General features: G+C 52.8%; 2 protein-coding genes across 5 annotated transcripts; both read right to left on the bottom strand.

Annotated features, from left to right (window-relative positions):
• MIER2 (MIER family member 2) lies at positions 6,515-32,604 on the bottom strand. Of its 4 annotated transcripts, none has more exons than XM_005661435.3 (14): positions 32,559-32,604; positions 23,618-23,708; positions 22,799-22,941; positions 19,556-19,681; positions 19,062-19,185; positions 18,487-18,578; positions 18,131-18,200; positions 11,626-11,777; positions 11,184-11,265; positions 10,997-11,091; positions 9,301-9,425; positions 9,093-9,217; positions 7,882-8,314; positions 6,515-7,481 (listed from the first exon to the last, which is right to left on the bottom strand). In XM_005661435.3, exons 1-14 carry the CDS (start codon positions 32,565-32,567, stop codon positions 7,460-7,462), a joined length of 1,689 nt encoding a protein of 562 aa, XP_005661492.1. In that variant the 5' UTR covers positions 32,568-32,604; the 3' UTR covers positions 6,515-7,459. The 4 variants fall into 4 exon arrangements, with proteins under 4 accessions (XP_005661492.1, XP_020939970.1, XP_013850306.1 ...); XM_021084311.1 differs by having other exon boundaries at positions 7,882-8,131; XM_013994852.2 differs by lacking the exon at positions 32,559-32,604 and adding an exon at positions 31,741-32,240 and having other exon boundaries at positions 7,882-8,131.
• Positions 39,070-50,827, bottom strand: THEG (theg spermatid protein). Its single transcript, XM_021085147.1, has 10 exons — positions 50,520-50,827; positions 49,478-49,594; positions 49,207-49,278; positions 48,648-48,709; positions 48,039-48,108; positions 47,202-47,319; positions 42,795-42,954; positions 39,503-39,649; positions 39,411-39,468; positions 39,070-39,133 (listed from the first exon to the last, which is right to left on the bottom strand). The coding sequence occupies exons 1-10, from the start codon at positions 50,825-50,827 to the stop codon at positions 39,070-39,072; spliced, it is 1,176 nt and encodes a 391-aa protein (XP_020940806.1).

The following is a 55,765-nucleotide window of genomic DNA, read 5'->3' as shown; positions in this document are numbered from 1 at the left end:
CTGTGTCTTAAAAACCAGTGAATCAGGAAGTGCCTAAAAATTGATGGGGTGTTATGACTTAATGGCGGAGTTTTTCTTTCTTCCTAATGCTAAAATCCTGGTGGCCCTTCCATCCCTGGTATTTTAGATCAAGTTCCTCAATGCCCACCTTGTTTGTGGCAGGCCCTGCGCCTAGGTAGCGCCTATGTAGCACTCTTACCAGCCCCTTTTACAGAGCAAACTGTGCCAGGAGCTAGGAGCTTGCTCACACACTTTTGAAAGGGTTAGAGTTATGGTCTGTGCCCAGTACCCACACCAGGTCTCATAGTAGCCCTAAGCTGGGAGGTGCCCGGCGGTCAGGCACCAAAGCTGGGGAAACTGAGGCCCAGGGGCACATCACACCCACTGTGTCCACACACCCATGCCAGATCCTCTGGGTTGGAGCCATCTGAGGGGACTTGGGGAGGGTCCCCACCTCCTGGAGAGCCCCTCCTTGACCTGGCAGGACACAAGAGGTTCTGTCACTCTCTCAAGGTCACACAGTGGGAAGACTCAGGGCTGGGGTTTGAATCCAAGCAACCTGGCCCCAGCCTAACCTCCAAACCAGGTTCACCAGCCCACCACCTCCAACAATCTCAAAACAGAAGATGTTCTTTGAGTTTCTTTCAGAGATGAAGGGAGCCAGGTCCAGAGAGGGGCAGCCCTTGGCCCAGGTCAAGAGTCCCTGACCCTGCTTTCAGGAAGGATGAACAGCAGCCTGCACTGTGGAGGAGTGGGGTGCACTGTTGGAGTGGAGTGCAGGAGGAAGCCAAGGGGCTGGGGGTGGGGGGAACAGTGCTCAGCTACTCTTTAGCTATACCATTGGCCAGACGGTGGGGTTGAGGAGGTGTCTCTGACCAGGTTCCCCTGCACCCTGGAACAACTTTTCTTTAGGCAGGACAGCAGACAGCACCGCCCCCTCCCCACCTCCACACACACTCAAAATAACTCAGCCCACCCCCAAGACATGACAGCGTTCCGCATGGAAACTGCTGGACCTGGATTTTCCGTCTGCGGTGTGGCAGAGACACAATGTGGGAGGCAAGTCCCAGCAACCCCCCCTTTCCAACCACATGCCTGGAGGAGTTGGGAGGGCATATCCTAAAAATGCGGCTTCCTCCCTCACCCCCAGACTTCCTCCCAGGCGCCAGAAGAATCAGATTACTTGTCCGGAGGGTTTGTCTCTCGCCTGAGCAGGGTCCAGTTTCAGGCCCTGGGGGGACCCAGCCTCCTGGACTCCACCCAGAGTGACTCTGCCCATTGGCTTTCCCTATTGCACTCAGGGAGGGCAGGCCCTTCATTCATTCATCAATTCATTCGTTCATTCTTCACATCACAGGAATTACCTGACAAAATACATGAGCAGGTGCCTGGCATATTTTACATAAGTGTTATCCAGCATTGTTATTTTGGCACTTTTTTCACTTTAACCTTGCTCTCAGGGTACTCTTGACACTTTCATCACATTGGAATCAATGAAATGGAAGGTTCTTTATTGGGCACCTACTGTGTGCTGGGAGGGACATGCCAAAGAGGAGCGTGGTGGTGGGGCCAGCCTAGGTGGTGGCTGTGGGGTTGGACCCAGGAGTCTCTAGGAGGCTCCTGAGGGGCAGGTGGAGACTGGTTGGGAAGGAGTATGGCCTGTGTGATGGCTGGAGACAGGCGTGAGGCTGGAGCCTGTTGTGGCCACCCTCCCCTCCCTGCTGACCTGTTTCACCCTGTCCTTAAAACACCTGGGCAAGGTCAAGATTAAAATGTACTGAGGGCAGCAAGGATTAGGGTTGGGGATATAGGATCAGGGCTGGCTGGGGAATCTGCTTTAGGCCAGTTGGGGTTAGCCCTCCCTGGAAACAGAGCCAGAGCTGGGAGCTGGCGTGGCTGCTCCCTCACCTGAAGCTGGGAGTCCTCTAGTTGGGTCCTGGGCCTCAACTGTGTGCCCTGGGGCACTGGACGACTCCTGGTGCCTGGTGATCACTCCCAGGCAATGATGCCCAGGGCAGTTGGCTCAACCTGGAGACAACCATTGTCCCCAAATGGAGCATCACAAAGATTAAGGGACAGGTGCCCAGGGAATGGGCAGAAAGGTGCCCTGCACACAGTAGGTGCCACCTGAGTGCAGCCTGTAGTCCCGCCTCTTTCTGTACTTCTCCTGGGGCTCAGGCCACACAGGAGTCAACTCCCTGACGTGGGGCTTTCCTCCCTGCTGAGGGTCCTGGAGCCCAGGCTGTACCCTGGGTGGCTGTGCCAGGTATGCCTGGCAGGGAAGGTTAAGTGGGTGATGGGTGCCTCAGTCTTTCCATCTGAACAATGGACACAGGACAGCATCCCACCCCCACCCCCACCCCCTGGTTGTAGGAAGACCCACTAGGAAACACTACTGGAGGGTTAACTGAGTAGAAAACAGAAGGGGTAGGTACCTGGGGTTGGCTTTCATCAAAACCAAGTATCAATTCGTGCAGAATCCCAAGACTGCATTGCTCTAGGGATTGGCAACCCCACAAGTTTCCAGTCAGGGACAGGGTGCCCTTCCCGACTCTATTGCTGCATCCCGGGAGCCCAGTCCTGGTGCAGACCACCCCGACAGCACAGCCCCCTTCATGCCCCACCCCTGTGTCTGCCACCTCTCGTAAGCTCTGGCACCGGCTCAGTCTCTCTGCCTGTCCCCCGCCTTGAGCCCCAGGAGGGTGGGGATAGCACAGACTCAGTGCTTAATCTGTGTTCCGTGTGAAAATGAACCAGCACCCAAGCTTTGGCAGAATCACAGCCAACCAAGACAGGCACTGTGAGCATCCTCACCTCGGAGAGCTGCCCTCCACCTGCCTCTCTGAGAAAGGAGGAAGCTGATGCAGCCCACACCAGCACACACTCACTCAGCCCCATTCATGCCTCTTCCATTCGTCTCCAAAGCCAGGACTCCAATCAAGCAGCAGCTCGTGCAGACCTGAGATCACTGCAAGGCTTATGAGCGTGAAGCAGGTCCTGCAAAGGAGGGCTGGGAGTCCTCTGAACCTCAATGGCTGAGAGCTCCCTTTCCATGTCACCATCACTGTCCTGTGTTGCCCCCTGGGCATGGCCTGGAGCAGGGGCTATGTTCACCTCCTCATGGATTTCCAGTCTTCCCTGAACAGGGGCTATGGTCCCAACTACCCAGGAGGGCTGTGCGGTGGTATGTGATTGGGGCAGGGACCTCCGCAGATGCCCCCGCATGCCAACCTATGCCACCAGAGCCCACCCTCCCCAGCTCTGCTGGGGGTAGCTTGACCAGGCTCCACCTATTGGGCCCCTAAGATCAAGAGGCACTGCAGGGTCCAGTCGGCCTCTGGGGTGGTGGGACCAGAGCGGCCTCTGCTGGACAGTGAGGTGAAGCCACAGCCCAGCCCTGATCCTGGCACCTTCATGGGCATCCAGCATGCCAGGCATCCAGTCTCTGGGTCCGGCAGCCCAGGAACAGGGTTGCCGGATTACAGTATCTACGCAGGACGTGGTTAAATTTGAATCCCAAGTAAGCAACTAATCTTTTGGGTTTTTTTGTTTGCTGCATCCAAGGCATATGGATGTTTCCAGGCCAGGGAACAAACCCATGCCCTCGCAGAGACAACACTAGATTCTTAACCTACTGCACCACAGCAGGAGCTCTCCAAAGCATTTTTTAATATGTATGTCCCAAATATTGTATGGGATATACTTACACTAAAATATTCGTTTACCTGTAATCCAGCTCTAACTGGTGCCCTGTTTTTCACAAACCAGGAAAACAGGAACTATGGGGAGCCCAACCCCCACTGTGAAGAGGAAGCCCTGGATAAACTAAAATACAGTAACACTTCTCTGTATAAGAAGTCTATCCCAGAGGCCAGTGGAGGCATCTAGCACCAGGACAGAGGCGGGGCCCATGGGTGTGGTTCTGGTGCAGCTGACACCTGCCTGTTGAGTCTGGGATGGAAAGTAGGCGGGAAGACACCTGAGCCAGAGGTGCAGCAGCAGCACAGCGGCCTGCCTGTGATGGACCGCGGAGACTAGCATCTCACTGCTGCTACAGACAGGCCAGTATCAACTGCTCACTAAAGGGTTTTTCGTACAGTGTCCAGTGATGGCCAACAGGAACCTAAGTTTCTGGTTGACACTGGGGTGAGGACAGCCTCTCCCACTCCACTGCAGCTTCCTCCCAGGCAACTTCCCAGGTCCTGGCCTCAGGGAAAGCTTCCTTCACCTGGCCTCCCTCCTCTCCCTGGCTGCTACCCTGGCTGCCACCCCTTCCTGCCCATGGGTTCTTGGCTCCGGTGACTCCTCCCACCCAGAATACCAGCCCCTCGCTGCCAGGCCTGTCCCCCATGTATGGAGCAAGGACCCCTACTGGCCAGTTACAGGTGCAGCTATAAGCACCAGACCCAGGGAGCTTTGCTGAGCTACTTAAGGTAGAGGGCTTGGAGCTGCTGGTGGCCGCCTCTCAGCATCATGGAGGGACATGTGCCCAGAAGGGAAATGAGAGAAGGCAGAAAGCAAAGAAGCAGCACACAGTAGCAGCACCAATGCTTGGCTCTGAGCCCCTGGCATCCCTGGACGGGGCCGGCGTGCGACTCCCACGGTCTCAGGACAGGCACCAATGCTCTGAAAGCCAGGAAGATGGAGGTGACCCGGTTATAGCCAGGAAGGCCCATGAGTGGCAGTCATGCCATGGGGAAGCCGGGCAGGACAGGGCAGGACCCGAGTTGACACTAGGTCAGCGACTTGTTTAAACACAACCAGGAGAGGAGACGAGGTGACCCACGATCATGGGGAAAACAGTTAACAGTAGTGTATCCAGAAAAGATCCAGGGGCTGGAACAGCAAAGACGTAGGGATAAAGGGATAAAGAATGTACAGGAAAAGGAGAAAAACGAGACTTTCAGCAAAGAAATGAAAAAAAGAGAAACTGCAAATACCAGCATCAAAATGTACAGCATATGAGTCAAGGATGTGGTGGGATGGGCTAAGTGGCAGCTGGAGGAGTGGAAGGGGGAGGACGAGAGACCAGAGGTTCAAATACAGAGAGAACAGCTGACATGCACGGCGCTCTCGGGACAACACTGGTCTCGGCCAAGTAATGGGGGCCCAGGATCAGAGCGAGAAGAGGTGGCAGAAACATCCCACCAGATATTGGCCAGGGTGCCCCCACACCGATGAAGGGCACCAACCCTCAGGTCCAAGAAGCTCCCTGTTGGGAACAACACCAGGCGTATCAAAACAGAGAAGATCAGGGTCAGGAAAAAAAGACATCATATTTAGGGACACAAATAAGGATGACAAATTTCTCATTGGAAACAACAGAACCCAGTGATAAGTGAATGTTTTTAAAGTGCTGAAAGAAGTCAACCTAGAGTCTTAACCAAGTTTTAAACAAAAAGTGGTGGGAAGACAAAGGAGGGGTTGGGGCCTTTCCAGCCAAGGAGGGCTGAGAGCACACTGCACAGACCCATGGCCTGCCCCCGGAGACTGGGGACCCAGGACCCCAGGGAGGGGCAACACCCACCTTTTAGAGGCTGTGGGAAGCATCTACCAGAACAGCCCAAACCCAACCTGACAACTCTACCCCAACAGCTGGAGGGGTCGCGGAGCCACAGGCAGGATCAGAAAACGCAGTGGCTGCTCAGGAAGGTGGCTTGGAGATTCCAACAAAACTAAACATAAAATCACTGCATGATTCAGTCTAGACACCTGCACGCGGGTATTCACAGGAGCTTACTCCTGAACTGCCCACACCTGGGAACCTCCAAGGGGCCCTCCGGCAGGTGCACATAAACACCACAGGCTAACCAGGAAACTAAATGTTATTTGACACAAAGAAAAAAAACTACCACGGAAAGCCACGGAGGAACCTGAAATGTACACACCTCGGGCAAGCAGCCAAACTGGACAGCTCCACGCAGATTATATACGCCAGGCACATCTCACCCAAACCGCTCACAATCAGCAGGAGAAACCTCAAAGGCAGGCAGAGCAAGAAACACAGGTTAGGATGCAGCAGACTTCTTTCTGAAGAGGAACTGAGCATGGCAGGACAAGGCCTCTAACACCCCGAAGAAAGTGCCAACAGACCAGAAGCTCCAGTGACCACGACTCTGTACCACTCTCGTCCCACCACCCCACAGCCTAGGGCCCAGCTGCCACAAGCCCTCTGCAAAGGCTTAGCCCCGAATCTAGGGAGACCCCCGACTGCACACATCCACACAATGGTCCCTGAGCCTCTTCCTTGGCCCCGCCTGCCAGCCCAGACCCCTGCACATGCTGGGACCCCAGCCTCGCTCTCAACAGCTCTCACGAACAGGCCTGTCTCTGTCAGTCCGGCTGGAATGTCACCTCCACTTACCTGACCGTATCCCTGGCACCATCATGACCCAGTCCACAGTCCCCCAGCAGTCCCATACCCCCAGGCCCCTGGATGCTGCCTGGCACAGGGTCCACCAAGTGACCAGCACCTCCTCGAACCCCGCCCACGTGATCTATGACGAGACACCCATGGGGCTTCAAATCAAGTTTAATAAATAAAACAGCAAGGGGTTCAAGGCAGTTATCACTTCACAGTGTGGTCCTTGGTGGGGCGAGGGAAGGTAGAGTCCGACCTTGGGGACGGCTCGTGCCAAAGACTTCCCTTGGTGACATTGGGTCCAGGAGTGCTGCCCTGCCCCCGAGGACCCCACTCCGATTTGTAAACAGAAACATAAATAACCGAGGGAGGCTGGGGAGAAGGCCCAAGACCCCAAACCGTCTCGCTGGGGGCCTCAACAGAAACATGATCTCCAGGGGCAGGGGACAGGCCGGAGCCAGGCCCCTTGGTGCTGCAGGCGACAGGGTCCTGGTACCAAGGAAGTGTGAGTCCCGTGTCCTCAGACCCACACTGGAGGCTGCCAAAGACCCCGGGGGTGGGGGCAGGGGGTGTAAAGTGCGGCTTTTCCTGAAGTGGAGCGAGGGCCGACGTCGAGGGCAGGGCAGGCCGACATCGAGGTATATGGCTCTGTGCCCCGCGGGATTTGGCACCGAGTAGCAGCTGCCCTGAGCCCTGGGCTGGGGCAGCCCGCAGTCTGGCCAGGTGCAGGGAGACGGGGTGGCAGAGCGCTGAGGGTGCTCAGCAGAGGCTGCTGGTGGGGGCGGCGTCCGGCCCTGTCTCCCACGTCCCTGTGGGGCCGGGACGCCTTTCTCGCCTCTGCTGGCTGGACAGCCGGCCCCCCGGCCCTGGCAGCCCGATGGGTCCCACGGTGGGCAAGGCAGCCTGGAGTCAGGTGATGGTGCCGGTGTGTGGGGGGGCAGGGAAGGGCCACCGCTCAGCCCTGTCCTTGAAGTACTCCGAGCAGAGAAGGCGCTACCCGAGGCCCATGAGGAGGGAAGGGTCGGGAAGACTGAGAGGCAGGCCTTGTGGTGGCCCTAAGTCCAGTCTGGGCCACTCATGCCCGCCTGTGGCCAGGGATCAACAGGTCATCACGTTACAGCTGCAGTGGAGAGATGGAGAGACGGGAGAGGGTGAGTTCAGTCCCAGAGCACATGGCCTGGCCCCTGCCTCCCCACAGACCGTGCTTCCATTGCCGATAGGCCTCCCGCGGCAGCACTGGCCTGGGTGCCTGGGGATGGCTGGCGCTGGGGCAGGGGTGGGAGGAGCCTGGCACTGGCCCCGTTTGTACCTTTTTGGATTTTGAACCATATGAATGTATTACCTAGTCAAAAAAATAAATAAGCCAAATTAAAAGTAGAGAATAAAACTAAAGAACATTGCCTGCTCCAATGTGGCCAGGCCATCCTCGGCCCCGGGGCAACCCCTCCCCTGACTGAGCTCAGCCTGAGGCCAGGGGCACGCTAACTGGAGTGTGGGGATGGGGACGAGGCCACACTCACTGTGACAGGGGCTCCGAGTGCAGCCCAGGGGCCGGGCACGCTGGGTGAGCGGCCAGGAAGGGGTTCACGTCCCCAATGCCGATGAGTCCAAATTCAGCGACCGACAAGGCCACCTGTGCGGGGGCCACGGCCTCCTCGGCCTCCCCATCCATATCTGCGTGGCTGGAGAGGAGAGGCAGCCCCTCTGGGAGGGCCCCAGGCAGGGCCAAGTCCATGGCCAGTCTTGGGCTGGCCCCAGGCTCCGGAGTGGCTGTGGCGGTGGGGTAGAAGGCCGGGTCAGCCAGGGCTGGGGGCTGCTGAGGGGAGGGTGCGGCCAGGGGTGCGTCCAGCTGTTGGAGGGCACAGGGCCCTGGTTCCAAGGATGGGAGGCCTTCTGGGCTCTCCCCAGGCTCACTGGGGCTCCCAGATGTGCTGCTGCCTACGCTCGGAGGCTCTGCAGGGAGAACATAGCTGCCAGGCCCCATGGGCACCCATGCCCACCCGCCGTGCCCAGGGCAACCTGGCCCAGGCCTGCTTGCCTAGGATCCCACGTTCAACTCAGGCTGTGAACAGGCAGGGCCTCCACCTCTGGACCCAGCAAAGCTAAGGACTCTCTTCACAAGATGCCCTCACGTCGACACAAGAGAAACCTGTCACACTGGGTTGGGGGAGTACTTGGGCTAATGGTCCTGCTTCAGAAGGTCGTGACGCCCATCCTTTACGATGGGACAGACAGCATGGTGAGGAAAAACATGGACTCGGGGAGCTTCTGCACAAAGACACAGGCAGACACCACTGGGCAAACCACAGACCCAACCCGACTCTGGAACCCAGACCACGAAAGTCCCAGTGTCCAGCAGACCCAGAAATCAGGGATCCTCATGCCCCGTGAGGTCACTTTCAGAAACAGCAGTCGTCACCTGGGCCTGTCTGCTCCCACATGGCCCTGGGCTGACCCTGGAGGGACCTCAGCACCTACCTTGTCTCCCACCAAGGCCAGACAGAGGAGCCCCTACCTGGGCCCCTGGACTCACAAGGAGTCAGCCCCAAGAATGACTGGTGTGAGACACCCCACATGTGAGACACCATGCGTGTGACACCGTATGTGTATGACACTGCACATGTGTGAAACCCCACCAGACTAGCCGGTGCCACTCCTCAGAGTCTACAGCCCAGGTTGGGGGTACAGTGAAGAAGGGCCCTGAGGACAGGGGTCTGCCACACACACTTACCCCCATGCATCTGAGCCAGAGGGTCTTGCTCAGGGCCCAGGCCATTGGCAGGGGGCAGGGGCAGTGAGGAGCGGGGGCGGCTAGGGCCATCAGGGTCAGTGCCATCCAGATCCTGGTCTGCGTCCCTGCGGGGAGAAGGTGTGAGGGGCTGCGGGGGGCTACCTTGGGTGGGTGCGCCCCACCCCCCCCCGCAGGCACCCTCACGCACGTGGTTCCTGAGGGGCCGTACTTCCTGCGGCCCAGCCTCGTCTGCTGGGAGAAGTAGTCATAGCGCTCCGACTTCTTCCATAGGTAGTAGTACTCCACACACTCGCCTACAGACCGCGTGCGCACCTGGGGGCAACTCCGGGTCACCACAGTCCCTGGCCGCCCCCACCAGAGGCTGCCAGGACCCCTTTTGCCCATGCACAGGGCCTGTCTCTGCTCCAGGTCCACATGCCCAGCTTCCACCCACCGGCCCCAGGTTGAGAGCTCCCGAGGGCGGCAGCTCCCCCCAGCCCATGCCCTGGTCCCCACAGGCCCTGGGCAGGGCATGATGACCCCTGTGCAGACCCAGAGAGCATGCCGAGCAAGCCCACTTTCCCAAGGAGCCCCACGGAGAGCTGCCCACGCGAAGGCACTTTGAGTCCATGACTGACTAGAGATGAGAGACCAGGGTGACTCCCTACCCAAAGGGTCACACACAGCAAGGCCAGCTGCGCCACAGCTCATGACCCCACCACTGCTCCTAGAAAAGGGCCCCAATGAAAGTCTGGGACCAGCAGGCACAGGGGGCACCCACAAACCATCCAAACTTCTTGGCCTGACCGCCTTGTGCATCACCCCTTGGAGGAGGAAGGCCGACAGCACTCCCGGGCCAGGTTGGCGGAGGACAGAGACTGGGGGAGGGAGGCCACACTCCATCAGCAGGGTGGGTGGGCCAGAGGGCCAGCGGAAGGCCAAGGAGGTGAGAGTGGCCAAGAGGATTCCGCCGCAGAGCAGCCTCCACTTTGGGAGCCACAGGTTGCTGGCCCCACCAAAGACCAGGGTTGGCCACCTCTGTCCCCACACCAGCCCCGGGAAGGCACCTCACCCACTCCAGCCTCCTGCAAAAAGACACTGAAACTCCAAACATGAGTCCAGTTTCGGCCAGGCCCGTGAAGAGGAAAGGGCCAATGCTGTTGGCCCCACAAAAGCAGACAACAGGGGATGAGGGGCAGGAAGGGGACCCACAGTGAGATAGCAAAGGGAAAGTCAGGCTCCAAGACCAGTGACAGGAGTCAGGCCAGGCAGAGGGCCAAGGCTCTGCCACAAGGTCAGTGGGGAGTTGTGGTGAGGGAAGCCAGAGGAGGTGGCACCCACTCAGGAGGTGGGGAGGATGGGCATCAGCTCTGGGGATGGGCAGGGGCACCTGCTGCAGCATCCCCTCGGGTCCTGCTTCTTTGCTGTTGGGACAGGAAAGCACAGGTACTGGGATGGAGTGAACCTGGATCCCCTTGGTCCCCATCGCAAGGGTGTAAAGGAGAGGGCCAGGTGGGGTCAGCGTAGTGGGACTGGCACTGGGTGTGAGCTCCGAGAGAGAGCCCAGGGAGCACTTACTAACATTCCCCCTTAGGCAAAATCCTTCCCTAGACTGGAGCTTCCTCAGGGAGGGGAGGAAGCCAGAATGAGATGTCACCAGGAAGTGAGAGGCCTGCCACCAGCCTGGGGGTGGGTTCTGACTTCTGGCTGAGGGTGGAAGGTGCTGGTAGCTGGTTACCAACCTCTCTAGCCCCAGGACAGAGCCCCCAGTGCAGCCTGGGGTAGAGCCCAGGATGGAGCCCCCAGTGCAGCCTGGAGTAGAGCCCAGGACAGAGCCGCCAGTGCAGCCTGGGATAGAGCCCAGATGGACCCTCCAGCGGGCCCAGCACGCAGGCCAGCCTCACCTTGTTGGCCTGGATCAGGTGGAAGTTCTTGCCATGCACACGGAAGCCGTGCTCGAAGTTGCGGCGCTCCTCCTCACTCCAGGCACAAAGCCCATCTGTAACCAGGAGGGTGGGGTCAGAGCACTGAGGAGGGGGTGTCAGTGGGGGTGCAGGACAGGAAAGGGGCACAGGGCGGGCCTGCAGTCACCTCGGATCACCTTCACGTTGAACCTTAGCCTCCGCAGGGCCTCCTCCACGTTGAAATTGCATTTCACCAGCTCATACAGCGCCTGGAGAATGTGGGGGGAGCCCCACTGACTCTTCCACCTGCTCACCCAGGAGCCATAGCAGGGAGCATCCACAGCACCATGGGGGCGGGAAATGGGGGTGGGGAGGGCGGCCACACCAGCATGGGGTCATGGAGATGGGGGTATCCAAACCCTGGGGGGGGCGGTATTCACACGACCACTTCCTCACCAGTGGCATTCACTTGAATTTATCACTATCACGACCACGTTGGTCCACACTGGATAGGAGCCCCTCAGCAGGTCCCCCCCACCCCCATGCACCTGATCACCCCTCACCTCGCCCTGCCTGGTGCGAGGGAGGCTGGGAGATACAGGCTTCCCACCCCAGCAGTGCAGCCCCACCTGCTCGCTGTCCTTCACTACTTCTCCCTCCGGGAGCTGAGACCCGGCCGTCTCGTGCCATCTCCGCTTTACTGCCCGGTACAGGAACTCCTCCACCTCCCTCTCAGGAAGGATGTTGGGGTCCCAGAGCAGCTGGTCTTCATTCTCATAGACTGTGGGGTAGGGGGTGGGGTGGCAAGGTCACGCCAGGCACGCAGTCTGCATCCATACCTCCAGCACAGGCTCCCTCCTCTGAGCATCTCCTCAGAGCACTGCCAGGGCAGGCCAACTTGCCCCCTCCAGAGGACAAATGCCCACCTAGTGGCCTGGGCCCTCTACCTCCACACCCCTCAGGACCAACTCCGGGGACCCAGGTACTCAAGATGACCATGCAAGGCAGAAAGTCACGGGAGGCCAGTGGGTGCTGACCAGCCAGGAATCAGAGCCAGCATCCCAGGGGAGGCAGCGACTGGCTGGGCTGGGAAGGAGGCCTTTTGGGCACCGCCTGTGAGGAGGGACTGTAGAGCGAGCTCAGGGAGGCCAAAGGCAGAGGCTGGGGGGGAGCATGGAGATAGACCCAGACTTGACCATGGCAACAAGACCCTGGTCCCAGCAGTCTTGCTCAGCAAGAGCTCCTATAGCTGTCCCTAACTAACCTCAGTACCACACCAGCCACAGGAGAGCATATCTCGTCAAGAGGGGAGGGGCAGAGAAGGCAAGGCAGGGAGGGCAAGGGAGGTCCTGCCCAGGGCAGCAATACGGGCATGCATTAAGGATAGGTAAGAAGGGGGGAAGCCTCCAGCTGGGGAAAGATGAGGTGGGGAGATGCAGAAGGGAGACCCTGGAGTCAGATCTGGGGAAAGCCCCATGCTAGCACCTCTCAATTATCCAGAGAAGAGTCCCAGGGACCAAAAACTAAACACACAAGCAAAACACCCAATGCCGTGGCTGAAAAGTGGAGAACACGGGGAAGCGGCTCCACACTGGGCTTTCTTGTGTGGGGTTGGCTAGGAACCAACAACTCCTGGGACGGCACCCCTGTGAGGCCTGTGGCCACCTCTTTCCACCTCTGAAGTTGACACGGAGTCTCAGACTGGACTGTGGGTGTGTGGGGGAGGGGCAGGGACAGTGGGGGGGGGCATCAGCCTGAAGGGAAGTGGGCCTATCTCCAGAGAAAAGGCCTTCCACAATAGCCTTCTGTCTACCTGTTGTGTGAAGATGAGAGGAAAACCACGTGACAACATGTATATCCACAAACAGCTGGATACGAAAGCAGACTAGGCTTTAAAGTAACTATGATTAATGAATTAAAAGATGACAAAGAAAAAGCACAAAACGAATGGAAAGCTGGAGAATTTCAATAGAGCAGGGAAATCCATTCAGAAGAGTTACATGGACATTCCAGGACTGGAAAATGCAGAGAGTGATTTTTTTTTTTTTTTTTGCTTTTTAGGGCTGCAATGGTGGCATATGGAAGTTCCTAGGCTAATGGTTGAATCAGAGCTGGAGCTGTCAGCCTACACCACAGCCACAGCAATACTGGATCCTTAACCCACTGAGCAAGGCCAGGGATTGAACGCGCATCCTCATACTAGTCAGGTTCATAACAGCTAAGTCACAATGGGAACTCCTGCAGTGTGTGAATTTATAACCCACTGGATAGCTTTTTTTTTTTTAAAGTAATGTGTTTTTTTATTAATGTACTCTCTGTATTATAGTTGATTACTGGACTGCTTTAACAGCAGCAGAAGACAGGATTAGTGAAATCGAAAAGAATTTCATTTAAAAAAATCAAATGAAGCTTAAAGAGAACACAGTTTAGGACTTGGGGAAGATGGTCAAGCAACCTAAGACTGAGTCACAAAGGAAGAGGACAAAGGATGGGACCAATTTTGAATAAAGAATAGCCAAGAATTCTTCAACATTGATGATACCAACCCACAGAGCCATGAAATACAGGGCAAGCAAGTACAAAAAAAACCATGTCTAGGCATACTGTAGTCAAAATGCTAGAAAGCAAAAGGAAAAGCACACAGGGAAAAAAGTGAACAACAATTTCAAGGGAAACAGTACAGATGTCTGACTTTAAGAGAAACAACAGACACCATAAGCAATGGAATAGGAGTTCCCTTGTGGTGCACCCAGTTAAGGATCTGGCATTGTCACTGCAGCAGTTTGGATTGTTGCTGTGCCATGGTTCCATCCCTGGCCTAGGAACTTCCACATGCCATGGGCACAGCCAAGGAAAAAAAAAAAAAAAAAAAAAAAGGACAAAATAGACTAAAACTGTTTAAGGGTTGAAAGAATAATGCCTGCAAACCTAGATATCTATGCCCATGAAAATATTCTTTAAAAATGAAATAATGGGGAGTTCCCATTGTAGATCAGCAGTTAATAAACCTGACTAGTATACATGAGGACGTGGGTTCGATCCTTGGCCTTGTTCAGTGGGTTAAAGATCCGGCATTGCTGTGAGCTGTGGTGTAGGTTACAGATGTGGCTCAGATCCCACATTGCCGTGGCTATGGCGAGGGTCGGCAGCTACAGCTCCGATTCCACCCCTAGCCTGGGAACTTCCATACGCCAAGGGTGTGGCCCTAAAAAGACCAAAAAAAAAAAAAAGAAAGAAAGAAAGAAAACAACGGGAGTTCCCATCATGGCTCAGTGGTAAAGAACCTACTAGTACCCACGAGGACGTGGGTTCAATCCCTAGCCTCACTCAGTGGGTTAAGGATCCAGTGTTGCTGTGAGACACAGCTTGGATCTGGCATTGCCATATGGCTGTGGTGTAGGCCAGCAGCTACAGCTCCAATTTGACCTCTAGCCTTGAAACTTCCATATGCCATGGGTGTGGCCCTAAGAAGTCAAGGGGAAAAAAAAAAGAATATATGAGGACAATGAATACTTTTCAGACAAAAGCTGAAAGAATTCATCAACACCAGAACAGCGCAAGAAATACTGAAAAAGAAGTTCTTCAAGTCTCTAGCAATGGATACTGGAGGAATGAAATGCAAGAGGGGCTGTGACTGTGCCAAGGGTGATGCTGCGGAAGCACAAAAGCACAAAGGGTGGCAAGAGGTCAATGGAAAGGGAACTAGGATTCACAGACCAAAGTAAACCAGGTACCCACTGAGGAGGCAAAAGCTCACAGAGGAGGGGAAATAGAATTACTAGGTCAATCAAAAAGAAGACAAGACAGAATCAGGGAACAAAGAACAGACAGAAGAAGCAGAACACAGCACAATGGCTGACGTCAGTGCCTGCTCCCACAATGACACAGAGAGTAAGTACTAGATGCAACACTATTAACAGACAAAAGTTAGATCCCACAATAGGCCATTTACAAAAACCACACTTCAAATACAAGAACACAGAAAGGCAGAAAGGGATGAGCCATGCAAACACAAACTAGACAGACAGCGGAAGGAACGTTCACTACAACACTGGCTGCAAAGCCCAGCTCCTCTGACCCCAAAGGGTCAAAAGCAGAGCTCAGCCTCTGACCACAGTGGCATCAGTGACAGAAGGAGTTTCCACTGTGGCTAAGCAGTAATGAACTCAACTAGTATCCATGAGCATGCAGGTTCAATCTCTGGCCTCACTCAGTGGGTTAAGGATCCGGTGTTGCTGTGAGCTGTGGTGTAGCACACAGATGTGGCTCAGATCTAGGGTCGCTATGACTGTGGTGTAGGCCAGCAGCTGCAGCTCCGATTCCACCCATAGCCTGGGAACTTCCATTTGCCTCGCATGCAGAAAAAGAAAAGAAAAAAAAGGGTGCCTAGAAAATCCTTGATGTTTGGAAATTAAACAGAATGCTTCTAAATCACCCTGAGTCAGAGAAGGTATTGCAATAGAAACTAGAGAATGAAAAAATGAAATTAAAGAGAAGTAAAAAGTCAGTTAATGAGAAATCAGAAAATAGAAATCAACAAGTCAGAAGTTAGTTCCTTGTGAAGGGTAATAAAATTAACAAACCCCTAACAAAACTAATCGAGAGAGAATAAAAAGAAAAATGCAAATTACAAATATCAGGACTTGAAAAGGGACATCACTACAGGTCCTACATACATTAAGAAGAGAATAAGAGCACACTATGAACTTTCTGCCAATAAAGTTAATAATTTCAGTGAAGGGCATAAACTCCTCACAACAGGAAGAGAAACTCTAAATAGATTGACATTTGTTAAATAAATTGAATTCATAATTTAAAATCTTGTGTGAGTTCTCGTTGTGGCTCAGCAGAAATGAATCTGACCAGTATTCATGAGGACAAGGGTTCGATTCCTGGTCTCACTCAGTGTGTTAAGGATCCAGTGTTCATGTGAGCTGTGTTTATGTGTGTATGTGTGTTACAGACATGGCTCAGGTCTGGCTTTGTGTGGCTGTGGCCAGTGGCTATAGTTCCGATTCGACCCCTAGCCTGGGAACCTCCATATGCCATGGGTGTGGCCCTAAAAATACAAAAATAAAATAAAATAAAATAAATAAAATAAAATAAAATCTTCACAAAAATAAAACTAAATGAAACCCTAGGCCCAGACAACATCACTGCAGGATCCCTCCAAACATCCAAAGAAATGATAACAATCTTAAACAAATTCTTCCAGGTATTAGAAAAAGGGACTTTCCAGCACACTTCATGAGGACACACAACCCTGAAACCAAAGCCTGACAAGGACAAGAAATAAAGAGAAATGACAGGCTAATATCTCCACGAACATACATGAAAATATCCTGAATGTTCGCAAACCAAATGAAGAGAAGACTTAACAATACATGTCAATTCCTGTCCTTCATGGTAGCCACATTCTGTAAAGTCAGCCAGCAACTGCTGCTCCTGGTGGGGTAGCAGGGAGCTTAGGTTGGGTCAGGGTCCTGAGTGCCTCTAGTCAGAGCATATGTATCAACTCACCCACACATGACCTAGCTTCATGTGAGTTTCCGTTCAGAGACCTTATTTCACATACATTGTTGGTTCATTGACAGCTCACAGCACTAGAACTCCTAAACAAAGCTCATCTAACACACATTTTCCCCAAAAGGCAGTCCCAGCTCTCCTGTGCCCAGGACACCAGACGGCACCTCAGCACCATGCTTGGGGACCATTTTAAACAGCAAAACCACCAGCAAACAGCAAAATGTGAAAGCCACGGGAGTTCCCGTCATGGATCAGCAGTTAACAAATCCGACCAGGGACCATGAGGTTGCGGGTTCAATCCCTGGCCTCACTCAGTGGGTTAAGGATCTGGTGTTGCCATGAGGTGTGGTGTAGGTCACAGATGTGGCTTGGATCCCGAGTTGCTGTGGCTGTGGTATAAGCCGGTGACTACAGCTCCGATTCGACCCCTAGCCTGGGAATCTCCATATGCCGCAGGTGCGGCCCTAGAAAAGACAAAAAGACAAAAAAAGAAAAAAAGAAAGAACGCCACAGCATTAAATATGAGCAAATAAGATGTGTTTACGGTTGAGAGCTGAAGAGAAAAGGAAGCCTCTCCTGGTTCAACATAGGTTGTGCATTGGACAACTCCATGTTTTCCTGCTTCTGCATGTGTGTGTGTCCACAAATGGCCATGAAAGCACTGCAAGTGTTAATTCTGCATTTATACATTCATTTTAGCCATGCATAAATGCACATAGAATCCACAAAATAATGAGGACTGAATGTATACATGTCATGAAAGACAGCATTTTGTGACCTGGTGGAATTTACTCCAAGACAAGGTTGGTTTTATGTCTGAAAATCAACCAATACACTACATCAACAGAATAAAAGAAAGAAAAAAACAAAACAAAACGACCATCTCAGGGGTCAGAAAAAGTACTTGACAAAATTTGCAGCAATATTTGTCAGCTACTAAGAATAGAAAGGAACTTTTTTATCTGATAGAGTATCTACAAAAATCTTGCAACCAATATCACACTTAATAGAGAAAGATTGAACACTTTCTCCCCCAAGTGTGGGAACAGGACAAAGATGTCCTCTATCACCACTTCTTTTCACTTCTGTACTGGAGGTCTAGCCAATGTACAAGGCAAGAAAAGGAAATAAAACATGCAAAGATCATAAAGAAAGAAGTCATCATACATAAATGGTATGATTGTACACAGTTAAAAATGGAAAAGAATCTACAAAGTGAATTTAGCCAAGTCACCGTGTACAAGATTTTTTTTCTTTTTTTCCCCACCACCCCCGAGCCCCTGAACAAGATTAATTAAAATAATAAACTGCATTTCTGCTAGCAAGAATCACAAGACCACTACACTGAAAACTCCGGAAGGCGTGAGGACAAGACCTGGTTAAGGTGTGGGCACCAGGAGAACAAATGCAGCAGCCCTGGGGAGGGAAGGAGTGGGGAAGAGTAGAGGCGAGACCCCAGGGCCAGCATGCACCTGACATGGGCCAGGACCCTCAGACTCCCTCTGAGGACATGGGAACTCACTCTGCTAGACACACAGCTCCCTTCCTGGCAGGAGTGGAATCTGCATTTCCTCTCCCTGTCCCCCCACCTTCCAAGGCTCCACTTACTCTTCTCACCATGACGGTTTACATGCAGGTTGCTGAGGTCAGCTTGGAACTGAGGCCCAACCATGATCTCCTGCAAAAGCAAAAGCCCAGGCAAGTCAGGGCAGACCGGAAGCCCAGTGGCTTGGTGCTGATGGGGGCGAGGGCTGACAGGTTAGTCTGTGCCATATGCCCGCAGACACCAAGTCCTGAGGTGTGAGGGTAGTAGGCAATATCCAGGTGTGTGGGTGTGTGAGTGACTGTGTGTACCATGGAGCTAGTCCTGAGGCAAGGGGGGTAGGACCACAGCGCTGGGCACTGTGGTCAAGCCCAGCCTAGCAGGCACATGCCGAGAGCACTGCAGGGTCAGAGCCACGCACCTTCTTACACTTGTTGGCAGGAAGTGGGTCCTCCTCGGTGTCTGACGAGGTTGAGGAGCCAGGTTCTCTGTCCGCATCGGCCAGGAAGCGGGCTTTAGGAGGAGAGGAGCAGGTGAGGTATGTCCATGGTCCTCGGTGTCCCCCCAGCCAGCAGACTCCCATGGCCTCCACTCTGCCCTCCATCCACTTGACCACCGCACTGTGCCCATCCCAAGAAGCTGGCCCCAGACCTGGCCAGGGGACAGGTGTGACAGGAACTCGTGCAGCTGGGAACTCAGGAGGCTGCCCTCTGCTGGGACCTTAAACCACCAGCCCTGCCCCCAGCTCTTTATGCTGCCGGCACAGCCTGCTGCTCAGGCCAGTGGTGGGCAGAGCTGCAGGGAGCATGGTCTGAGGATGCAGCCCTGGACCTAAAAGACTTTCAGCCACAGGAACCAACACATGCCCTCCTCGTGGAAACCATGGTCATTCAGTCTTGGCTCACAGGCAGAGCAGGGCACCCCTGGGGGCCCCGATATCTGTATCCCCAGCAGCCCAGGGCCCCTCCTCGCTCTGCCAGCCCAGGGGACACCTACGTGCACTCTGATTAGGGAAAAGGTCAGAGGCCTCCTGGGAGGTCACAGATGGAGTGAGGTCGTCGGCTGAGGACTGGGTTTCTTCCTCTTCTTCCCCTGAAAGCAAATCCTTCGCTATTTGTTCCTTTTAACAAGAAAGTAAAGAACATTTTTGCAGTTTAACAATGTTAAATAACACTAACAATAAGCAGTGATGGTGCCATGCGGACAAGCCTCCCAAGGGCTCCTGCAGGGCTGTTCTCCCCTCACTGCATGGACAGAACACCAGGCACCAGGGCTGGCCAGCCAGGGGCACTGATACAGACCACACTGGTGCCTGGGAGGGCAGAGCCCCTCGGTGATACACTTAGGACCCTCCCCATGGCCAAAGCTGCACCAGCAAGGACCCCAGGGAGAACAGGCCTCCAACAAGCTGGCGAGGCCTTACACTCATTGCCCACCATTCCACCTGTCCAGGGCCGTCCTGCCAACCCTCGAATTCTCCCCCCACTCACCTTGTCCAGGGTCATGTCTGGGAGGTTGGCCGCAGTGTCGCTGCCCTCACTCTCGTGCTCTGAGATGGGGTCTGACGCCTCATAGCCATAGAGGGCCAGCAGCTCATCCAGGGGCATGTCACTGCTCTGGGGGTACAGGGCTCTGTCAGGACGGGCTGCTCTGGGGGTTCTGCTCTCCACCCCAGTTCATCAGCCCCACAACCAGTCACAGGATCTCACCCTACCCAGACTCCAGGCCTAGCCCCCACCTAAGGATCCCCTCACAGTCCCAGGACATGTCAAATATCTGTCCAAGGTCACTGGCCTTGAAGGTGGAGCTGGGCAGCCTCCCATCCACACCACCTGTCCACATGCCTGTGCAAGCTCTGCTCAAGCCCCACAAGGACACTCAACCATCACCACTCGTGACATCAATAAACCAGAAGGGGAAAAATATGGCCATTTGATGAATGCAAAAAAAAAAAAAAAAAAAAAAAAAGCACCTGGTCAAACCAACATCACTCCTGATTTTTTAAAAAAACCTCAGAATATTAAGTGAAGAGATGGATGCCTCATCAATGTAACAGAGTGCCTACTGACCCTCACTGGGTCAACAATGAGTGGCCAGAGCAGTGACACCACCACAGAACCAGAGGAGGCTCTAGACACCATGGGTTGGTATGATTAACGCTGTTCCAACGCTCGGAGTCAATGCAATAGGATGAGAAACTGAAATCAGATGTTTAATGACCAAAAAGGAGGAGACAAAAACCACTCCAGCCTTGTGCTTCAGCACCACTTTCCAACCTGTTTCTTAACCCTCACGCAAACCTGGACTCCTCAAGGCCAGTGCCGTGTGTGGGCCACACTCCATCCTGACCCCTGTGGGTCACTGTCAGCTTCCAACCTCCTCAATACACCCTCTCCTTCTCCATTATGTCAGCACCTGCCTCCTGCCACCCTAGCCCCTTCTCTGGGACTTCAGATCCATGGGGACCTCCCAGCCGATTCCCAGCCCCTTCTCTCAGGGGCATCCCTTCTAAATTAATCTTTTACTCTCACAGGACCCCTCCCCACAGAGGAAAACATTCATCACGCCTCTCGCAGCACACTTGGGGGTGGGGTAGGGGCTAATGTAGGAGCCCCAAGACCCCTGGGCTGCCCAGGAAGTGACTTTCGTGACAACACAACATCATCCCTCCACTGTGGCGTGGGGTTGGCGGCAGCTGACCACCTGCACAGTCGAGGCAGGAACGCAGTGTCAGATCATCAATGCCAGTTCACTGAGGTCTCCACAGATGCCCGTTTCACTAAAGAATATCCTGTAATTCCTGTGTAAAACCATGGATTTTAGTAACTCTCACCCTGAGCAGAGGTCATTTCAATCTCCTGTGGGAGGAAGTACCCGCCCATCCCAGCTCAGCCGGGGACCGAGATGGAGCCCTGGAGCACAGGGACCAGTGGACAACTCCCGTCCTCCTGCTGGGCACCGTGTAGACGCCTCATCAAACACCAGCCAAGTGAGCTGTCACTTCAAGATAAACCATGGACTGTACTTGTCACAAGCACAGAACTCAAACTTTCAAGCAGAGAACTGGAATTTGGGAAAACTTGATCTGACAACAAGAATGGGATAAACCCCAATGTCTGCTGGTAAGGGGATGTAAAAGCGGCTCTCTGCTTTTGCCTTGGACAGTACATTCTCTTCCCTAATCAGTTTAAGAAAATTATATCTGAAGAAAACTGAGATGCGGCACTTAGCTAATGAGGTGGGGGTTAGTTTTGAAAAGTTCTAATTCAAGTTGAGCTTTTTAAAACTTTTTTTTCGGAATTCCCATCGTGGCTCAGCGAAAACATGGGGTTGTGGGTTCGATCCCTGGCCTCACTCAGTGGGTTAAGGATCCGGCATTGCTGTGAGTTGTGGTGTAGGTTGCAGACTTGGCTCAGATCTGGCATTGCTGTGGCTGTGGTGTAGGCCAGCAGCTGCAGCTCCAGTTGGACCCCTAGCCTGGGAACCTCCATATGCCACAGGTGTGGCCCTAAAAAGCAAAAAATAAATAAATAAAAACAAAACTGTATTTTCTTTTCTGAAGAGAAGACATCTGTTTTCATTCTTAGACCAAACTGGCACCAAGTGATACACAGCTCCAAGCTAAATGCCTGTGATTACTCCTTAAAAAGGCCTCTGGTGAGATGAGTGCTGACCTGTAATGGACTGAACGTTTGTGTCTCCCTTGCAAAATTCAGACGACAAGCCCCTAATGAGATGGAGATGGGCCTTTATGGAAACAAAGTTAAATGAGGCCACAGGACAGAGCCCTGATCCAACAAGGCTGGTATACAAGTCAAACTTCAGAGAGCTTGTTCTTCTCTGAGGACATGGCAAGAAGCAGGCCCCCACCAGGAACAGCCCTGCCAGGTCTGGCTCCAGGACTGCTGGCCTCCAGGACTGAACGAAAATAGCTTTCTGTTGTTTAAGCAGCCCAGTCTGTGGTACCAACTGCGGGATTTCCAGATTTTATACCATGAACTCTCAGCACATGGAAGATCTAATGTTACAGCACCAGCATCAGCAGACATCTCAGCACAGGTCACTGCCCACCCCAAGGTCAGCCCACTCCGAGGCCAAAACTGGTGGATCTTCATACCAAGGACAGAAAGGTCATTAACTATGGTTAGGGAAGCCAGTCTACAAAACCACCACTTGCTGAATGCTGGTGCAGCATCAAAGAATGCCCACAACTATCTGAAAAGACTGTGAAATACCCACCCTCTCCCAGAACAGCTTGGTGTGAGGCCAGATTCACACTCACTTCAACCAGTCACAACAGATCAACATCTGCCTTAAAGGACAGCATTCATAGATTCACGAAGATGTAAAACTATTCTACTCTTCTGTCTCATGTCTTTTGTCTTGGAAAAACAGTTTTTTTCCATTTTCTTGAAAATGTGTTGTTTGTGCTAACAACGGGTTTATTGTATCACCTACCTAAACAAAACTCCTTGAGATCCTCAGTAATTTTTAAGAGAGGAGTTCTGAGGCCAAAGAGTTTAAGAACAGTGAGCTTACTGACCAGCCACCCCACAGCCCAGAGCCCCAGGGCCCATGAAGCCCATCCTGTGACCTCAGCACCCAGCACAAGGCCTGCCCTGAGGATGGAGGAACCAGCAGCCCTGGTCACCTTGGTGTCCACAGAGCTCGGAGACTAACTCAGCTGAATGGACACACCATGAGGTCGCCATAATGTTCCACTTGCTGAGTACCTGGGAGATGAAGTCCTTCTGCAGCTCCTCCTCCGGCCTCTCTGAACCCCGTGCAGCCTGCTCGCACTCCTCCCGGACACCGTAGTTCTGCGACAGGATCTCTGCCAGGTGGAACTGATGGTCTGCAGAGCCCATGGACACCACTGTGGAAGGGACAGCAGCTGGCATGAGCGCCTCGCCACTGTCTCGACCATCACACCGAGGCCAAGGATGACGGGTGGAGGAGCCACAGGGCTCAGCTACCACCAGGGACGAAGCCCAGGCTGTGTGGCCACACGTGCAGGCATGTGCAGGCGTATGCACATGAGGCCCATGTGTGTCTGTGTGCCCATGGTCAGCACAGGAGCACACGGCCCAGCAAGTGTCTGGCCCCTCTCCTGCTGCAGCAGCATCATCTGCCAGCCCAATGGGGGGGCGGGGTGGACGTTATCAGACTTGGGGTTTTCCCCAGGGAGTCAGGATGTGCTCACGGCCAATTCTCCATGATTGGTTTTTAAAACAAATAAACAAGAGAAAATAGATAGGTCTCAATTCAGCCCCAGCCAGCAGGCAGTCAAGGCCAAGACCAGACCTTCACATGGGCTCAAAGCACAGCAGGAGGCGGTGCAGGGAACTGGCTGGGAGGAGCAGGACCCCCACGCATGGCACCCCCCAGTACCCTCCCTTTTGCGGCCCATCCCCATCTCGGCCTCAGCACAGGTGTCAGCAGGCCCCCTGGAGATGGGAAACCATCCTGGCCACTATGTCTGCATGCCCACCCCTGAACGCTGGGGCCTCTGTACATCCAGGATGGCATCTCGCCTGTGGGCGAGAAGGTACCTGCTGTCGTGCGCAAGCTGGGCTCCCCAGGGCACAGACCGTGAGGGAGGCGGGAGGCCACACCCTGGCTCTGCCTCTGCAGCGAGGAGGCCTGCGGAGGAGAGGAGCAGATCAGGATCCGTGGCCCCACTGCACAATGAGGGGCTCCCTGAGGGACACTGGGGCAACTCAGGGTAAAGGGAAGCGGAAGCTGCCCCCTCACGAGCAGGCCAGGCATGCAGCGTGAAGGGAAGGCGGAGGCTGCTGGCCCTGCAGCTTCACAGCCTGGGCATCCTCTCCAAGTCAGACATGCACCCAAGGGCCCTGTGCTGGGCCTGGACACAGGGACCAGGTGACCCAGGCCCACACTCAGCCCTGCTTGCACACTCCCCACAGGCAGGTGCTGATGCAGAAGCCACTTCCTGAGGGCCCAGCCTCCAGAAACTTAGTCTTCAGGAGGCAAACAGACACTCTGGAGAATTCCCAGCAATTCCTCCAAAAGTAAACGGTTACCACAGCAATGAACTCTTCTCCTAGGGACAGACCCAAAGAACCAAACACACTTGTCCACACAAGTGTACATATGTCCACAGAAGCAAGACTCAAGACAGCCAAAACGCACCCAGCAACAGGTGAGTGAATAAACAAGATGTGGTCCACCCATACAGTGAAGACAAGAGAAGCACTGACACTCCTACCACGTGAACAGACCTTGGGACCACGATGCTCAGTGAGAAAAGCAGACACAGGACACACAGTGTGAGAGTCCATGGATGAGAAACATCCAGAACAGGCACATCCACAGAGTGGGTTCCTGGTTGTCAGGGGCTGGGGTGACTACTCCTGAAGATGGGGTTTCTTTTGGGGTGATGGAATGTTCTGGAATTAGGTAGAGGTGAAGGTTTCAAAACTTTGTGAACATACTAAAAACCACTGATTTAAACACTTTAGGTGGATGTGTTTTGAGATCTATAAACTATACCTCAAAAATTTTTAAAAATGTAAATAAAAGCATTATAACAGCTACCATTACCACAATGTTCAAAAGTTTATGAACAAGAAAACTAGACCAATATCTCTAACAAAGAGAAACAAAAAATGCCTCAACAAAATGCTGGCTACATACAAAGGACACTAAACTGTGATGAGGACCTCACCTCAGGGACCAGGAGGTGTGAGATGCAGAGTCAACACAACACACCAACCACAACAGACTAAACATACACCCATACAGTCACCTTAGTGAACTCACCGCAGGGACCAGATGTGACATCCAGAGTCAACACAATATACCAACCACAACAGACTAAACACACACCCGCACAACCACCTCAATGGGTGCACAAACGCACCTGACAAAGTCCGACATCCCTTCACGATAAATATACTCAACCGCCTAGGCCCAGAAGGGAACCTGCTGATAAAAGGCATCTACCCAAACCACAGCCACTATCACCCTGAAAAGAAAAGCTGGTGCCTCCTCCAAGGTCACCACCACTTCTATCCCATGTCATCCTGTGGGTTCCAGTCAGGGCAGGAAAATGAAATATAAAGAATCCAAGTGGGAAAGGCATTTCTTTCTACAGATGCCATGACCTTGGGACACAGAAGATATAAAGAATCCACTAAAGAAATTTCAACTAATAAAATGAGCTCAGCAAGGCTGCAGGACACAAGATAACATAAATATCAACTTATTAGAAAAGAACTAGAAAAGAACAATCCAAAAAGAAAAATAAGGAAAACAATTCCATTTACACTAGAAAAGAACAATCCAAAAAGAAAAATAAGGAAAACAATTCCATTTACAACAGCACCAAAAAAAAAAAAAAAAAAAAAAAAAAAAAAAAAAGTACTTAGGAATAAATATAGCAAAAGAAGTTCAAAACTAATACTCTGAAAAGTACAAAACATGTTGAAAGAAATTAAAGATCTAGGAGTTCCCATTGTGGCTCAGCGAGTTAAGAACCTGACTAGTATCCATGAGGATGCGGGTTTGATTCCTGGCCTCTCTCAGTGGGTTAAGGATCCAGCATTGCCATGAGCTATGGTACAGGTCACAGATGCAGCTCATGTCTGGCATTGCTGTTTGCTGTGGCATAGGCCGGCAGCTGCAGCTCTGATTCGACCCCTAACCTGGGAATTTCCATATGCCACAGATGCAAACACAAAAAAGCAAAAAAGAAAGAAAGAAAAAAATTAGAGACTAAATAAACAGAAAGACAAACTGAAATCATGGTTCAAAAGACTTATTATTGTTAAAATGTCGATATTCCCCAATCCATGAGGAGATTCAATGAACTGCCTATCAGAATCTCAGCTGGCAGATTCCAAAAACTCACAGGACCCAGAATAGCCAAAACAATCTTGAAATGCAAGAACACTTCCTGATCTCAAAAATACTCCAAAGTTAGAGTAATCTAAACAGTGTGGTAGTGACATAAGGCTAGATATTTAGATCAAATTAACAGAATTGAGAATCCAGAAATAAACCCACACATTTACAGTCAAGCAAATTTTTAAAAGGGCAACAGAAAAATCCAATGCAGAATGAACAGTCTTTTCAACAAATGCTGCTAGGACAATTGGATATCCACATGCAAAATAATACAGTTCAATTCCTATCTCACACTATACACAAAAACTAACTCAAAATATATCAAAGACATTAAATATAAAAGAGTTAAACCCAAAACAGTCTTAGAAGAAATCACAGGGATAAATCTTTGTTACCCTGAACTAGGCAATGGTTTCTTAGATAAGACGCCAAAAGCATAAGCAACAACAGAAAATTTAGATAAACTGGACTTGATCAAAATAAAAAAAACTTATGCTTCAAAGGACACCATCATGAAAGTGAAAAGACAACATACAGAACAGTAAAAGATACTTGCAAATCATGAAGCTGAAAAGGGAATCATATCTGGAATATAGAATAAAGAATCCTTACAAGTCACTAATAAAATGGTAACCCAATTTTTTTTTTTTTGTCTTTTTGCTATTTCTTTGGGCCGCTCCCGCGGCATATGGAGGTTCCCAGGCTAGGGATCAAATCAGAGCTGTTGCCACTGGCCTACGCCAGAGCCACAGCAACTCGGGATCCGAGCCGCGTCTGCAACCTACACCACAGCTCACGGCAACGCCAGATCATTAACCCACTGAGCAAGGGCAGGGACCAAACCCGCAACCTCATGGTTCCTAGTCGGATTCGTTAACCACTGCGCCACAACGGGAACTCCGGTAACCCAATTTTCAAATGGGCAAATTATATGAATAGACATTTCTCCAAAGAGATAACACAAATGGCCAATAAGCATGTGAAAAAAAATGTTTGCCATCAGGGGAAAGCAAATCATCAACAGCACGTAAAACACACTTCTTAGTCTTGGAATGGCTGTGGTCAGGAATGTAGAAAAGAACAAGTGCAGGGGGACATGGATGCTGGGACGACTGTAAGAACAGCCAGTAGCTCCCCAGGAAGTCAGACACAGAGTATCCTATGGCCCCAAGATGCTGCCTGGGTGCATGGCTAGGAGCTGGGAGCAGGCACCCCACATGCTGCTCTGGCACAGGGTCACTGTGAGCTGAAGGCAGCTGAGAACACTGACCCGCTGCACCACGGCCCTCACCCCATCCTGTCCACCAGTGTTCTGCTGCACTGCTGTTCCCGAAACCCGATCACCCCAGTGAACTCCCCACAGAGTTCTCCCTGAGGACATGCCGTCTGGTTAACAAACTGCTTTTTCCTCTCTTGTGAACCTGCCCTTGTTGGTCTGAATCCCAGAGCCTGCCAGGGACCCTGGGATGGGGGGAAGGACAGAAGGAAAAGTCAGGCTTCTCCTCCAATAAGATACCCAAGAGAAACGAAAACTCCCAGCCACATGAAACCTGCTGCTGAACAGTCTCAGCAGCACCATTCATAAGAGCAAAGAAGGAGAGACCTGAATTGCCATCGGATGGAATAGTGTGCAGCCACGAGAAGGAGAGAGGCACTGACACTCGCTATCACGTGGACAGACCTTGAGACCACAATGCTCAGTGAGAGAAGCAGACACAGAACGACATACAGTGCATGATTCCGTGGATGGGAAAGGTCCAGAACAGGCACAGCCACAGAGATAGAGAGTGGGTTAGTGGTTGTCTGGGGCTGAGGAGGGAGGTTTTGAGGAGAGATGACTGAGGAGTGGATGGTTTCTTTTGGGTGAAAATGCTCTAAAATTGACTGGTGATGGTTGCACAACTCCGTGAGTATACTAAAAAAACTACTGAATCGTACCCATTAAAAAGAGCAAATTGTACGAGAAGTGAATTACACTTCAGTAAAGCTGTTTACAATAAATAAATAAATAATAAAAGATTAGGACAGTTAATTTTAAAAGTTTAAAATTTTAGAAAAAAAAAGTTTAGTAGGAATTTCCACACGAATTTCCTCACTGGGTCTGCAAGAGGTTGTGTAATCATTCTCTTCACAGAGAAATAAGAGGCTTGAAACTTAGGGAGGTCAAGTCGCTTACGCAAGCTCACACAGCATCTAAATGATACAAATACAAGCTCAAACTCAGGCTCCGTGACTCAGAAATGCTTTACAGACCCGTCACTCTTCTTGGGGACATAAATGAAAGTACACGAATGTACAGTAGAGCCATAGCAAGCTGGGAGGCAATGCAAGCCACAGGCACTGGGCACAGGGCACAGCCCACCCTGTAGAGCCATACACGGGCACTGGAGCCATGAGGGCAGAGCTGGCAAGGACCAGCAGAGGAGTCTGAAGCCCTCTAGGAAATGGGCCTCAATTCCCCGGAGGGAGTGTACAGTGGGTGGCCTCTGCCAGGAGCACCCCAAGTTCTAAGAGGGGAGTCCCCTACCCAAACAGCTTAGGAAGTTTAGCCCCTACACTTGGTGCAGAAGGGCAAAGGAGCCTGCGGATGAGCTGGGGCCAGAAGTGGGAAGAGTCAGGGCACCTGGCAGCCTTAGACATCTCCCCTGTCAGAAGCAGCCTTGCCTCCCTCTAGGAAAGAGCAAGTGGCCATCAGCCCGCAGGCCACCCTGCAGAGTCACACATGGGGCAGCTAAGGTTCCAGCACTCAAAGTGTCCTCTGAAGTGACCGAGGCCCCTCTAGGACCCTCCTGAGGGCCCTGGTGCACCAGCCTCTCCTGGGCTCCCTCACCCACCCCAGTCAGGCCCGGCTTCCTAGCTCTTGCAACCAAGACCACTGACTGGCAGGGGAAAACAAGAGGCCAGAGCCCAGACCACCCACTTACCAGAGAGTAAGAGAGCACTGTACCCAGTACACTGCCCGCCCACGTACAGCTTCGGGTGTCTGACCGGCGCTCAGTCAGAGGGGCTAGGAGAGCAGTGGCTAAGAAGTCTGGCCTGCACCTCCCAAGAGGCTCCACACAGCCTGTCCCCCAAGGTGCCCTGGGTCCCCAAGCTCATCTGCAGGGAGCCCCCAGCGCCTTGCATTCAGCAGGGAACACTGTATGGGTTTTCTTCCCTGGCCCAGCCCTAACACCCAACTTCCAGGCCAAGCTCACTCTCCACTGCTCCCAGGGGTCTAACTCCATTTGTTCAGGGCACTCTGGACAGACCAATCCAGTCCAAACCCCCGTTTTGCCAAGTGGGAGAAGAAAAAGGATGAGGATTGGACTAAGGGTGCTTTGGGTCAAAAGAAAGAACAAAAGGGAGGAAGGAAGAGAAGGAAGGAACCAGCATTCTAGAATCTTGGTCCTAAAGGTGAGTGTGGTGGAGGTGGGAGCAAGCCTCGGAAGGCTCCGCCCACCCTGCCCCGCCTGGCAGCTCAGGTTCCAGGCACTGCTGGAAGGACAAGGGCGGCAGAGCAAATGTAGCTTCCCATTCAGCCCTCCCTCCAGCTCCATCCACAGCCTCACGTGACAGCCATTCCTCCAAGGTGGTGGCTCCCAGGCAGCCCAGACTCCCGTTGCAGGCCCCCTCTCTGTGCACTGGTTGGGCCAGGGACTTTGGTGGGAGGGATTCCAGGCACCCTCCAGTGCAGTTTCCACTGGCCGCCAAGCTGTGAGGAAGCACAAGCTGCAGGGGAGGCCGTGCCAGCAGCCAGCGTCTTAGCCACACCTGGGTGAGGAAGCTTCCCTGCACTGGAGATGGCTCAGCCGAGCAACCAAATGCACTGTGGGGACCCTGAATGAAAACTGCCTGGCTGAGCCCCGTCAACTTGCAGAACAACCAGAGGTAACTAAAAATGATGGCTGCTTCCAGAAACTGAGTTTCAAAGTGATTCATCCATCAGGCAGCAGTATTAACCAGGATACCCTCCACCCTTACCCAGCAGAGGTACGTGGTCCCACTGGACCACCCAGCACTCCATCCCCCATCTGACAGCCCACCCATCACCCACTCTGGCCAGGAGGCACAGCAGTCAATGGACAAACAGGTTCTGCCTGTCCACACATGAGCCGTCAGTCTAGTTGGACATGTACAGTACTGAGGGGAGAAAAATGGGTGGAGCCTGCACAACTGGGGGTCAAGGAGGACCTGCGTTGCCGTCTCCAGGCAGAGGCCTGAAGGGCTGTGGAACAGTACCGTGCATCAGGTCCCTCCAAGGGTGCAGACTGCACAAGGAAACAAAAGGCGCCTGGGGCGGGGGCGGGGGGGGGTACAAGAGGCAATCCTAGGGGACCACATCACTGGGCCAAGGGTCAAGGAGAGGACAAACTTGACACAAAGGACAACAAAAAGCTGTGTCTTTTAAGTACAAGACAGAGATGGTGTACTCAGGTTTTTCTTTTTTTCCTCTTTTCCTTTTCTTTATACAGCTGTAGCTGTGGCATATGGAAGGTCCTAGGCTAGGGGTCAAATTGGAGCTGCAGCTGCCAGCCTACAACAGAGGCATAGCAACTCAGAATCCGAGCCACATCTGCGACCTACATCGCAGCTACGGCAACACCGGATCCTTAATCCACCGAGCAGGGCCAGGGATTGAACCCGCATCCTCACGGATACTATGTCAGGTTCTTGACCTACTAAGCCACAATAGGAACTCCAAGTTTTTCAAAGCTCTTCAAAGATTAAGGCAGGACCCACAAGTAAAACAGTACAAAGCACCCCACCTTCTCTCACAGTGCTGATAGCTGCTTTGCCAACAACAAAAATCTGGCAGCTAATATTGATCAGCATGCACTGCTAGGTTACAAATCACCATTTTTATGGGTTCAAGACAGCTGGTTCTCAGTGACTGCATAAGGTTCAGATTCTCTGTGCAAGCACTAAGCCAAGATCTCATGAGATCTCCCCATTCAGAGAGTGACCGGCCCAAGGTCACACAGAGCAAGAGGCTCTGGAGCCACAACAGGTCTCCTGGGCAGAGCCTGGCCATGCCCACGACTGGCATTTGCACACCTCTTATCCTTTACTGACCAGCTTCCCTCTGACCATGTCTCCTCACAGCCAGACCCTCAGGGCCTGCCACAGAGCCAGACATACAGGCTTTCTTTCAGAAACCAATTCACTCAACAGGCACCACACCAAACTGGACACCAGCTGCCATGAGGGTTCCAGGGGCTGAACGCTGGGCAGGGCAGAATCAGCAGCCAAACCCAGCAGCTCTCAGGGCAGGCTGGTTGGGGAGGCTGCCCCACCCACCTGTGACACGCAGCCACCTGCCAGGCCAAGATTGCAGGCCCCTGGGCCAGACCCACACAGACCACCATACCCCTGCTGGGCCAGTGGGAGGCCCTACATGAGCTTCCCTCCCACAAGTCCAGCCCCTATCTGGGAAACTCGAGTTTCCTAAATGCCCCCTATGGAAGCAGAACTATTCTGGAAAGACCCCTTGGACCCAGCATAAGGCAGAAACTGGCTAGGAAGGCCCGGCCCTCCACTAAGATGCCCACACCCTCTCTGGCGCAAAGGCTGGGCCTGTTACTGCCCCTGAGAAAGTCACTGGTGGGAAAGAATGGCCAGTTCCGCCCTCCACAGCCATCTACCCACGATGTGCCAAGATGTAAACACCCAACTTAGCCCCACAACCAGGCCTAGCAACCGAAAATGCTCCTCACCAGGCGGTGCCTGCTCCTCCCCGGGCCTGGGCAGCCTCCCCATTGGGTGAGGATCACTTGCTGGGGCCAGGGACCTGCTCCGCATCCCCAGACAGAACGCTCAGACTCACAGTGACTGAGTCCATAGCAGGTGCATCATTCATCTTCACTAGGGCCTCATAAGATGACAGCAGGTTCCCACCTTCTTATCCAACATGCAAAAAAGCCCTCAAAGTGAAAGTTTTTCATCCCTGGCTTGACGCGACATGCAGCAATTTGCTATCTTAACCCCTATAATCCTAGGTGAGTTTGATGAAGCATAATAGTCCCAAACACCACGAGTCCTCAAATCCGAAAAACTCAATTCCAAAATCTATCTGGCCCCAAGGACAGGGGGCAAGGGGTCTTGGGCCTGCTCTCCGAACAGAGAGGAAGCTTGGAAAAGTGAGTAACTTCAAGGCGTAGGTAAAGGAAGCCCTTCGCTGCCCGCGAGCCAGCCCCAGGTAGGACCTCGAGTCCTGCCAGGGGTCCGGAGGGAGCGCAACTCCACGGCTCAGCGCCCTGGGAGTCTGTGGGCTGGGGTCCCGAAGGCGGGGTCCGGGTAGAGAGAGCGCTCCGCGAAGTTGGCACACACCGGGCGGGAGCCGGGGGTGGCGAGCTGGGGGCGGGAACCCGCGGGCGAGCGCCCCACCCCGCCCCCTCCCCACCCCGCGCCCCCGCCCTGCACATGCGCATTGCCGCCCACGATGTGGCAGCCTCGAGGGGGGGCCGAGGCCGGGGGTGGCAGGCGACGGAACCCCGTGCCCCTCGGGCCCCGACGGGAGCAGCGCCGCGGCCCGGCCCCAAGCCCTGGGCCGGGGTCCTTGGCGCCCGGGGCCCCGACGCGGCCGGGTCGGGCGGCGGGGACACGGGCTGGGGCGGGGGCCGGCTCCCCGGCCCGCTCACTCACCTCCGCCATGGCCGTGTGTGCGCGGGAGGCGGCGGCCGCGCCGGGATCCCCGGATGCGGGGCCGCGCGCTCATTGGCTGTGGAGCCAGGCGGGCGGGGGCGCCGGGGCGGGGCCGGGGGCGGGGCGCGGGCGGGCGCGTAGTAGGTGCGCAGACGGGGACGCGCGGGCGGGCGTGGGATGCGCGTGGTCCCGCTGGACTTGGCCCGGGAGGTGGGTACGCCGCCGATGAAAGTAACGATTCCCGATAAGCACACTTTGTCAGGCTAGAACTCTGGTCTCATGTCCTTCTTCTAATCCTCTGGCCAACTCCCAGTTGTGCTCCCGTGTTACAGATGGGGACATCGAGGCCAGAGTGTCGGGCCACCCGGGTACGATGGTGGAGTAGGGACTGAAGTCTGGGGAGCAAGGTTCTGGAACTTTCCGCACTTTTGCCCCATCCGTCGTCGCTGGGGAGCCGGGGGCCCGCGCGGAAGATGGTCAGGGATTCTGATGGCCAGACGGGCCACTGACTCTGGACCTGCCGTTGTCTTGGGTGGAAATTAATTGGTTAGACATTATGAGTCTGCGCCAGGACGGAGGATTCTCCGCGTCTTACATCTCAGACTGAGACGAGTGGGGGCATCAGGGCAGAAGGTGTAGACAGAGCGAGCGGGAGAAGATGCAGTGAGGAGGCTGGAGCAGGGATTAGGGTGATGGCTGGAGCGGAAGAGGGGTGGGCACAGAGGACAACCCTGCTGGAGTGAAGGTGGGGAGAGCAGGAGGCACCCAGGTTCTGGCTTGCACAAACCGGGCAGAATGGAATCGGGGACCCGGGGACTCTGGAGCCCCATTCCTTTCCAACCTGTCGTTGGTATCAGCATCACCTTGAGGAGGTGAGATGCGGAGAGCTCCACGCTTGGTGGGAAAGCATCCAACTCTCGAAGAATCTACTAGACAAGGGAGAACCCCCCTACCCCCCTTAGAAGGGCTTGAGTCAACTTGGGGCTACCAGAGAAGATCCCTTGGAGGGAGCTTTGACAGGAATCCTCAGAAAGTCGTGAAGTGTGGGGTAGAAGGGGGATTCAGATGAGGAGAGGCATATGTTTAAGATATGAAAGCCTCTTCCCTCATATTAATTAGAGTGGAGAAAAGAGGCACCCTCTCAGCCAGGTGATAAAAATTAACACCAAGAGCAAGGGGCAGATGGTGGTAAGAAAAAGGACATCACTTCATCTGCCCAGGGATGCATAAACTGGGTCTGCATTTGAGGAGGCATCACACAAACCCCAAATTAGGAACATCCTATTAAACAGGAAAAAGGACAGTATACTTCACAAGTACTAATGCCAGAAAAGACTAATCTGTGGAAACCTCCCAGAATGACAGCTAAATGCAATGCCTGATCCTAGGCTGGATCTAGGAGTACAGAGATTAAATCATTAGGTCAGTTGACAAAACAAATTCATCTGATTGGATAAATGTGTTAAAATTCCTGGAATCCGTAGCTGTTCTCTGGTTATGTAAGAGAATATCCTTATGCTCAGAAAATTCACACTGAGGTATTTAGGGGTTACTATAGACTAAATATCTGTGTATCCACAAAATGTGTGTATTGAAATGTAATCCCCAGTACATGGTATTAGGAGGTGGGGCCCTTGGGAGATGATTAGATCATGAGGGCAAAGCACCATGATTGGAACTAATGCCCTGATTAGAGAGACCCTAGGAATTCCCATTGTGGCACAGCAGAAATGAATCCAACTAGGAACCATGAGGTTGCAGTTTGATCCCTGGCCTCACTCAGTGCGTTAAGGATCTGGTGTTGCCTTGAGCTGTCGTGTAGCTTGCAGACTTGGCTTGGATCCTGCATTGCTGTGGTTGTGGCATAGGCCAGCAGCTGCAGCTCTGATTTGACCCCTGTGCCCTGGGTGCAGCCCTAAAAAGCAAAAAAAAAAAAAAAAAAAAAAAAAAAAGAGAGAGAGAGAGAGACCCCAGGCAACCGCTTCACCCCTTCTGCCACATGACCACATGAAGGCACAGCGTAGAGACAGCCTTATGGACCAGGAAGCAGATCTTCACCAGACGCCAAATCTGCTGGCACATTGATCTTGGACTCCAGCCTCTAGACTGTAAGAAACACATTTCTATGATTTATAAGCCACCCAGTCCATGGCCTTTTTGTTAGAGCACCCTCAATGAACGAAGATGGGGTAAAGAGCTATGGGGTATGTGACTGATTCTCAGGTACTTTAGAAAAATACATTTTATATCTATAAAACAGACAGGGAGAGAGCACAAACGATAAAGCAAGTGAGGCAAAATATTAATAGGTGCATAAGGGGAAAGTTGTGCCGATTTTTTTTACTAATTCTTGCAGTTATCCTATAAACCTGAATGATCTTCTAATTAAGAGTAAAATGAAACCAAGAAAACAAAAAGGAGTGTCCTCAGCTAAGATAGGGAAGGGGAAAGAGGCAGCTGCAGGGGGGACTTATGGCAGCTAGAACAGGAGGGGCAAAGGCGTGGAGCACAGCCGTCCAGGAAAGCCACTGAACAGAACGCCCTGTCCCTTTCTCTTGGCACTACTCCACCCAGTTTTGACGGCGAGTGATCTGAGGTTTGGGCCACTCCCAGCCAAGGCTCTTAGCACAGTGGAGGGAAAGCCGGCAGAGGTGAGGGACAGTGAGTTCAGAGGCAGCAGTGGGGGCTACGGTTCACACACAGATCTTTCTTTTTTCTTCCTTTTTTTTTTTGTCTTTTTAGGGCCATACCCAGGCTAGGGGTGGAATCAGAGCTGCAGCTGCTGGCCTATACCACAGCCACAGCAATGCCACATCTGAGCCGCATCTGTGATCTGTGCCACAGTTCACAGCAACGCCGGATCCTTAACCCGCTGAGCGATGCCAGTGATTGAACCTCATCCTCATGGATACTAATTGAGTTCATTACCACTGAGCCAAAATGGGAACTCCAGCCCACAGATCTTTCTTTTGCAAGTTTTCCTCCAGAAAGAGGCCCAAAGAGATCCTGGAGGAACCGTTTCTGCAACACTTTGCTCCGAGCTGAGCGGTTCAGGGAGGGCAATCTGGTGTTGTGTGCACTGTCCACCCCTCCAAACACACCCGCTGCTGGGAAACATTGGTGGCTGATGGCTCTCAGCTGCATCTCCCAGGTCTTGCCTTTGGCTGAAGAGAGAGGTCACCTGTCGGTCACAGCACCTGTGACCGATAGGGGACAGTTAGGAAGCTCAGACTCAGTCACCTGGCAGGTGGCAACCACAAGGGCCATGCCACTCGTTTTCTTGTCTCCACCTCTGTCTCCCAGTTTGTTTCCCCGGGGACCTAACCTCTGACCCAAACAAGTGAGTCGTATTGTGAAAGATTTAAAAAGCAAAAGGTGTACCACAAATCCAAAGAGTGACATAACTAAGAACAACTAAGCCCAAATCCTTATCCCGTCAGGAGATAGAAACGGGCGAAGCTTGGCTTGACTCCCAGGATGGATCACAGGCGAGTCCTGATCCTGTGGTGTGAGCCCATGACAAGCCTGAGAGTAAATCTCACAGGGCCTACCCAACAGCTCGCCTTCCCAGTTTACCAGCATTCTAGAAACCTCAGCCTGTGGGGACAGAGAGCAGGTTAGTGGTGGCCAGGGCCTAGGAGGGAAAAACAGCATGAACACTGAGCAGCATCAGGGCTGAAACTTGTGTGTCTTTTTTTTACAAAAAAAAAATTGTATTGGCATACAGCTGATTTACAATGTTGCGTCAGTTTCAGGTATAAAGCAAAGTGACTCAGTTATACATATACACATATCCTTTTCAGATTCTTTTCCCATATAGGTTATTACAGAATAGTAAGTAGAGTTCTCTGTGCTATACAGCGGGTCCTTGTTGGTTATCTATTTTATGTATAGGAATATGTATATGTTAATCCCATACTTCTGATTTATCCCTCCCCCAACCCTCACCTTCCCTTTGGGTAACCATAAATTTGTTCTCAAAATCTGTGTGTCTGTTTCTGTTTTGTAAATAAGTTCATTTGTATCATTTTTAAAAATTGGATTCCACATATAAGTAATATCATATGGTATTTGTTTTTCTCTGACTTACTTCACTTAGTATGAGAATCTCTAGTTGCATCCATGTTGCTGCAAATGGCATTATTTCATTCTTTTTATGGCTGAGTAATCTTCCATTGTGTATATGTACCACATCTTTTTTATTAATTCCTCTGTCAATGACATTTAGGTTGTTTTCGTGCCTTGGTTATTGTACTTGGTGCTGCTATGAACGTTGGAGTGCATGTACCTTTTCAAATTGCAGTTTTTTCCAGATAGAAACTTGTGTATCTTATGACAGTCATGGCTACACCACCATGTGCCTGTGTCAGTGCTTGTAAAGCCCAGAAAGGGGTAGACTTTAGGTATGATCCATCTCAACAAAGCAGACCACGAATCACATTTATGACATGTAGTGTACAGGCTTCCTTATCAACTCACTAAGTCACATGACAACAGTTTACATGTAGCCTAAAGTTAAATTTTGTTTCTTCAAGTGCCGTCAGTGTGAGGTGTTTTTGTTTTTTGTTTTTTGTTTTTCCCTCTACCTGGAGAGGAACATGCAGTGTGAGGAGGTCTTTGATAAGAGAACAAGCACGTGGTTTTGGACATTCAGCTGACTTAAAGATTTGGCTTGTTTTGTCTCACAAAGTCCCTAAGGTTGGGCATCCCTGGTCCTGGTGGACATACAGCACTTCTCAGCCACACCACGATCACCATGGGTCTTTGGGCTCCGCTTTGTTGAGATTGAAGCTCTGATTTCGATTCTGCGTTGGTTGCCTCTTGCTGCTGTGACAATCACCACAAACCCCATAGGTACAGCATACTTTTATTTTCGGGGTCAGGAGTTCCACTGGGCAGAATCTCGGTGTCAGTAGGGCCTTGCTCCCTCCCGAAGCCCTGAGAGAGGAGACCATGTCCTTCCGTCTTCAGAGCCTGAGCCCGTGGAGTTCCCATTGTGGCTCAGCGGTAATGAACCCAGCTAGTACCCATGAGGTCTTGGGTTCAATCCCTGGGCTCGCTTCAGTGGGTTAAGTATCCCACGTTGCTGCAAGCTAAGGTGTAGGTGAAAGACAGGATTCGGATCCTACATTGCTATGCCTATGGCGTAGGCTGGCAGCTGTAGCTCCAATTTGACCCCTAGCCTGGGAACTTCCATATGCTGCAGGTGCAGCCCTCAAAAGCCAAAAAAAAAAAAGCCTGAGCCCAACTCGCTTTGGTGCCGCAAAGTTTTCACTGCCTCCCTCTTAGAAGGACCCACCCAGGGAACCCAGGATCGCCTCCCTATCTCCAAATCCTGTCCCATCTGCAGAGCTCCTGTGCCAGCTAACATATCGAGTTCAAGGGTTTCCAAGATGGGGCCTGGATATCTTCAGAGCTGGCGTTCGGCTGACCACACAGTCCACTCAGCCGGGTACAGGACACCGTGCTGCCAGGAGGGGCTCACCCCTCACCGGGGTGCGAATCTTAGGTGTGTCTGCTCCTGGTCTTCATCACAACAGCCTCTTGCAAAGGCTGTCCTGCTGCCCAGTGTCCCCAGCAGAGTGACACAGAAAGTACCCAGGGTTTTACCATTACTGGGAGAGTGTGAGCTCTCATCTTCCTTTGTCTGTGGGAAACATTCAGCAGCACCCACAGGCTCTAGTGAGGTCACCCCTCTAGCAATTTGCATCATTTGAGAAGATGAGGGTGGCTTCTCTTTTAACCTTTTACTTCTGAGCCCCTGTCCAGGTTTGTGCCTGTAAATACTTGGTAAATGTCCTTTACTGAGTGAAGTAATGTCCTCAAAGAGTCTGCTAATTATCTTGGATTCTCAGACTCATGGCTCAGGACACCTGTGGGCTCTGAGAGACGACTCAAGGGGCTGTCAGCCCAGCACCATCAGGATGCAGCAGCTGGTACCCAAGTGGATCTGCCCAAGCCAGAGACAAACCTTTTGTCCAAGGTTTCAGAGACAGAAAACTCTCTCCCGCTGTGCCCAGCAAAACAACAGCCCCCAAAGACACCCACATCCTGATCCTGGGCCCTGAGAAGGGGGTGATCCTGGATTAGGGGCCCCAGTGTCTTCACAAGGTCCTCATAAGAGGGAGGCAGGAGGGTCAGAGGCAGAGTGAGACAGGAGACACTGTGCTGCTGGTTGTGAGAATGGAGGGAGAGACCACAGCCAGGGATGCAGCACCTCCAGAAGCTGGAAAAGGAGGAACCGACTTTCCCCTGGAGCTTCTGGAAGGACCAACCCTGCCCAGGGCTGGGTTCAGCCCCGTGAGGCCCGCCTTGGACTCCCGACCTCAGGACTGGGAGAGAAGCAATCTGTGTGGTTTTAAGCCACCCGTTTGTGGTGACTTTTTCCCGAAGCTGTAGGGGACTGTGGATCTTTCACAAACCCTGATCCTCAGGCTCCCCTCAGCAAAATGGGGACACGGCTAGTCCCCCACTGGGCCCCTGCAAAGACCAGTAAATCATGCAATAGGCATTAGTGGTTTATTATGGAGGTCACTCTGAGTTTGAGGTGCTTGTGGACACCAGGACGTGGTTGGATAAGCAAGTCTGGAGAGAAGAGGTTCAGAGGGAAAACTGTGAAGTGGGGGAAGGTGAAACCAGCCATCAGAAGGGCTGGCAATGGTGGTGGTGGGGGGACACGATGGGGAAAAGGGCTGCGGGAACTACAGGCTGGATGGGAACATAAACAATATGACCGTCTCCTCCTCTGCTGGCTGCCACCCTCCCGCCTCCAGGCCGAAGTGTTCAGAGCCACACACAGGGTTAAAACTTGGGTGTTTACTGGGAAGGGGCTCGGGGGGCCAGCTCCACTTCTCAGGCTTTTTTGGTGATGCTCTTGGGGGTGGCAAGCTCATACAGGCGGGGGGAGGCCCGAGCCACCAGGGAGGCAGGGGAGATGCGGTAGGGGTCATAACCCTCGTTCAAGTCCTTTCGCACTTTGGGCTTAGCCAGGGACACGATCCGGGGACTGGCCACCGCCTTCTTGGTGACCTCCAGCACCTCCCAGTGTGGGTCTCGGTCCGGAACACACTTTTCCGACTGGGCCTTGGGCACTGGACGGGGTGGGAGAGAAGGACAACATCAGGCCCTGAGCCTTGGGTGTGCGGCCCTCCTCTGTGGAAACTCGCCTTCTGGGTCAGGGCTCCGAAGTTCAGGGGCCTGTCCACCCACAGATGCGGGTAATTAGTATGGTCCCTCCACACATGGGAGCATCACTCAACCATGAAAAGGAGAGAAGCACCAACACTGCTACCACATGGATGGACCTGGAGACGCGATGCTCAGTGAGAGAAGCAGACCAGGAGGGCACACAGTGTGTGATTCCATGGATGTGAAACGTCCAGAACAGGCACATCCACAGAGACAAAGTGGGTTCCTGGTTGTCTGGGGCTGGGGATGAGGTGGGTGACTGTGCAAGGGGAAGGGGCTTCACTTTGGGATGATGAGAATGTTGTAAAACTGACCGTGGTGATGGACGCACAGCTCTGTGAATGTACTAAAAGGTGTTGAAATGTGCGCTTTAAAAGGGTCATTTTTTTTCCCTAGGGCCACACCTGCAGCATATGGAATTTCCCAGGCTAGGGGTCGAGTTGGAGCTGTAGCTGCTGGCCTACACCACAGCCACAGCAACGTGGAATCCTAGCCACGTCTGTGACCTACACCACCACTCACAGCAATGCCAGATCCTTAACCCACTGAGGGAGGCCAGGGATTGAACCTGCGTCCTCATGGATGCAAGTCAAATTTGTTTCCGCTGAGCCACGATGGGAACTCTAAAAGGGTCAATTGTAAAGAAAGAATATTTCACATAGCCACAGCCCAGACAGGGGGACTCAGAGGAGACAAAGGTGCCCTGGTGCCAGGGATGAGGAAGGGGTCAGTCAGCCCCCGCTGCCCAGTGCACCTGCAGCCCCAGTTGAGCCCCTTTGACAGGGTCCCACCAGCTACGTGTGAACACAGGGTGCCTGATCCCATTTAATTCTAATAAAATCAGTTAATTGATTTAAGTCAAGGGGTTGGTTGACCCTGACTCTATTGAAGCCATGGACAGACAGCTCTTCAGGGCAGACCTGGGGGAGGGCCAGGCTTCCTCTGTCCTGATCTTCTCCTTTCCCCACCACCACCTTCCTTCCCAGCAGGGGCTGCGGGCACCGCCTGCGTGGGAACTAGGACAGAAGTGACCACCAGTGGCCACTGCCTCAGCCTTCTGTCTCTGGGGACTTCAGGGGCCCTGGTTTTGAGGGGTGCCACTGCCTCCTTGCCAAATCCCTCTTTGCTTCCAGACTCTGCAGGCACAAGAGGGTGTCCCCTACTCAGTATACAGGCTGCGCTCAGTGGAGAGACCCTAGCGAAAAGAAGGGGGTCCTTCTACCCACAGGTGCAGCCCACTCAGGGCACCCACGGGCCGGCCTGCAGCTCTGTTGGGGGGACGACACTTGCTGGGCCCCACGCTGCCCAGAACGTACCGCTGTAACATCCGGGCTCTTAAATCTATTGAGCACAACCGAAGTTGACTGGTCCACCTAGCAGCCCCCACCACCACACACACACACCCAGCCATGATTCTTGCCCTGCACTCGTTCTCGTCTTGCCTTGTCAATGCCAGTCACAACCATCATGGGTGGAAGTCCAAGGTTTAGAAAACCCAGCCCTACACCACTCTTGTCCACACACACGTGGTGCATGTGGAAAAGTCCTCAAGCCTGGACACGTGTGCACAGTGTGTATGTGCAGATGTCCACATGCTTCTATCCCAGATGTGTGCATGTGCACATGTGTCAGGGAGACAGGATGGTCCGACACCCAGTGCATTGTATTCATGTTTCTATTCGTTTAGTTGATCTTTAACAACTTCAACAAATACTTTAACAAATATTAGGGGAATGGACAACGGAATGAATAAACAAACAGAAGAGCCCATTGGTGAGCTTGAAAGTGAAAAGACTGAACGGGAAGAAGTTATTCCGCAAAATGTGCTTGATGAAGGATTAGGGATCACCTTATATAGAGAGCTGCTCTAAATCAGCATCTAAAACCAGGAGATGGGGAACTGAGAACAGAGTAAACCAAGGTGACCAGTCCAGCCCCGGGGGGTTATGTGCCAGGATCTGGGGACACGCTGTATTTTCCAAAGCCTCTGACCTCTTGGGCATGGCGCATGACAGCGCAAGCGATAGTTAAATAAACCAAGTGTGTTAAAAGGTGCTGTAAAGAACAGGGAGGACTGCATGGCGCGGCCCAGAGGCGCAGGGCTCGTGGGAGTAAGTGGGGCAACAGGGGTGCTCACGGAGGGCAGAGGAGCCACGTGGTGTCTGGGGAGAATGGCCCAGGTGGCCAGAGCACACCCTGTTGGGGAGCCAGGGGACAAGCAAGGGGTGAGGTGGGAGCCTGGGGGACAAGCACAGGGCGTGATGTGAGCCCTGGGGACCAGCATGGGATGAGGCAGGAGTCAAGGGGACAAGCACAGGGCAGGAGCCTGGGAGGGGACTTGGGAGCAGGGAGGGGCAGAGGCCCACCTAAGTGTGGCAAGACCCACTAAGTATGGCATGGGCAGTGCTGAGAACCAGCATGGGGGGCTGCTACAGTGTAGGGACAGTGATGGGCTGAGAGGGGCTATGGTGCGGGGTGAGCTGTGGTACCGACAGGCAGGCGGAGCCCCTGGGAAGGCGCATCCCAGCTACGTGCACACTGCTGAACGTGGGGGGTCTGTGTGTGCAGCCCTAAAGAAACAGCAAATGGCACTACCTTGTGGAAGTGAGATTCCTTTTCTTTTCATGCTTTTCTGCATTTTTCAAATTCTCTACAGTTAGTGCATATTTTGTCATGGGGGCACTAGGCATCTCCTTTGTTTTCAAGGACAGGAAGAGAGGCCAGCACCCCTGAAGCGGTGCTGCTGCCCCAGCTTGGCTCTCTAGGTCCGGCACTTACTCTCCCTCTGGCCCCCACTGCGGTGCTAGGGATGAGACAGCACCCTCTGTGCAGGCCCACAGCCCAGGGAGCGGTTCCCTCTGCTAACCCCTGGGGCGCCTGTGGTCACAGCCTGAACTGTACACAGGGATTCAGAGAGCTGGTCTCAAGTTTATGGGAAGAAGAGGGAAGCACAAATGGGGCAGCAGCAGGTCCACAGCCACTGACTGCTTTGACTTATGCCCAGTGGGGAAGGACACTCACGAGATGCCCAGCCCGGGACCTGCTTACTGGCCAAATGAAGGAGGCGGTTGTGGTCGGAGACATGTGGCTTGGGTTTCGGCATGGGGTCCCACTCTGCCAACAGGGTGGCCGGGGCCCTGGGCTTTGCCAGTCGCAGGATCCTTGAGCTGGGGATGGCCATCTGGGCTGCTCGGGATACTTGGGACACCTGGGAACACAGTGAGAGAGGATGGTGTTCCATCAGTGACACAAAAGGATCAGCAGCATCTCTGCAGTACTAGGGGCCAGGTTTGATCTCCAGCCTAGCACAGTGGGTTAAGGATCATGCATTGCCACAGGGAGGCTTGGTTGCAATTGTGGCTCAGATCTGACTCCTAGACCAGGAACTTCCATCTGCCACCAGGTGACCAAAAAAGAAAAAAAAAGGAGAGGAAAGAGAAAAGCAGTCTGTGATTCTTCCCTGGATACAAAAGCCCCCATGAGAAGCACTGAAAGACTAAAGACTGACCAGGAAATTTGTTTGCAGTTTGTTCAGCCAAGGATTAGTAGCCATCATAAATAAAGAGCTCCTCTAAATTTTTTTTTTTTCTTTTTAGGGCCACCCTCTCGCCATATGGAGATTCCCAGGCGAGGGATCCAACTGGAGCTAGAGCTGCTGACCTACACCACAGCCACAGCAATGCAGGATCCAAGCCACTTCTACGACCTACACCACAGCTCATGGCAACACGGGCTCCTTAACCCACTGAGCAAGGCCAGGGATTGAACCTGCGTCCTTGTGGTTCCTAGCTGGATTTGTTAACCACTGAGCCATGATGAGAACTCCCAGCTCCTCTAAATCAATAGCATGAAAAGTAACAGGATACTGAGCCAATCAGGTAGGAGCGTAAACCCAAATTATCAAGAATCCCCTCTGTGGACCAGGAAAATTTAAATTAAAACAAAATATCACTGTACATCTACAAATATGGGAAAAGGGGAAAAGCCTGACATTATCAAGCCCTGGCAAGAAGGGGAAAGGAAAGAAGTTCCAATGCCTGGATGGTAGGAGTAGAGTCCACACGCACTTTGGAACACAGTCTCTCTGTGGCACAAGTGACAGGCACACGGACCGCCACCATACAAAGAAGCTGGGGGAGGTGAGTACAGGGCTGTCCCCTGCAGCTGGTGACCAGGGCCGGCACTTGAAAACAGCCTAGGTGTCCATCAGTCAGGGATGGGCCAGTGAAGTGGGGTGTGTTCATGTGGTAGGACACAGTCCAGCAGATGAAATAGAGGTTCTACATAAATCAGCATGCAGTGCTCTGGAAACAGAAAACTGAGGGGGAAGCAAGCAAGAAAAACCCACATGTGTATGTTAAAACCACAAGACTGTGATTCTGGTTTAGGGGCCTACCTGCATAGTCAAGCATAAAATAATGGAAATGAGGCAGAGCTGGCTGAGTCAGTGACAGTGGAAAGCGTGGCAGGTGGTTCTTTCTCAGCACCTTCCAAGAATCCATGCACCACTGAATTGGCCACTTTGAACCTGACCTCCCTGGATGTAGCCCTGGGAGCTGCTGGCCAATCACTGTGCCCACCCCACACCCCCCCAATCCTGGAGAAGTGCACACAAGACCCACTCCTTCCAGGCCTCCCCCTTCCCGAATGCATCCTGTTGACCCTCTTTTCTTGACCCACCCGCCAGCCGGCTCCTTTATGTGTGGAAACATTCTCCCTGCAAAATCATTAAAGAGCGATTAAAACCTGTCCTGAACGTGTCCAGCTGTGACACATGGAAGATGGTGGTCCTTCCTGACACCTCTGGAGAGAGGAGGGGGAGGAAAGGAGGGAAGGGGCTGAAAGGGGCTATTCCTTAAAGAGAGGAGATGGGAAACGCACCTGCCCAAACTTGGGGGTAGGGATGGGGGGGTGTGGTTGGTGCTGGTATGTGTATAACACCGTGTCTTATGAAAGCTCTTGCTGTGAGCCCTTTGGGTAGGAGGCTGTCCAGAGGCAGAAAGTTGGCTGGAATGATCTCTAGGGTCACTGAAATGTGAGTCTGTTTCCCTCTTGAAATTGCCCTGCTTAGAACCACGGACTCTCGACAAAAAAAAAAAAAAAATGGAGTTCCCATCATGGCGCAGTGGTTAACGAATCCAACTAGGAACCATGAGGTTGTGGGTTCGGTCCCTGGCCTCTCTCAGTGGGTTAAGGATCCAGCGTTGCCATGAGCTGTGTGTGGGTCGCAGACACAGATCGGATCTGGTGTTGCTGTGGCTGTGGTGTAGGCTGGCAGCTACAGCTCCGATTAGATCCCTAGCCTGGGAACCTCCATATGCTGCGGGAGCAGCCCTAGGAAAGGCAAAAAGACAAAAAAAAAAAAAAAAAACAACCACAGACTCTTATCCAGTGGAGGAGTGACAGGCCAGGAACCACGAATTTGAACAGTATTGAAGACTGCTCCAGGCCCTGCACAGAGCGACGCAAGCCCTGGACTGAGGGCTCAGGTTGGGTGGAAGAATGGAAAGCCCATCCAGAGGCCTGCATGGGGCAGCGGGGGAGCAAGAAGGGGTGTTGGAGTCTGGGGTGGGGCTTTGCCAGGCTGAGTGGGAACAGGAGGGCGGGCACCTGTCCTCACAGAGGAACCAGTGTCTGGGGTGGGGGCACCGCACGTGCAAAGGCCTGGGGGCTACACTTAGTCCAGCAGAGGGGGCACTAGGGGAGGAGGGGTGGAGAGGGCCCAATCCTGCTGGCCTTTCTGGGGTACTGGGGAGTCACAGAGGGTGCTGGAGCACAGAAGGGCTAAACTGACAACTGAACCAGCAAGGGCAAGGCAGGGGCTGGGAAGCAGCAGGTGTATCTCCAGGTAAGAGGTGGGATAGGTCGAAGGGCCCATGCCCTGCTTTGGATCCTGATCCAACCAGATGAACACGAAGCCTTTTTTGAGAGAAATGGGAAAAGGAGCATGGGCTGGGTACTCAGACACTATGGCATCATTGTTCAATCCTTCTATGTGACCATTGCTTTTATGGTTTTCAAACTATCCTCGTCTGTTAGGAATCCATACTGAAGAGTCTGAGAGAAAAGTGGTGTGATGTCTGGATTTATTCTTTGTTGTTGTTGTTGTTGGCTTTTTAGCATATGGAAGTTCCCGGGGCCAGGGGTCAATTCACAGCTGCAACTGCCAGCCTATGCCACAGCCATAGCAACGCCAGATCTGAGTTGCATATGTGACCTACATCGCAGCTCACAGCAATGCCCTTAACCCACTGAATGAGGCCGGAAATCAAACCCACATCCTCATGGACACTATGTCAGGTTCTTAACCCGCTGAGCCACAAGGGGTTATTCTTTTTTTTTTTTTTTTTAAGGGGGTTATTCTTAAGAGTGTTACAGTGTGTGTGGGGTGGGGGGGTCTGTCAAACAACCACACAGAAACACCAGTTGACACAGTACTCAAACCACAGTGCCAACCCCCATACATCCGTCAGAATGGCCAGACTTTTTTTTTTTTTTAACTTTTTAGGGCCATACCCATGACATATGGAAGTTCCCAGGCTAGGAGTCCAATCAGAGCTACAGCTGCCAGCCTACACCACAGCCACAGCAACATTAGATCCGAGCCATGTCTGTGACCTACACCACAGCTCACGTTAACGCCAGATCCTTAACCCACTGAGCGAGGTCAGGGATCAAACCTGCAACCTCATGGTTGCTAGTCAGATTCCTTTCCACTGCGCCATGACGGGAACTCCAGAATGGCCAGACATAAAGGAATGGAAAAAGCAGCAAAGGGACAGATGGTGCCAGAGGAAGCAGCCACTGTGGAAACAGGTGGTCATTTTCTGATAAAGTCAGACCAGCCCCCTGCCCAGGCCCCCACCTCTGGTGATTACCCTGGAGTTTATGGAACTGTGTTCCCACGATTCTCAGATGCTAATGGCAGCCACGCTTGCAGGAACCAAAACCCAGAAATGACCACGTGTCCTTCGGTAGGTACATGATGCCCACTCTAGGGTCCCTCCCAGGAGAGCAAAACTCTGTGCTACTAATGGGGGGGAGGGCGTGTGTGCAGGGCACAGGTGTGAGGGGCCGCAGGCTTTGGGGCAGAGTGAGGCCTGAGCTGGGGAGGAGGGTAGCCCTCAGTCAGAGGGAGGTATGGGCTGGATTCAGAAGGGACTGACCTCTGTGATCTCTGAGGCGGGGTTGTCATGCCCACGTTGGAGGTGGGAGCTGAGGCCCTGGCCTCCGCTCTGAGCTGGCAGGCAGGGGGCTGGTCCTCAAGCTGCCTTCGAGGCAGAGGGGAGGGAGAAAACCCTTTTCTCAGGCCAATTCCAATGAAGCCTGGTGGTCCAGGAAGGTAGTTAGCATCTGCTGCCCTGGAGAGGGTTCCCTCTTGTGCTCCTGGGCCCTCAGAGCCCCTGGATGGTAGATGGGAGCCCTGGTGGGGGCTCTAGGGAAAGAGGCACCCACCTCGGACATGTTTATACTCCAGATGTTATTCCGGGTCTTAGGGGTGGCCAGCTCCCGCAGGCGACGGGATGGTCGGTATGCCAGGGTGGAGCGTGGGATGGGCCAGGCTGCGGTGGTCCTAAGGGAGAGCCAGGTGGGAGATACTCAGCCAAGGGGCCGTCTGTGCTGCGGTGTGTGCATAACACCTCTCTGATTCTGTGGGTCAGGGAGGGCCCGGCCTGGTGAAAGGTTGGGAAAGTACCTCCAACAGGGATTCTTCAAAGGCCCCCCTCCCCCTTCGCATCCTCAAGGATGGAGCTACCCCTGCTGGGGCAAGTATGAGCCCTGCCATTGATAAATAACTGGGGAAGAGCTTCCACTGGGCTGGCCTCTGAAGACCAGGCCTCAGCTATGCCTCTGCTCCAGAAACAGCTGCAGTTCATGGCTCCGATACTGGAATGCAGCAGATGAGCCGCTGTCAGAGCCTGGGGTGGTCCCTGGACTAAGATGTTCACACAGCGGTTATGCCAGCCCAGGCCTACACTCTGCACTAAGTCTAGTTGCAGCGGGTTAGATTGCCTGCAGACTGCATTAAGGCGAGATGCTGCTGTCACAAAGCTGGGGCAAAAAATGGTGGTGGGCTCTCGGCACAGTGGGCAGGAGTGTCTTCCCCTCTCTGTGCTCATGAGAAGCCAGAGTCTGAGAAGTCCAGGAGTCCCTCCCCGCTGGCGAGAAGTGACACCACGCATTGGCCTGCAGCCCCTGAAGCCAGAAGGTTCTGTCTGGGGAGCTGAGCACAGCCCTCCCCCGTTACCCCACACGGGAAGGGGTTCCAGCTTCCCAGGCAGTCGCCCCTACCTGTTGTTGTTATAATACTCCGAGTAGAACCTTTTAGGTCGGGCCAGCTCCTCCACCCGGCGGGACACCTCTGCGCAAAACAGGGAACACTCCCCTTGAAACTGACCCCCTGAGGACTTCCTCCCGAACCCAGCTTTGTACCAGGTGACACCCCCACCTGGGGCTCCAGGGCACGCGGGCTGGGAGGTATGCAGTCAGGATGGGCCTGGGTTTCCAGCACCTCTGTGCTCCCTGAGAACAAAACTCTGAGAACCTGCCCTGAGCACCTCTCCAGAAATGAGCTTTCTCAAAACGTTCTATTTAAAGGGATCCGCTGCCCCAGGAAGGGACGGGATCTTTCACTAAGGCTGCCCCCGCTCTGGCTGAAGGGCACTGTGGTCCCCTGAAGAGTCTGTCCCCCCACCCCTCCCCAGACCATCCTCCAGCTGGGGCGGGGACAGACTCCAGAGAGGAGACCCTGGAAGATGGATGGGGGGCAGGGTCCCTCAGGGAGGCCCAGCGGTCTCCCAGTCAGAGCCAGACACAGGTCAGGGTGAGATGCAGTGACCCGGCCACAGGCACCAGGCCAGGTGCCCCTGGGGAAAGGAGGCAGTGAGTGGGTCAACCTACCCGGCACCGTGATGGTGAGTGTGGTGTCCTCCAGAAACCTCTCCGTCCAGTACACGGATGGCCTAGAACACACCCAGCAGGGCTCAGGGTGAGGAAAGCCAGGGCCTCGGTGGCCCGCGTCCCACTCAGAAGCAGAACTCAGGGCGCCCCATAAACACAGACAGAAGATGGGACTGCAAGTGGGAGCATTGCAGCTGGAGAGGGGGGGCAGCTTCCAGATGGGAAGAAAGAAGAGAGCAAGTGGGGGGCAGGGGGCAGGTGAGGGAGGACACAGGAAAGCCTCAGAATCATGGGGGGGTGTAGATATTTTGAGCAAGGCTGGTGTTCAAAGGAGGGAGCTGGAAAAAAAAGAGGCATAACTGAGAAGGGGGCCTGAGGCCACAACCCAAGGACTGGAGTCCAGAGCTCCAGGTGGTGCAGGGGATCCTTGGGTGGGATCCTAGGGTGAGGTACCCCAGCGGAGAGCCCTTCCCCCAACATTGTCCCAGGCAGGAGAGGGCAGGGTGGCTGGAATAAAGGGCCCCCACATGGTCAGGAGCAGGGGGCACCTGGGACTTACCAGTAGACACAGAACTGCAGGTTCCTCATGCCGGGGGCGATCCAGGCATAGCCCCTGCAGCAGCACCCTGTCCTGCACGAGACAGGCCCACCCGCCTTTGCGCTGGGCTCCACTGGCTCAAGGCCTCGCTGTCCTTCACTAGCACCCAGGGCCACCATGGTCACAGTCTCCCCTCCCTCAGCACCTGCCCCAAGCTGGTCATGGGGAGGCAGGGGAGGGCTGGGCAGAGGGGCCACCAGAAGCTGCTTCCCCCACCCCAGCCAGACCTCACCTGTCTTTCAAGACTTGCCAGTTGGTCTTGGGCTTGGCCAGCTCGAACAGCCGCCTCCTCTTCCTCCTCTCCCTGCCTACGGAGGTGCTGGGGAGCCTCTGGGAGATGGACAGACGGCTGTGGAGAGCAGGCCAGTCAGGGCAGGTCAGATCGCTCACTCCCCCAGCCCCTTAGACCTATGCACGTGCTCTCAGCGCCCCCACCCCAGGATCTCACCCTCCCCTCCCAGGAGGCCTGCCTGGAGGAGACTTCTAATATCACAAAGACTAGACTGACATCCCAGCTCTGAAGATGGCCACCCCAGTTCTCTCCTCTGTGAAAGGGAGCAGAGACCCGCTCCTGCCCCACCAGACAAGGAGATGCTTCCCGAATGCAGGTCAGACCCAAGAGGGGACGAGCACAGAGAGTACCCCAGGAAGCCACAGCTGCTGCTCCCTGCACAGCACACGCCCAGCCCCGCCAGCCACATCCCCCAATGTGTGCCCCTCACACAGGCTCTGTGGGGGCCACGGCATTCTGCAGGGAGAACGAGGCCCCTGTGCAGCACAGGAGGGACGCCTGCTGACCCAGCAGCAGGGGCCAGGAGTCCAGGCGAAGGGTCCACCCATGCCCCCCACACACTAACAAGGCACTCGGTCCCCAGGTGGGGGGAGCACCTGCCTCTTTCCAAGACACACAGGCTCTCAGCTCACCCAGAACACATCCTCCTGCCACCTAAAGCCTTCCTGCCAATTTGTGGTCCTCAAGATGGTTTTGGCTTTGGGCTTGGGAGCTTTCACCCATTTCTTCTTCTCTCTGTCTGACCGAGGGCCGCCCCTGTGACTTCTCAACTCTGCCATCTGAACTCTCCAGAACTGAAGCTTTGGTGGAGTTTTTCCACCCAAATTCACCTGCCACCTGGACAGGGGCTGTGTGTTGACTTACTCCTGGGGGCAGTGAGGTGCTGACACCCTCAAGCCTAGAATGAAGTCACAGGCCCTGGGGGCACCCACCCCAGGGGCCACCCCCACTGCCCCAGGCTGGTGGCCACCCTCCTACGCACCTCATCTCAGGCACACCCTCCTCCACATCCTTCTCCAGAACCTTCTCCAACTCTGGGAGGGCCTCTTCTGGGTTCTTGGTACCCAGGAATTCTTCCCCAGTCACCTCTTCCGGGGGGATCTCCTCCTCCTGGCCTTCCAGCCCCAGCTGCCCATCATCTGGGTCCTGGTACTTGGTGTCCCTGGACCCTCGGCTCTCATACACAGGGCTTGGAAGGCCCGGGGCGCTGTCCTTCTGCCCCCTCTCTGGCCGGCCCTCAGCCTCCGACGTGCGGTGGTCATAGAGTGAGCTCTGCCACTGGTCCCCCATGTGCTGGGTCCTTCCCAACCCTGCAGCCTTGCTCCCCAACACCCAAATGAGTCGTGGTCGCCCAGCAACAGGAGAATGGCCCACCCACATTCTCCTGCCCACATTCCACGCCCACATCCACAGGTGCCCACCACCAGGCAGCCCCCAGCCACCAGGCCCTTGGGAGGCCGCCCACTCCTCCAACCTCAGCCCCACCTGGCCCCCTCCTGCCACCTTGCCTTCCTGCTCCATAAACCTGGACCCCTTACCAAACAAGGCACAGTGAGGCCAAACAATAATGAAACACTGGAGTCAGGAACAGAGAAAGATTTACTGCAGGGCCATGCAAGGAGACCGGTGGCTCATACCTTAAGCCCCAGCTCCCCAAAGGCTTTCAGCAAAGCTCCTTAAATTCATTTTTTAATTAAAGCATACTTGATTTACAATGTTGTGCCAATTTCTGCTGTACAGCAAAGTGACCCAGCATATATATCATACATATATATACCTTCCCTTTCTTTTTTTTTTCTATTTTTTTCTTTCATTTTTTAATTTTGTCTTTTTATGGCCACATCTTCAGCATATGGAAGTTCCTGGGCTAGGGGTCAAATCAGAGTTGCAGCTGCTGGCCAACACCACAGTTCATGGCAACACCGGATCCTTAACCCACTGAGTGAGGTCAGGGATCGAACCCACATCCTCATGGATATTAGTTGGGTTCTTAACCTGCTGAGCCACAATGGGAACTCCATATACCTTCCCCTTCTCATATTATTTTTCATCATGGTCTATACCAAGAGGCTGGATATATTCCCCTGCCCTGTACAGTAGGACCTCATTGCTTACCATTCTAAGATCTACTATTACATTTAGTAGATACCTAAATGCATCTACTAACCCCAAATTCCCCATCTATCCCCCCCCTTGGCAACCACAAGTCTGTTCTCTATGACTGTGAGTCTCTGTTTTGTAGATAAATTCATTTGTCAACAAATCCCTTTAAAAGACCGCATGAAGGAGGGGTGTGATTGCTTGTTGCCAACTTCTTGGTGTGGGATCCTTTTTTCTTGTACTGTCCACAGAGGTCAGGTCACGATGTACCTGTATATTTCAGGCTCTAGGTGGCAAAAAGGTGTAGAGCCAGTATGACTAAGCACAGGCAACAAACCACAAAGGTTAAGGTAAGGTTAAAGTAAAAGGAACAGATCTAACACAGAGTCAGATTTGTTCTTCCCTGTTACTTATCCACCTCAGGGCCTTTGCACCTGCTGGTCCCTCTTCCCACACATGCCCTGGGGGATCCTCCTCAGGAAGGCAGCCCATTTTCAGGTCTCTCTGTATCCTGGCTCCTCATTTGACTTCTGCAAGGCATTTAGCATGGCCTAAAATTACACTGCTCACTTATTTATTTCTTCTTCAGTGTCTACCTCTGCACTGTAGAAAATTGCCTTCTCAGATCAGGGGCTGCAGAAGGCTCTTGGGGAAGGGCTGCTGAGTGAACAATTACTCAGTGCTGGAGCACACCCAGCTCCACCCTACATTTATTCTCATCTGTGCTCAAATGAGGAGTTAGTGCTGGCGGTGACAGTTAACCAGGAGTCCCACCCCCTCCCCAAGATTGGCTGAGGAATGGACCTGAGATGGAGTCCCCAGGGGTTTCTAGGGATGGTCCTCTCTCTTGAAAGGAGACAGGAAGAAGAGATCCTATCTCTTCTTCTTGGTTATTTCTGGAACTGTGTGTGATGTCCAGAGCTCGAGCAGCCATCTTGCGACCATGAAACCTGCTAGCCTGAGGCCGATGAGTCAAAAGATGGGTCTTTGGTGGCATGGTTGAACCTCTGAACTTGGCAACCCTGGAGCCTTCTGTGTGTCTGGGCTTCTTGTAACCTGACACATTCAGTTCTCTTAGGACTAAGTTGTAGCTCAGCTTCCTGTTCCTTGCAGCCAAAAGCACCCCAACTGATATGTTCTCTTCCAGCCCCAATATTTCATGAGCAATAACTCTAGCAACACCTGGTATTTGAAACAGGCTGTCCCAGAAGAAGATCAAAGAAGGTGATTGTTATGAAAGTTGTAGCATCCTCATGGCCCAACATCCAGATTTTGGGAAACCCTCTCAGGGCATCATAGGACCTGCATCGTCCACCCTCTCTGTGTACAGAGCAGAAACTTTTGGGGCCTTCTCAGGGCAGGGTCTTTCTCTATATCCTCTACTTTAGCACCTCTCTAAAGTATAATATGTATCTTGGAGGCTTACAGAAGCATCATGACCCGACCTCTGCGGACAACTGCAAGAACAAAGGATTCCTTGCCAAGTGTGCATCAGCCAACCACATGCCTCCCTCACCTTGCCTTTAAAAGCACTTTGCAATTTTGAGGAGTTCAGGATATTTTGGGAGTACGAACTACCCATCTCCTTGCATGGCCCTGCAGTAAATCTTTCTCTGCTCCAAACTCTGACATTTTGCTTTGTTTGGCCTCACTGTGGCACAGAGGCTTGCACTAACAATTTAAGACCCCAGCCTGCCATTCTCTTGTGTGGGAAGTGTCTCTGACCACCCCCTCAAGTTCTGCTCTGGGCCCCCAACACACAGGTAGGCCCAAGACCCTCTCCCTGGACATGAGTATGGCCCAGCTCAGGCTGGCCATCCAGAGACCCAAGTGGATGGGGCAAGCTCACTGTTTGCGGTTTGCAAATCCGTTTCCAAATCCTGTCTCTCTAATGCTTTGCTCCTGGCTGTGGCCTTGTCATCACCTCTGTGAGGATCCTAGAAGTTCTTCGAGAGTGTCCAGTTCCATCTGGGAGACCCTTGGAAAATCTCATTATTGGTCTCAAGTGTCCTAAACCCTCACCTTGCATAAAATGACTCACAAAAAAAGAAATTCCACGTTGCTGCAACTAGAAAGACCAATCGTCACCACAATGTTCTGTAAGAAATCCTTACTCAAAAGTGAGGCCACTTAGCTTTGAGACAGGTCACCAAATCTAAGACAGCCCAGGACCTGGGACCCTTGGCTGCAGTGCTTGCACCAGGACAAACATCTCCTCAAGGAACAAAATACAAAGAAAATAGGTGGGACTAAAAACAACGGTGTGCATGCGCAGTTGGGGCAAATTATGGACAAGATACAAAAAGACCAAAAATCCAATTGCCACTTCTCAGGAGCCAAGAGTAAAAGCAGGTACTATTCATGCCCCCTGCACACACCGCCACCAAAAGGATGGGCAGACCACCTAAGCCACCCCTCTGTCCTGCCCCCTGGACCCACACTTACCCTCACCCCATAAAAGGAACCAGATCACCAACCCCTAGGAGAGTGAGCTAGGGAAACTGTTGCTTGTTTTCCCTCCCTCCTGCTGAAGCACCAATAAAGCTTTGCCTGAATTTATTGCCTGGCCTCTTATCAAATTTTATTTATTTAGGAAGACTGCAGCAAGCCCCCGTACCAACTTCAGCCACAAGGGGGCAGATGTCAGAAGCAAGAGAGGCTACAACCCTATTGTCTGCAAAAAGGAGACCATACCAAAAATCTATACAAAATGAAAAGGCAGAGAATTAAGACTCAGATAAGGGAACTAGAGAAAACCTCAGAAAAACAGCTAAATGATCTGGAGATTACCAACCTCCATGAAAAAGACCTTACACTGATGATAGAAAAGATGATTCAAGATCCTGGAAATAAGCTGGGGGCAAAGACTGATAAATTATAAGAAACGAAAAAATAAATAGAAGATTTAAGTATTAAGCAAGCAGAGATGCAAAATACAATGACTGATATAAAAATTCACTAGAAGCAACCAGGAGCAGAATACAGGAAGCAGAAGAACAAATAAGCAAGGTGGAAGACAGACTAGTGGAAATCACTGGTTCGAAACAGAAAAGAGAAAAAAGATTGAAAAGAAATAAAGGAGTTCCCATTGTGGTGCAGCGGAAACGAATCTGACTAGGAACCATGAGGTTGCAAGGTTTGATCCCTGGCCTTGCTCAGTGGGTTAAGGATCCAGTGTTGCTGTGAGCTGTGGTGTAGGTTGCAGACATGGCTCGGATCTGGTGTTGCTGTAACTCCAGTGTAGGCTGGTGGCTACAGCTCCGATTAGACCCCTAGCCTGGGAACCTCCATATGCCGGGGGAGCGGCCCAAGAAATAGCTAAAAAGACAAAAAAAAAAAAAAAAAAAAAAAGAAATGAAGACAGTCTAAGAGAACTCAGGAATAACGTTAAATGCACCAACATCCATAATCTAGGAGTACCAGAAGGAGGAGAAAGAGAGGTAAAGGGCCAGGAAAAAAAAATGTGACGCGATAATAGCTGAAAAGTTCCCTAATGTGGGGAAGGAATCATGCAAATCCGGGAAGCACAATGAGTACCATATAAAATAAACCCAAGGAAGAACACCCTGAGACATATTAATCAAACTGACCAAAACTAAAGCCAACGAGAAAATATTGAAAGCAGCCAGGGAAAAGAAACAAATAAAATACAAGGGAACCCTGATAAGGTTATCGGCAGATTTTTCAGCAGAAAGTTTGCAGGCCAAAAGGGAGTGGCATGATATACTTAAAGTGATAAAAGGAAAAAACCTCCAACTAAGATTACTCAGCAAGTCTCTCATTCAGATTTGAAGGAGAAATGAAAAGCTTTACAGACAAGCAAAAGCTTAGAGAATTCAGCACCACTAAACCAGTTTTATGAAAAATACTAAAGGAACTTCTCCTCTAGGTGGAAAAGAAAAGGCCACACTAGAAACAAAAATATTACACATGAAAAGGCTCATATACTAAAGGCATACATATAGTAAAAGTAGGAAATCATCCACACACAAATATGCTACCAAAACCAGAAATTATGAGAAGAGGAGGGTACAAATGCAGGACACTGGAGATGCTCTTGTAATTAAGACACCAACAGCTGGAGTTCCCGTCATGGCGCAGTGGTTAATGAATCTGACTAGGAACCAT

The sequence above is a fragment of the Sus scrofa genome, chromosome 2 (genome assembly GCF_000003025.6).
Source record: "Sus scrofa isolate TJ Tabasco breed Duroc chromosome 2, Sscrofa11.1, whole genome shotgun sequence".
Classification (NCBI taxonomy): domain Eukaryota; kingdom Metazoa; phylum Chordata; class Mammalia; order Artiodactyla; family Suidae; genus Sus; species Sus scrofa.
This window is presented reverse-complemented; position numbering and strand designations above follow the sequence as displayed.

What these genes read in the sequence shown, in the direction of transcription:
- MIER2 (XM_013994851.2), bottom strand. Translation starts at nt 31,773, where the DNA reads ATGAATGATGCACCTGCTATGGACTCAGTCACT. An exon ending in CAGACATGACCCTGGACAAG is followed by an intron (nt 19,186 to 19,555) that starts GTGAGTGGGGGG and finishes TCTTGTTAAAAG; the next exon opens with GAACAAATAGCGAAGGATTT. An exon ending in TCTGGCTCAGATGCATGGGG is followed by an intron (nt 8,315 to 9,092) that starts GTAAGTGTGTGT and finishes TTCTCCCTGCAG; the next exon opens with AGCCTCCGAGCGTAGGCAGC.
- THEG (XM_021085147.1), bottom strand. Translation starts at nt 50,827, where the DNA reads ATGGGGGACCAGTGGCAGAGCTCACTCTATGACCACCGCACGTCGGAG. An exon ending in CTGCAGTTCTGTGTCTACTG is followed by an intron (nt 48,710 to 49,206) that starts GTAAGTCCCAGG and finishes GGTGTGTTCTAG; the next exon opens with GCCATCCGTGTACTGGACGG. An exon ending in GCATCACCAAAAAAGCCTGA is followed by an intron (nt 39,134 to 39,410) that starts GAAGTGGAGCTG and finishes AGACTTGCTTAT; the next exon opens with CCAACCACGTCCTGGTGTCC.